Source organism: Abramis brama, assembly GCF_963993115.1.
Source record: "Abramis brama genome assembly, chromosome: 1".
Classification (NCBI taxonomy): Eukaryota; Metazoa; Chordata; class Actinopteri; order Cypriniformes; family Leuciscidae; genus Abramis; species Abramis brama.
Genome location: NC_139963.1, coordinates 20509999 through 20582087, shown reverse-complemented (window position 1 = coordinate 20582087; position 72089 = coordinate 20509999). Strand labels below are relative to the sequence as shown.

The 72089-nt window shown below is 37.2% G+C and overlaps 1 protein-coding gene across 3 annotated transcripts; it reads right to left on the bottom strand.

Annotated features, from left to right (window-relative positions):
* Window positions 1-15489: 15489 nt before the first annotated feature.
* ntn1b (netrin 1b) lies at window positions 15490-70965 on the bottom strand. Of its 3 annotated transcripts, none has more exons than XM_084116443.1 (7): window positions 70716-70965; window positions 69501-70550; window positions 47694-47882; window positions 37214-37363; window positions 34655-34708; window positions 30167-30241; window positions 15490-17806 (listed from the first exon to the last, which is right to left on the bottom strand). In XM_084116443.1, exons 2-7 carry the CDS (start codon window positions 70513-70515, stop codon window positions 17484-17486), a joined length of 1806 nt encoding a protein of 601 aa, XP_083972569.1. In that variant the 5' UTR covers window positions 70516-70550; window positions 70716-70965; the 3' UTR covers window positions 15490-17483. The 3 variants fall into 3 exon arrangements, with proteins under 3 accessions (XP_083972569.1, XP_083972570.1, XP_083972568.1); XM_084116442.1 differs by having other exon boundaries at window positions 15491-17806; window positions 69501-70545; window positions 70716-70956; XM_084116444.1 differs by having other exon boundaries at window positions 69501-70959.
* Window positions 70966-72089: the final 1124 nt, after the last annotated feature.

The following is a 72089-nucleotide window of genomic DNA, read 5'->3' as shown; positions in this document are numbered from 1 at the left end:
CTTACCTCAGTCACTTCTTCTGACGAGCATTTCTAAAACTACGCCAGCAGACTTTTCACTCACAACTCACTAGCCTACATTAGAGACTCATTTCCCGCTGATTTTACGTGCGAGCCCTGTGAGGGATAACTTACTGCGCTTATGGATTTCATACAAAACGCTTTTCTCACTTTTAAATACGCAACGTCCACAATGAATAGGCCTACGATAATTACATGATGAATTTTTAATTTAAACTGCATATTTCAAAAAGGCTGCTGATATAGCTGGTTTAATTTCAACTAAGGGATGCGGCATTTTGTCAAAAATTCTAACCGGCTAGCTGTGGCTAATTAATGTTTCACAGAATAAATACGTTACCCCCGACACTTCCATATCAAAGTCTATGTTGAACAGTGAAATTAGCTTGCTGCTACCACCACAACTTATTAAAAATATAAGTAAACATTCATATTAACTTACCATAAAACACTGCCTGCTCCGAGTGGCGTGCTCCTCGAGTCAGAAGTGAAGAATCCAGAAAGTTCCGCAAAGAATGAAAAAAATAACCAGTTGCTGGGTCAAAATAACCCAACCAGCGGTTTATTTGTGAATGACCCCCTTACAACTCATTTGACCCAGCAGGAGCAACCCAATAATGTGTTTACAGTACCCCAAACAACCCAACTTTTTGACCCAGCACAATCAACCCAACAATTTGTTTACAGAAACAACCCAGCATTTTTTTGAGTGTGACATTAATTGAAGAGAAGTAAAAACAGGATTTGTTTCAGAGATAAAGATGACATGATGACAATAATCATCAAAGTTATATTATCTGATTATTTCATTTAATTTAAATTTTTATAGATATTTTTTTTTATTTTGGACTTTTTATATCAGGACTTATTAACTGGTTTTGCATCATGACTAAAATTTCACATTAAACATCAAGTGGTGATTGATAAAATATTATTTATTATTAATTAAATAAATGAATTCAATTATTTAGTTTCATGCTTCCGGTCGTGAATAATTCACAGCACAAAACACATTGGGGTCGACACAATGTTTATTGTGTTGACTATATTAAACAAATGTGTTTAATATAGTAGGCCATATGGTCTTTTATGCAGTTTTATTCAGGATGAAGACATTTCATGTTGGCATCTGCCTAATTTGATATTTTGTCTAGTTACAGAATCATTTATTTAAATATTTAGTGTAGAATACTTTGACTGGACACATGGCCTTTAACGGTAACAATAAAAGATATGGAAAGCTTATCATTCCCTATTTTTTGTCATCTAATTATGCACAATTATATGATTAGCTGCATTTTATTATTTTTATGTAGCATAATTTTAATCGGAATAGATCTGCAAATCATTTTTATGTTGCGATCCACTATTTGAAATGGAGCTCATGTCATTATCAAGTCTATAAACAAAAATAGATTAGAGATGATCTGTGTTGGGCATAACGCATTACAAGTAACATGCATAACGTAATCAGATTACTTTTTTGATGTAACGATTAAAGTAACTTTATAAATGTTCACATTAATATTTGAGTTACTTTATTAAAAAGTAATGCACGTTACTTTTCAGTGTAATTAATTTAAAATTCCATTTGAATTCTCTCTTCTACAGGAACAGACAAAAAGTACAAAAGTAACAAAACATATTTCAACTTTCAATAAAGACTTTTAGGTCATTTAAGAGGTATTTTGTATAGCATACATAGCTCCAGGGGTCAGGAAATATGTTTTTTTTAAAGAAAATGAAGTTGTATGTTATTTATGTTGATGAATTACAAAAAAATACCAAAAAACAAACAAACAAAAAAACACCTGCAAGGCTTGAAAGAGAGCCAGGTGACAAAAAGTAGCGCAAAAGTAATGCAACACATTACTTTCCATAAAAAGTTACTAAGTAATGTAATTAGTTACTTTTTAAGGGAGTAACGCGATATTAGCCCCTTTTACACATACAGTCGTTACTGGTAAATTACCGGTAACAGATCATGTGTGAAAAGGACCATTTCAAATATACAGGTAAATTGGTTCCGGCAATTTACCAGTAACGGAAGTTGTAACATTACCAGTAAATTATCGGTATATGCTCTGTGTAAACGCGAAATTAAGATTACCGGTATTTTGCAGGTACGAGGTCAGAACACACTGACATAAGAAGTGATTTGGGCCAATGCAGAAGCCGTTGAAAAAGCCATTCATAAAATTGTGACGCAGATGACGCATTTAACTCAGAACGGTTTACAAATGTCTTCAAATTGTATACCGAAACTAAAGCGCTTCTCCTTGTCTGGGCGGATGAAGAGATTTGTAAACAACTTTAGAGGTCACTTCCGGTTAATGATATCATCACAGAGTTTACCGGTATTTTGAAACTTATGTGTGAATATTACCGGTAAAAAGCCAGAACGCTGTTGCTTGTGTGAACAGCACATTTTTCAATTTACCGGTAAAGTCGTTCTCTCAATTTTACGGTAATTTACCGGGATTGCTGTGTGAAAGGGGCTATTGTAACGCATTACTTTTGAAAGTAACTTTCCCCAACACTGGAGATTTAAATAGTAAAATTTAAGCAAGACAACTTCCAAGAAAATGCGTTATAAAGAGTAGTTCCCTTCTGAGAGTATACTCTCTTTAGTTCAAAGAATATTGTGTAATTTGCTGGTGTAAAGTGAGCTATTTGTCCATGAAGTGACTGATGGATGAAGTGCTTGTGGTAAAGCTCAGCAGATCCTGGCCCTGTTCCCGGTCACACCCTCACATCCAACTTTCCTCTAGCTAACATCCCGTTTCCTGTTCTAACACCCCACCAACTCCTTCCCCTTTTTCTCCCACACATTCCCTCACTCTCACTTGTCATTCCTCTTTTTTTCCCCTCTGACTATCTCTCTTGCTTCCCTCAAGGTCAGTCGAGACGCCACTGCAATAACGCAGAGGGTGACACACAGAGCTTTGAAGTGGTTTTTCAGGGACAGAATCACCTGGAGTTGTGAAGTTGTACGTAAGGACTAAGGTATTTGTTCTGGTGCTGCTGTGGTTATGGGTCTCTTGGGTGGCCCCCACGGGCCCTTGAAGATTCCGGAGAGAGGGAGCAAACGGACAGGATTAGGGCCAGGTCCAGCCAGAAGTGGAACTAATGGGTCCATGTGTGCACAGACACTTCTGAAGACCAGATGCTGAGGGGAGAGGGGGGTCTCGTTCTCTCACACCATTGTTCCTCAATAGAGACAGGAAGTGAGAAGGAGAGTAAAAATCATTTGAAGTAGTGTGTAGTTTAATAATACTGTGATGTTTGATATCACCCAGTCATCACACATATATATATATATATATATATATATATATATATATATATAGATATATATATATATATATATACTACCAGTCAAAAGTTTGAAATATTATGATTTTTTAAATGTTTTTGAAAGAACTTACATAGTAACAGTAGTAAACAGTACTATTGTGAAATATTATTACAATTTAAAATAGCACTTTTCTATTTTAATATATTCATTCATTCATTCATTCATTCTCCAAACCGCTTTTATCCTCTGGAGAGTCGCAGGGATGCTGGAGCCTATTATTTTATTTTAAATGTTATTAGCTGAATTTTGTCAGCATCATTACTCCAGTCTTCAGTGTCACATGACCCTTCAGAAATCATTCTGATATGATGATGCTGAAAATTCAGCTTTGACATCACAGTAATAAATTGCATTCAAATACATGTAGCTTTGGTGAGCAGAAGAGACTTTCAAAAACATTTCAAAAATAATAATTATTCCAAACTTTTGACCAGCTGTGTATTTTATACATTTTTATGGGCATGAAATGTAAATTAATGGTTGCATGAATTTATGAATGTTTATTAATTTTACAACTGCACTATCCAGCTTATTTGTAACGCAAAAGTGGATGTGGCCGTTGATTGTGTCTGGCTTCCGGTGTCATTCGCTTCCAGTTATTTTTCGCTTTACAAAACAGCTTGTTATTATGCATTGCAAACTGGTATTTCTTACCACACTTGGCTCGAAATGTCAGTTTGCAGTACAAATAGTTTTACCGTTTACTGCAATTTGTTATTCTTAGTTATTTCCCTATAGCGGTTAATGAATCGTAAGTTTTACAAATTCATGGAAAATAGCTTACTTCACCGTTTAAAAATAAGGTGGATAAAGCTGAAAAAAAAAAAACCTGAATGCGAGATAAAATCTACAGTAGGAGGAACAGTAAACATTCACAAGCGTCACAAGTGACCTTCCTCTGTGCCTTGATTATTGAAATGAAGTTGTGTATATTACATTTTAAAATATGATACAGTATTGATTTAGAACAGATGATGTATCGTATTTTCCTGTGGATGAGTCAGGTCTTGGCTGGGACCGGGATTGGGAGGTGGTGTTTCTTGGCTGAAGGGTTCTTCTTTCACTTGGATTAATCTCTCTCACCTTTTTGAGGTCCTCAAAAGGTCCTGACGTACCTTTGATTACGTTTCTGACGTAATGGCCTAGAATAAAAAAATTAAAATAAAAAGCGCTGTATTTTCTAAGTGCAGCCCAACAGATTTAACATTTGTAATCTACCAGCTGTCTTGAACGTGCAGCTTCAGACTAACAGAGGGCAGCGTCTTCCTGTGGTAAAAATGCTAAGTGTTAGTCATTCGAATGATCATCTTTGATTATAAAAACATTGATGAACTTTCTCAGTGAATATCATATTAATAGAAAATGTTTAAGGCCAGATTTTTTTAATTGATGTGGTAAAATGTCCTTTTGTGGGACTTAATGTACCTCGTGTACTTTGTTGGCAAGGAACTTGATCAGAATCCATCTGATTTTTATGCACTTCTATGCGGTCATCATTTTCCCATAATACTTGTCTTAACACTTTGTTTTAGATCATAGTTCAGGCTTGACATCAAATCCTGAAAATCTGGGAGCTTTTAAGCAGAATTGGGATCAATCAAAAGGTTTCTACATTCTGGCTTGCAATGATCAATGCCTGACTTGTAACACTTTACAAGTGCAGACTTTGGCAAAACAGGCCCGAAATCTTCTCTTAAAGCACTGTAGTAGCTAGTAACAGTTTTATATTGACATTTAAGGCATTTTGCTGGTGATCTTATCCAATATTTTGCTTGCTCTTATCCAGAGAAAATTACAAACATCTTTTAGTGTTTTCATGTTAAATCTGGCATAGAAGGAGAGAGAAACTCTGACACATTTCAAACAGGTGTCTTATGTTTTCATGCATCTTGGCACTTAATGTGATTTTAGCAAGTAGGACATGTTCCTGGATCAATGACCAAAGTTTCTCTCAACAAATCAGATTTTCGGGATAAGGAAGGAGTTAGACCTGGGATTAGGAACTTTAGGAACATGCTATTATCAATTTTTTCCCAATAATTTAGGGAGGGGAATCTTGTTATATTGAGTATGTCATGCATATCTCAAGCTCTTTGTTTAGGAGGGATGTGAATGGGATGGTGATATTTGTCAGGCACCAAATGGAGATGCGAGCGCTCTGTTCATCGTCAGCTAGCAGAGGACATCGCCTCCCGTATGTGTTTATCAGAGTCTATCCTCCGTTACGCTGACAGAGAAAAAACTGAGGCAAGGCCAGATGGGAACTATTACTATGCCTCTCAGTGTTTCAGTCTGCTTTATTGGCATTACAAGATACGCTACATCTGTATTGCTTAAGCAGTTGCGGGTTAGCTGAAGACAATAAAAAGCATAAACTGTAAACAAAGCAAGAAAAAAATATTAGTAGTAAATCGAGGTTACAATAAGAAGTCAGAAAAGTAGTCCACAGTACATTCAGAAACATGTTAAATCATTTATGCACTGTCAGAACGTATTTATATTTAAAAAAAATAGTTCATCTATTCATCATTTACTCGCCTTCAAGCCATTCCAAACCTGTTTGACTTTTTTGGGTAGTGAACAAAAATTTATATTTAATAATAAGTATAAAATTGAATCCAAAATTGTAAACAATTGTAAAATATGTATAGAAAATGATAAACAATATATAAAAAGGATAACAATTTTTTTTTTAGTAATTAACTATCAGTTATGATATTTTTATGATGCTTTTCCATACTGGCAAGTTATTATTTTTCTTTCTAATTGGTCTCTGTGTCTTTTATTTTTGTACTTTTAAATTGATCTGATTGCTATTTTTAATGGGTTCTCATAGTCTTATGATGGCTAGTTCTAATATGATACAATATTTATATGGGATAATTGTTTCTTAAAACCTCAGGAAATGGGTAAATTACACAATATCAAAAAATATATAAATGACTAAATTATATTTGCTATTTTGAATTGGATAACTCAAATTCAAGTTCATACACTCTTAAAAATAAAGGTTCTTTATTGGCATTGATGGTTCCACGAAGAACCCCATGGAATCTTTCAATTGAACAAAAGGTTCTTTATAGTGGTAAAGGTTCTTTAGATTTTTAAAAATGTTCTTCACACTAAGAAAAATGGTTCTTTTAAGAAAGGTTCTTTGTGGAGCCAAAAATGGCATCGCTGTTTTGGAACCTTTATTTTTTTGAGAGATGACTGAGAGCGAAATGTTTTGACAGGTTTGTGTTGATGCTAACGAGTTTGCATGTGCTTCTTCTAAATGCCAGCTATAGGATGAAAGAGGTTGATAAGGATGAAAGTTTAAGTAGGTGTTGAATTTCGAATCTAAATTCGTTCTGCAAGTCGTCCAGAGGTCTCTCGTGCTGATTTAGTATTCATCGTTTGAGATGTCAGTCCCGCTGAGAGAATATGGTGTGAGTTCTGATGTGATGGCCAACATCAGGTGAAAAGAAGCATGATGCAATATGACTCACCCTCAGAGTTGACCGAAATGAATTCAACAGCAACAAGCCAGCCTTCATCTAGTGTTACACTCCCTCCATCATCCAGAAGCGCTGGCAGAAAAGAAGAAAGAATGATGTAGGAATGTCGGAGTGAAATCCTTTGGCAGAACTGGGTCTTGTTTGCACAGTAAACCTCACAGTCTTGTGTAGCGCCATGAAGGGAAATGCCCACATTGTTGAGTTGGGAGACCCTGGTTACGGTGGAGCGAGGGGCCTCCACCAGGCAAGTTTGGAGAAACAACAGGATGAAGGTCAGCTAATATAGCAGTTAATTCCACTTCCCTGTCCCCATGGCTCCCAGCTGGGGTTTATTTGAAGATCCCAGACGTCAAAGTCACCGAGTACTTTGTTCGGCTGGTGATTGCCGCAGGCCAGTGCCAATACTTGGGAATATTAATGTATTCTGATGAAATGGGGGTCAATAGGGATTGCCTGTGAAGGATGGAAAATTCCATGCTCTCACCGTACTGTTGTATTTCTGTCCGCACTTTTGTTGTATTCCCATTGGGCTGTTAATCCAACAGCGCTTGACAGTGGACTTTCCTTTTTTTTCACAGGGAGCACTCCGATCTGATATTTTTTAATGTCCGATGAATCAGTGCGTTAAAGTTTTTATCTTCTCGGGACCTGCGCTGCACTTTAGTAATGCGTGGTTTGATTGGTTTGCTTTTTTCAGTGGTTATATTCCTTGAAGATCTTTCAGAGAAGATCTTTTACTTGCACTGTTGTGCTGCAGTCATGAATGTCACCTTAAATCTTAAAGGCTTTTTGAGGAAAGAGATCAAACCTTTTTTGTCTCGTGGATGATAAAACGGGTGAAGAAATCCCATAGACTTACACTTAAGAATTCATTATTTGAATTTGTTGTGTGATAAAAAATATATATTTTTGAAGTGTAGCATATTGGCAATTATTTCAGTCTCAGAGTTAAAAAAGTAATTGTGACTTTTGTACCTGCAGTTGCAAGTTGATTCTCTTGTTCCGCTTATACTACTGTTACCACACCTTAAAATTCTTCAGATCATGTATTTCAAGACATTTGTTAGGTTTTTGTCCTTAAAATGCTCTTGTGTATAGGACTCATTTCTACACATCTAAACCAAGCATCCGTTGCTAATTCCAAAATGTCATTTTAGAGCTAGTAACGGAGGCTTGAGACACTGATATTAATGCAGTTATGAGAGAGAGAGAGAGAGAGAGAGTATGTAAATTACCTAAGTGTGTCTCTCAACATTGTTTAGCAGCAGCATAATAGCTGTAATAATAGCGAAACTGTAAGTAAGTTTATCTTCTCCAAGAACAGTGCCGTTATTACCTCACTAGTGAGAAATCATGTCATGTAGCTTTTAAGTTGTTGAACTATTTAATCATAGCAGCGCTGACAACACTTTTCTGTGCGAATGTGTGTCCGTACTGTATGTGTGCTTGCGTGTTTGAGTGGGAGAGTGGGAGAAAGAGCTTTCCGGCTATGTGCTTTCCGTACATAATAAAAACTTAATTTTGTGGTAAAAAACATGTGTGCCCAAAAACATGGAAATAATTTGTCGTTTTGATCCTATTGTTTACTACATATATGTGCTTGGTCAGTGTCACTGTGGGTTTCGGTTCTTTTGCTGTTGTTATCTGTAAAGACCTTTGAAATAAGTGATATGCATTCAAGACCTGCCTGGAACTACTTTAGCCGTGCATTTCTCTGAAAATAAATGCACACCTTAGAACGTTCGTCAGCCAGTCAGATTCAAGCATTCAACAGCCCTGTGGTATAAATGTGCTGAAGTTACAGTTTTGTAAGATATGTAGGCCTATAATTGCCCTTAAATGTTGTAATATCATATCAAATTCCATTCACCATTTTGTAGCAACAGTAGTGGGTTTGCCACGGTTATGAAATTATAAGGCAGCATAAAGATATTGATATGACTGATAACTACAGTACATCAAAAGATGCATACAGTATATCAATATTTACATGTTATTTCTCATAACTGTGACATGACATCTCATAATTGTGACTTTTTTTACTGTAATAATTTAATATAGCCATGTCTGCATGCAGGTCAGGTCAGTTTTAGCCTACATTCTGGTTGAAAATGGCAATTATATAGAATTATTTTTGGTAAGTAACTGAGAAATTGCACTGACTATGTGATCTCTAAAGTCTTAACAAAAGGAATCCAAATAAAAGTGTATGTAGCATCCAACTCAGGTGGAAAAGTGAGAAATTTAGTCTTCCCTAAATTTGAATGTATAAAGTGAATAAGTTGTTTTAATGTTGTTGTTTTTTTAGCACTAACACTTAAGATTATATATTATGGCCTGGAATGTGAAGAGCACATCTTAGTTGTCGTCCCAGTGGCGAAACAAGAGCATCGAGCTCACACCTGCCTTTGCCCTTTCTTGACAGCGTGTGAATGAAAATGAAGAGTGCTTGAGCATTAGCCAATTGTCTTTTTCGTTGTTTACTTGCAGCTGGCGAGAGCATAGCTATATCCCAGGGAAAGGCTGACATATATAACATACAGGTCTTGAGGGCCAAGTGGCTTAATCCTGTATGGAAATGTTAATGAGATAAAAGCAGCCCAACCTCACATTCCTGTGCACGGTGAGGAATCCCAGCCACTCTTATGCACATAAGAGGCGGCTTTGTGCCCGTGTCTCGTAAGCCAGAAATTAGTACTGAAAGAGAGGGGGAAATGGAGAGAATGAGTGAAAGGAATAAGGGAAAAGGACAGAGAGAAATGCCAAGGGCGTAGGTGTCAAACACTTGGGCCCCTATTTTGTGTGCATGTGTATGTGTGGCTGGGTGAAGCGCTTGATATTGAGCACCTCTTTGAATCCTGCTCTGATTTGGACTCCATTAAGGCGCCTGGGCATTTGTTTCTCATGGAGCAATTCTCAAAGGCTTTGGGCCATTCTGTGAAAACGATGTGAGAAGAGAGAGCGAGAGACGGGGAGAATTAGAGGGGTGGGAGAAGGAGAACTGGGAAGTGCACATGCTCAATGTGTATTCGCTTTGTTTCCAAACTGGCAACAAGAAAACGCTGAACCCTGATGCTCACGAGACAAGACACCAGAAAAGCATTGCGACTGTTTGGTTTGTTTCTTAAATGAACATTTGTATGGGGTTTAAAGAGGGTTGATGGCCTGCTTCTGCCTTACATGAGTATATGCTGGGGTTAATTAGGGTAATCTGGAACATTATTGAATAAAAAGTAAATGATAGGTTGAAAGTGCAAAACGTCCCAGCCAGGTAACCTTAATTCCTCTTGTAGTATATACTGCGTAGCTTTGCATATAGATTTCTGTGTCATAAAAAGAAATCATTTGATTTTGGGAAAAGTATACTCCTATACATTCAAAATGTGATATATGACTTTTTGCAGCTACATTTCAGAAAAAAATGGCATCCTTATATTGAGGTGAAGAAATTGCAACCGATGTCCGTTTTGTGAACGAATCATTCTTTGGAGCCAATTCTTGTCAATGAACAGACTGAACCCATTCACAAGTAGCATTGAATGATTCATTTGTGAATCCGACTGATTCGATTGCAGTAGTTACTGATTCCATCAACTCACTGATTCAGTGATCCAGTTGGAGCGAGTCAACAATTCCAAGAATCGGGAGTCATACAGTATTATTCCTCACAGCTCAAGTATAACAGGACGTTTTAGTTTAATAATATCTCTATCTTTGTCTTAAATAAACATAAAGAATTAGAAAAGAAAGCGGATGTGAATCAGTATATTGGATCAGTGCATTGGCTCTTAAAGTGAGAGCACAATAAACTGCTGCTACTGTCTGTGTCATTAATGTTAATCAGTCCTAGTGTTGGGGCTAACACATTACAAGTAACGTGAGTTAAGTAATCCGATTACTTTTTCATGTAACTAGTAATTTAACGCATTACTTTGACAGAATATATTTCTCAAATAAGTAACACAAGTTACTTTGTTTTCCCATTTATGGACTGACAGCTCTCCTGTCCCCATGTTGAGAGAACATTTGTGCCCATGTTTGCACTGTGTGAACATGATGTGTTATTGTAGTTCTAGATCTCACTCGAATTGAATAAAAACAGTGAAATGCAAACTCAGAATATTAGGAAAACCTGCAATAATTAAATATGTTAAATAATACAAATATACTTCTTAATCTTACTTTATTAACCAATGTCTTTGCTGCCAATTCAACCATACTAATGAGAAAAATTACTTTAGATAAACTAATTTGTTTTGTTGTTTTTATTTCTGAAGTACAGTACAGGCGTGAATTACCATTTCCTTTTGCATTTGCACTTTTGGTGTAAAAGGGCCTTTGCATTTGCCAAAAAAACTTTTTTTTGTTGTTATTAAAAAAACGTATGGCAAGCCCAGCCCAGGTGAGGAAAAAGTTACACAAAAGTAATGTAATGCATTACTTTCCATAAAAAGTAACACAATTAGTTACTTTTTAAAAGAGCAACACAATATTGTAACTTTCCCCAACACTGATCAAACTACAGAAGTCAAAGAGAAAATCACTCACGGCTCTTGGCTTTATAAGAATAAATTTACATTCAGTTCAAACAGTGAAGTCTATGCAGTGATTTATTTTTACGTTTGGTTATTTAATTACCAGTATTTCTCGCTGTAGTTAGTATTTCTTAGTACTGTTAAATAGAGTGTAAAAAGATTAAGGAACTCTTCATTTATTGTGTATCTTTCATTTATTGTATTTGTCCTGTTGTTTGTAATATTACTCATATTGTGAAATAAGATTTTGGCCATATCGCCCACCCTTATTCATAATAATAATAATATAAAATATTTTTATTTAACTAATCTTCTATCGCCTTAAAATCCATCATCCTCTTTAAGGTCACAAAACTCTGGGCTTTTGATAATACCTAGAATATCTAAGTCCACTAAAAGACGGAGAGCGTTTTCTCATTTGGCTCCTAAACTCTGGAATAGCCTCCCTGATAATGTTCAAGGCTCAGACTCACTCTCCAAGTTTAAATCATAGATTAAAGATGCATCTCTTTAGCCTAGCATTCATATAATGCTTCTCCTAACCTTATACAGCTATATCAGATCAAATGCACATGTGTTATCCTTGATTAATGTTACGAACAGCAGCTACGCTAATTATTTTCTATTTGCTTCTCTGTTTTATCTTGGAATGCCCATCTAGAGAGGTAACTAGAGAGTTTGCCAGATGACGCAAACTCTGAATCAACATGCACCAATGCTATATTTTCTAAATGTCATAATCATTTGTTAACAAACAAGTATTCATTACTTCAATGAGCTCATTGTATCTGCATTAAATTACTACATTGTTTAAATTAATACATCTTTAGCTAACTGTGATTTTGTATATGTACCTGTACATTTCTGAAATACATAACTTAGACAGTTGATAACAGAACACTATGGACTCATGCACTTTCTGTAAAGCTGCTTTGAAATTATATGTATTGTGAAAAGCGCTATACAAATAAACATGAATTGAATTGAATTACTTATCTTTGAACTTGAGTAACTTTCCAACAGGGTGTCTGTACTTCAGCTAAAGTATTTTGAAATTTTGGTTGCAGTCTTCATGATGGCTTTATTTATAGCATAATTGCTAGCTTAATCACTTTATTTGTTACCAAGTTGCCCAATGATAAATTATAAAGTTGTTTTTGTGTTACATAGCAAGATATACAGTTGTAATCAAAATTTATCAAATCTTCTGTGAATTATTTATATGATTTTGAGCACTTTTCTTGTGCTTTTGGGTCAGTAGTGGTGTACGTCTTGGAGCTCTGGCATGCATTTAGTACGTGCCTTACTGTGCAAGCTGAACCCCCAGTAGCTGGGTTTCCATCCAAATGTGAACCGAATATTTTCAAAGTTCACAAAAGAAGAAAAAAAAACCTAATGTGAATTATTCGGAAATTTATTCGGTAAATTAATTATTTCGGAATAATTCCAGCCATTGATAGCTTCCTTTTTCTACCCTGTCCAGGTAATGTATAACCACTGTTCCTTTAACTTCAAACTTACGAACTATGCTTCCAACAATGTCTCTAGGAACATTTAGTGCCTTCGCTATATTTTTGTATCCAGTTCCTTGTTTATGAAGGGCGATGATATCTTCTCTCAACTTTTTAGACCATTCTTTTAACCATACTTATAACATGCAGTCAAACGTGATACTCAAAAAAACATAGCCAGATCATTTCATGTGTTCTAGCTCAAGCACACCTGGTGCAACTAATGAAGCCCTTGATTACTTGCATCCTTGATTACTTGCATTACTTGCAAAAAGACATCACCTTTTTTGCAGATTTGTGCAGTTGTGAGGGATTCTATTCAGGGGGTTGCATAATTTTGAAACTGTGGAAGTTATTAAATTATTGCATTTTCAGTTGAATTTGGGGAAACCACTTGAAACATTTGATGTGTTGAGCTATTTAAATTACTTTTGTTTGATTTGCTCATTGCAAACAGCTGAAAGTCTGTACATTTTGCCAATAAACCTGATTTGCAATGAGAGTTGAATAAATTCGATTGCAACTGTAGATGACATTTGCATGTCTATACAAAAAAAAAAAAAAAATCTTTGCAAATGAATGGCAAAAAAAGGAAACTCAATAAACTAGACGAGAAGTTTGCTGAGGGTTAATACTACAGATCCAAGGGCCCCTCAGGACTGAAAGAGATCAAAATTGTAGATAGAGAGAAAGGGAATGGTTCTTCATAATAGAACATCTGAGATGGAAAAAAAAACAAATTAAACATTTCTCCTTGAAATGAAATCAGAATGAATGTGATCTACAGTAAATGGGCAATGTTGACTAACCTCAAGAAGTTTAATGAGGTTTCTTATGGAGTCATTTCCTTCAGAAACTGAGGCTGAGAAACCCAGACAAACAGCGTTGATCCGTCCTTCTCGTCACAACAGCACACGGCTGAGGTTCAGCTACCCATCTGATGCTCTGAGAACAAGATATGCTCTTTGGTGCTTGCGCTGGTGTAGTCGTGTCTTGGGGTGATCTGAATTTGACCTTTCCAGCCCTACACACACTTGCAGGCATTCCGGAAGCCGTTGTTTTAGGAGGTGCCTGATGGCTGTTAACAGAGACACAATGGTGGGAGTGTGTCTAAGATAAATGTTTTGAGAGCAGGTCGGGGAGTTTGCATTTAGCTGGTGCTTCCCTTAGAATATCCCCCTAAATTATTGGAAATGTACTTTCCATTTAGTCATATCTGCTTAAAATGTCACTGTCTCCTCTGTTGCTATTGGTTGTCCTGACACTGACTGACGTAATTCTTTAACAGTATATTCAGTATATTTGCTTGATTCCACCATACATCCACTTAAAAAAAATAAAAAAAATGCTTTACTTCTTTGTTAAGGAAATGCCTTTGTACTTTTATACACCTGCTGTATCGCTCAAATAGATGTTTAGGACAAAAGGCAACCTCCTCAATGCAGAAGATTTCTGAAAATGGCTTAGTTTTCATTTGAATAAGAACCACCAAGTGCCCACCCTGTTACCAGCGTCTGTTTTATGTGTTTGATATATCACCGGGTTAGTTAAAGCTGAAATACACGGGCCCTGACATTTACATGTTGAAGCCCTTCTGAAAGGCTCTGGTCTTTATTGAGGTCCAGAGAGCCAAAGTAAATGATGATGCAGCTTATCGCGTCTGCTGCTGGGTTTCGTCGCAAAAACAGAACTGTATTTTACTTCCATTTGACATTTATTGTTCACACTAACTCTTTGCTTCGCATTTAACAGGACCTCCATCCGTGCGGCACTTGACGTACAGTATTTGGTTGTGTTTAACTTGGCTTACTATTCTGGCTTTCGGAATTGTTACAATTATAATTTGTTATTGTTATTTAGTTGGTACTGCTAAATTAGCCTAGAGTGCTCATCTGTGTAGTCTCTTTCTGGCCATGATGGAACAAAATAATATCACTAGGATATTTGAAATTTTATGATGTTCTATTACTACTACTACAGAATAAATAACAAGTATTTATATATATATATATATATATATATATATATATATATATATATATATAATATAATGTGTGTGTGTCTGTGTATATATACATTTTATTTATATAAATACACACACACACACACATATTTATTTATTTATTAATCTATTATATTATTATTTATCATTATGTTATATTATAATAAATTATAAAACAATTTCAATATAATAATGATTACTATAGTAATAATAATCATTATTATTATTATTATGAAATAAAAATAATTATTATATAATTATAGTTTTTAACTACGTTCATCCATATGAAAAATGTTGGGGTTTATAAAGTGAAAACCCATTTATAATTATATACAATAAAATAACTGCATCTTAGAAATGATTTTGCTACTATTAATGGAGATTTTGTATTATTGTGCCACAATATAATTGAATATAATTACAAGTATACAGTTTGCAGAATTGTTTTCTTTTTTATAAGTTTTCTTTTTTTTATTGGTCATTAGTGGCTGTACTAAAAAAAAAACTGAGATAATATATAAAATATCATATTTGGGACCAAAAATAAACACACAGCCATGTGAGTTCATGTATCATTAAATATGTTCATTTATGAGAATCATAATATATTAGTATGCATTACAGGACAATACACAGCTTTTGCAAAGTACACAGTAAAACATCATATACAGGAGGACCATGAACATTGTAAATGTCTTCATCAAAAAAAAACAAAAAAAATTCTGTTCAGAGTCATTTTCCAAAATGTCTGGAAAACTGGTCAAAGTCTACTTGTGAGGTCAGGGTGTCTCCAAAGACCTAGACCATTCTGTGAGTTTTAATAAACCAAAGTCACTGACTTTCAGTTCGTAGTCGCTGTCAGAGATTCAGAGCTGGACAGTGACTGGATGTTAAAGTGTGTGTGTGTTTGTGTGTGCGTGTGTGTGTGTGCGCGCATATTTTCATGTCACATAGACATAGTACATCCCTCTCTCTACACTATCAACTCGTGTAAACAAAGAAAATCTAAAATTCCTTTTTCTTATTTTCAGAATATTCATAAAATAAAAAAATGGTTAATTGCATGTGAATATAATCTACTAAATATTGTACAAAAAAAAGAAAACTATACAACTATACAAAAACAGTAGAGCATATCACTGTAGTAAAGTACCAGAGCAAAGAAAGGTCCCACACAAGTGATAACACAGAAAATTGTTTGTTTCCCTAAATAATAAGAGTCATTTGATCCTATTTATTTTGGTACGATGTAATTGCGTTTGCATACACTGGTCAACATAGCCATGAAGACCATTCAGGCTTGTGTTCATTGTTCTGTTATATCCGTGATCCATGAGCTTACAGTATGTCTCAAATTTAGTATCTAGAACATTAAAATTTCATCAAACTCTAGTCATCTTGACATGCTGAAGGACATTGAGCTTCTCTGATTTCTCTTACTGATGACAAATCTACTTTTGGGGAATTTTGTGATTATTGCATTATCAATATCTGGAAAATCTCAGATTTATTCTGTATAATATAAGTAGGAGTCTGCAGTAAAGAGGGAACTTGTTGTTCATAATGAAAATACACTTTTGTTTTTCAAATCAAAAATCATAAAGTGGTTTAAAAAAAAAAATCATACTCTATTTGTATATCTAAACTCATACTACAGCTAGTTATGGAAGAGAAGGTAGACTTCACACTTTAAAGATCACCACAGTTATCAAAGAATCAAAGGCCAAAAGTATCAGCATAGCTTTTGGCACCAAATAAGCCTTATGGTGTCGTGCAATTTTGAACCAATCACAGTTCTTCCAAACAGCAACAGTGAGGTATTGTCAACAGATTTTCTATCTGAGAGGAAGGAATGTAAAGGATGTTATATCTAATTTTGGCATGTATTGGCTTAACAGATCTTTACAGTTCCCTCATGACCACGTATGCTGCATTCTCATAAAAACTGTACAGTGGGGCCCAAAAATCTGAGGGAGATAATGAAAGTGCTTTTATTTTGCACTTATTTTATTTTCTTTGAAAGAAAAATCATCCCAATGAGTCAAATGTGCACCACAGGTCAAATGATTTTTAATAATAAATTTGCAGATTCGTGAATATTTTGTCATTTAAACTCTTCTTTGTGTTACATTTCTGCAACTATGTATAATTCCAGGTTTTAAATCCAGATGTGCCCTCAGACCCCACTGTGTGCGCTTTGAAATGTCGTTCCTCTGAAGTGAAACGTTCATGTAGATACATTGACTCAGTAGCTTGTTTCTTTTTATATTTTGTGGAAAAAGGCAGAAATCATCAAGGATCACACATAAACGACTTTACATATATGTATACTTAATAGTAGGTGCAAATTCTGCAAAATTGAAGATATGAAAAAATAAAATCTTGATGGGAACAAAAACAAAAAAAAACACTAAACGACGGAAGGCAAAACTGCACAAGTGGTTGTCCTTCACCACGGTTCTGATCAATCGTCAATCAATCTGCTCCGACTTGTAGGTGCTCGGGTCATTATTTTGTCTTTCCTTCTCTCCTGTTCTTCAATCCCTCTATGTTTCCTCCTCTAGCACTTGCCCCTCTTGTCACGCTGCTGGAATTTCCGAAGCCGACGGGCCCACAGGTCCTTCCACGGGATGAGCAGGCTGCCCTTGTCCGCCACCACGCCGCTCTGGCCGCGGGAGTCGTCGCCGTCAGAGCCCATGAGCAGGTACTTCCTCCCGGGTTTAATTTTGTGGCACTTGCAGGCCACGTCTTTAGCGCGGACCCACAGGGACTGGTCTCCTCTGCGAATGCGGTGTCCGCCCTGCTTATAGACCGATATGATGTTGATAGTGAATTTCCACCATTCGCCCGCCTTGTCTCCTTTTAGTACGTGAACCTGGACCACTGCGGAGAGAAGCGGGAACAGCAAAATGAGGACACTTTTAATTCAGACCCCAAAATATGTCACAGGTCTGTTTTAATTGGTTTGTGGACAGCAGGGAAAAATTCAAAACATAAACAGTATATATATATACACTCACCTAAAGGATTATTAGGAACACCTGTTCAATTTCTCATTAATGCAATTATCTAATCAACCAATCACATGGCAGTTGCTTCAAAGCATTTAGGGGTGTGGTCCTGGTCAAGACAATCTCCTGAACTCCAAACTGAATGTCAGAATGGGAAAGAAAGGTGATTTAAGCAATTTTGAGCGTGGCATGGTTGTTGGTGCCAGACGGGCCGGTCTGAGTATTTCACAATCTGCTCAGTTACTGGGATTTTCACGCACAACCATTTCTAGGGTTTACAAAGAATGGTGTGAAAAGGGAAAAACATCCAGTATGCGGCAGTCCTGTGGGCGAAAATGCCTTGTTGATGCTAGAGGTCAGAGGAGAATGGGCCGACTGATTCAAGCTGATAGAAGAGCAACTTTGACTGAAATAACCACTCGTTACAACCGAGGTATGCAGCAAAGCATTTGTGAAGCCACAACACGCACAACCTTGAGGCGGATGGGCTACAACAGCAGAAGAACATGACAATGAGTTCACTGTACTAAAATGGCCCCCACAGTCACCAGATCTCAACCCAATAGAGCATCTTTGGGATGTGGTGGAACGGGAGCTTCGTGCCCTGGATGTGCATCCCACAAATCTCCATCAACTGCAAGATGCTATCCTATCAACATTTCTAAGGAATGCTTTCAGCACCTTGTTGAATCAATGCCACGTAGAATTAAGGCAGTTCTGAAGGCGAAAGGGGGTCAAACACAGTATTAGTATGGTGTTCCTAATAATCCTTTAGGTGAGTGTATATCCTGGAAACAACATCCTGGCAACAACAGTGTATATATATAGGAAACCTATGGAAGCTTGTTTCTGCCACGGAATAAAACATTTTAAAAGATAATTGTGAATTTTCCTTAGAGTCGGCCATTCTAATGAGGGACAAAACACTGGACAAATCTATTTGAGCTTGATTTTGATAAAATATTAATAATATAATGACACATGCAAATGTCTGACCATGTAAAGCCACAATATAAACTTTGACAACATAGTGTTTAATAATGTTTAATTAAGTATTTTTCCATTTCCTGAAAAGTATTGGTTTTGGAGATGCATGGTTTTTGCCCGACAGTGTCCGTCCGTCCGTCCATCCATCCATCCATCCATATGTATATATAAACAATTATTTGTCAGTATAATGCAACAGTATTATAAATAGTCAGATCTTTTTTTATACACAGAGAAATAATAAAAGAAATGAACAAAAACACACAAAAAATCATAATGGATTTTAAAAGATATACAATATTTATGTTATTTATATATAATATTATTTTTATAATTATTATATAAATAGCAAATGATGGTTAGTATAATTAAATATATATATTTAATTGAATAAATATAATTAATTTAGAATTTTCTACACACAAAAAAAAAAAGTTTACCTTTTTAAAAATAGTTTTCTAAGATTAGAAGTTTTGGGACTAGGAAGAGTCATTATTTGTTGTCCAATATAAAATCTGGGTCCTGAAGCAGACCCATTTGAGCCAAAGTTACCATAGTATCATTTGGTAAAACCACAGTATATAAAGTGATGTTTGACCACAATGGAGGTTGCCATAGAAATGCTTTCCTTCCATCTCCTGATACTGATAAAACGGAAAAGATGGAGACCCGCCCATTCCGCTTCATTATCTTTTGTGTGAAACGTTTAGCTTTTATGTGACTTTAAGAGAGGGGTGGGGAACTCATTGGTGAGAACATCACATCCAGCGGGCCGAGAACAGTCAGAACAGTCACAATCTAATACTGTACATTTAAATAAAGTGTTAAACGTGACAGCAGATGCACAATAGAAAAACAATGAGAATCTAAGATTATCAGACAAATGTTACTGAATGAGTATACATTAGTCCCTATATCTGTGAAAAAACCTATATGAAGCTTTACTTGTAAATATAAAGATGTGTATTTTTGGCCACCCTTGAAATGGGTCATTCCATTGACATTACCTGAGCACTTTTGAATGTTTTAGGATTTTATAACAATTGTATTTTTACTTTTCCTTGTTTTTTAATTGTTCAAAATCTTAAAACATTCAAAACTTTTTCTTTTTTTTGAAAATTATATCATCATAATAATTTTTGTTTAACTAAAAACAAATAATTATACAATATAATTCCCAGGAAAATCATTCAAAGTCCTAAAATGTTTAAATGAAGAAGAAAAAAATCTGATTTGAATGTGTTCTCAGTATTTTGGACACTAGGTATCCGCAGCTATGGAGCAAACATAAAAAGTTCAACATCAGATGTTAACATCCAGCCCATGTGGTAACCGCTAACAAACCCAGTCGGCAGAAATCCCCTCGGGTCATGCATTTTAACTATCATCAGATTCGCAGATTGCGAGCTAATCTGTACTTGACATGAAGTGTTTTCACACGGGGAGGACGCCCAGAGGGGGGGAAAAGACCTCGATTACGCATTTAGCATGGACCCGGTGTGTAACGGGGAGGCATCGCTGTGCTGCCCTGAAACACTCACACACACCCTGCAGCCAGTAACCCGTGAACCAGTGGCACATCATGTTTAAGAAATATGCCATTACAGCATTGTGTGAAAATGACACAGGAAGTGCTCTTTCTTTCCTAGCACTCTTTCTTTGCGCTCTTGAATGTGAACACTCTCTTTAGAGAGGGAGGCAAGGATCGCCCCGATCGCTGAATGGAATGTCCCAATTGAGCAGCAGGGGGGGAGGCTGCGAGCAAATTGCACCCAATTTGAGAGAACGCACTCCCACAGCCCCTCCATTCATCGCCTGTGTTTCTCTGGGCCGGAGCCCGCTTCGCCATCCAAATAACAAGAGATAAAAAGAAAAGAAGGGTGTGCGGGGGGTAGCGCGGCTGAGAGAGGAGGGGGGCCACTGTTTATCATCCCAGCCACAGAGAAGTTGCCAGAAGAATTGCGGATGTGTTTCGACCTCATGAGCTATCTGAGCCCGGCCGGCGGTGCCCGGTCCAAGAGCAGCGTGAGAATCCTGCTCCGGGTCTCGCTCTTGACCTGCTCTCGTTTCTCCACAGCGGGAGACGGCAGCGAGCCGAAACCCGACTCAAAATGTGTTTGTTGAGCTTATTTAAAAAAGGTTGAAAACAACTACTTTGACTCATTAGTGGTGTTTGCTAAATTGTGTTCAGCTTGTATTAGAATTGAGAATTTTAGTTTTTTCTGATAAAATTGCCTAAAAAGTTCCATTTTGAAAGTGAGAACTCTATATACCATATACTTAATTGACTCTTTATGCTTGTTTCCAAAAGTAACCACTTAGAAACCATCCAGAACGCCTTTGCAGCCGCATAGAAAAATCCTTGCAACCACTTAGAATATGTTAGCAACCACATAGCATTGTCCTTGTGATCACCAGTGTTGGGAAAGTTATTTTTAAAAGTAATGCATTACAATATTCCGTTACTCCCTAAAAAGTGACTATTTGCGTTTCTTATTTACTTTTTATGGAAAATAGTGCATTACGTTACTTTTGCATTACTTTTTCTCACCTGGGCTGGGCTTGCTTATTTTAATTTTTTTTAAGTTGTATTTTTGGCAAATGTTAAGGCACTTTCACACCAAAAGTGAAATGAATAAGCCTCAGGCAGAAGGAAATGCATTTTTATGCCTGTCCAGTAGAGGGCGCAGCTCAAACAAACCTTTCAGCTGTTCTGCCGTTCTGGATCACAGAAGAATATGATGCAGGATAAGAATGTTCAACACTCTTCAGCAATAAAAAAATGAAACACAAATGTTTAACTAAACTAATTTGTACTTATTAGTATGGTTGAATTGGATCATCAAAGGTCAGCAGCCATTAAATTTAAATTTAATTGCAGGTTTTTATAATATTCTGAGTTTGAATTTAACTGTTTTTATTCATTTTGGGAAATACTGAATCTGTTAAGCGAGATGAGTGAATGCCTGCTCACATTAGCCTGAACCTACACTAAAAGAAATCTGATTACGTAACTTGCGTTACTTGAAAAAAGTAATCTGATTACGTATCTCGCATTACTTGTAATCACGTTCCTTGTTACTTGAAAAAAAATCTGATTAAGTAACTCACGTTACTTGTAATGCGTCACCCCCAACACTGCCTAGAACACCTTAGCAACCACATAACAACATCCTGGCAACAACAGAGAATAAACTGAAATCACACAGAATATATTAGCAGCATAGCATCATCCTCCACATAGAACACCTTAACACCCACATAGCAACGTCATGGCAACAACCTAATACACCTTAGCAACCACATAACAGCATCCTAGAAACCAGACAGAACACCTTAGCAACCACATACTGTAGCAACTAAACAAATAGGTTAGCAACCACATAGCAGTGTGTGTACTACATTGCATATATTGTATGACTTTCAAACAAACACGAGGAGAACCAACCTAAATGCTTTGTGCTGAAAATATATTAAAAGTGATGTCATCACTGTTTATTTTACACATACTGCATGAAGTGAGCTTATATTGAGAGTATGTTACTATAATATATCAAATCTTTTTCTCTCTCTCTGCACAACGCTTTAATGCTGTGATCACTGGCACTGGTTTCATCGTACCCTGCCAAACTGGCACATTTCCTGTCTGAATCCAGTACTGAGCCTCAGATACGCCATGCGGGTGGTAAACGCTTTCCAGATTTGTCCAGGTACTAAGAAAGACTATTTTCTGCGGCAAATTAAAGATTTTGTTCATACGTTAGTTGGACAACTTTGTTTCTGACCATGATGCAGCTACAGAGAGAAAATGGGAAAGAGAAAGGAGATTCTTTTTACTACAGATTCTTGTAGTCAGCAATGAAATTAAAAGGAGAAAAAGAAAGTGTCTCCTTTAGAGTTTCGGACAATATCTACAGTGTCTCTCAGAGTGCTAATTTACATCAACTAATTTGTAAATATCAGCTCAAACATTTCTAATCACAATCTTCCTCTTCATAAATTATCCAAATTATGCTATCTATAAAAAAAAATATGTACTTTTTTTTTCTAACATATTTTAGGTTGACAAAGTTTATATAAATTAAATGTTTAAAAAATAAAATTTAAATAAGACTTAAATGAAAAATAACAGAGAACTCCAGGAAGTCCTGTGAAAGAGCAATAAATATGCAGTTTTCTTTTTCAAAACATTTCATTTCTCGGAATGAATTATTTTGTAATCATTTATATTTGTGAGTAGGTTACAAGAAATGCTTTCACCTGTGGTTTGACATGCCATAGTCCATCTAACATGACTTTAAACCACATTTTGTTAATTATTTTATAATTATTAATCATGTTGCCTTTATGAGCTCATATTAACTGACTGACTACATGGAATATTTGTATTTTAAAAAAAGTAAAAATAGAAATGTAGGCAACTAGTGATATGAAACGGAAGTTGTAATAGTATTTACTTCCCTATCGTGACGTATATTTGAGTTAAACAGCTTCTCGAACAAGAAAAAACAAATTTGTAAAATAAATGTAAACTTGATTTTGTCTATATGGAATTGATTGGATGGTTGTAGTTTGCTATTGCTGTGATGTCATGTGAGTGACAGATTGTCCCGCCCTCACGCCAGTGAACACATCATAAGAGAAGTTATTCTGATAAAAGATTGAGGACACATTATTATAAAAATGAAGATGTGCACAGACAAATGATTTATAATAAACTCTGCACTATTCCATAAAAAAAAAAATAAGAATTGTCAATTTTTATTTCATTGTGACTTGAAGAATAATGAAAATAAATGATTATATTTTTACAAAGATTTAATATATACATATATTAAAAATACAAAAAGAAAACATACATTTGAATCTAAATCTTAACGTTAAATTAAAACGGTTGACCTTTCTATATTCTTTACAAACGTACTTACTATATGTGGCATAAAATCCTGACATATCTTGGTGATAATATAGAATAATTGGCTAAACATACCACAAGCCAAGATGCACAAGATAAGAATAGGCTATGTTAAAGTGTCTATAGGGCCTGTTTAATCTGGCAAGTTAAACCCTCTTTTGCATGAGGCCACACGGCACAGGCCAGCAAGACAAGCTCCATGAGATCGGCTGAATGGGATGAGACCACTTTTATTTTCTTTCATGACAATGCAAAGAGAAAGAGAGAAAGAAAAGAGTTAGAAGGTAAGGGATTTCTCTCCTGATTGAGAGAGGGAGAGAAATGAATTTAAAAAGAGGAAGAGGCCCCTAGATCTGCCAGGTGTCCCGCTGGTTTTCTGTGTGTGCAGTCAGTGTGCTGGAACACGACCCGCACGCGGTACACAAGCCGAGCTCTAATCTAATTAGTGCGCCTGATTACCACACTGAAGCTCCTGCGAGCTCCCCGCTGGGACGCCCTACGCCCAGCCGCTTACGCCGGGGTACTGACTGCTGCCTCCGCCGTGTGTGTGTGGCAATGCTAAGCAGCTCCATACACACACTGACACACACACACACACACACACACAGTGCTTTGATTCATTGTCATTCTCCCCCCACCCAAGAGTAGGAGAATGCGACCCTTTCGGACCGCTGTCTCCGTAGCGACACCGAACAAAAGTGGATCGACGGGGAGTATTTCTTCCTTTCTCGCCTCTCTGTCGGTCTCATCCGCCGCCAGCACTGGACAGATTTAAAACTTCACCAAGGCCAGAGCTGTCGAGCTGGATGCAGCAGAACTGACCAGTAGTGTAAATGTCCTGTGAGTTTGTACAATTTGTACCTCTTTGATACAAGCATTCACTGCAATTTCACTGAGACTACGTCATTGCACAAGGTGGTCTGGTCTGGTCGCTGGTCTGTCGTGTGCTATATGAGCCCACGTCGGAATTTTTCTAGGAAATCTTTTGTCCAACATCTTATTTGAGGTTGTAGAGTTCCCTTAAAATTTTCCTATGGGTTTTTAGAATGAGGTTTTTCAATTTCTGAGTAAAATAAGGCCTGTGGTAAACTTAAGTTGATGATACTTGGACATTTTGTTCTACAACATAAACTGCACACAATCACACCCCAAACATTATTATCTAGTTACTTCTTATCTAGTTATTTTTTTATTAAACATAACAGCTTCAAATTTAGCGTTTCCGATACGGGTGTGTAATTTATATAAAAAGTTGCCGCCTTAAATTTTTAAGTACAATCAACATAGATGTTTAAGTCATTTCAACTTAAATGACATTAAACTGACTTTAAAAATGAGTTGAATCTTGTATAATTGCTTAACTTATTTTGGTGAGTTAAAGCAATGTAAAAACATATGTTGTCATAACTTATTGATCACGTCATTTTTTACAGTGTAGGCCTACTGTAACGCTAGCCAGTGGATGCCAGAAAAAATGGATCCTGTGTTAATAAAACATTATAAGACCATAACAAGTCTAGGCCAGACTTGCAAATATTGCTTATGTTGTGTTGTGTGAGAAAGAAAAATTGGTCATAGTTTAGTGTCCAATTCTAACTCTTAACTAACTATTGCATAACTATGACTTTTGCCTCAATAAACTCCTAATTACTGCTTATTAGGGATGGGACGATTACCAGTTTCACTATAAACCACGATCAAATGTACTGACGGTTAGTATTATCGTTTAAAATTGAATTGTCATTAAAACCGTGTTTGATTATCGCGATTTTAATAACTCACTGTAAATCCTGTCCAGCCAGCAACAGGCTGACGCAGGCGCAGCGCGCAATGTTGTTTTTATTTGAGAAGGAATGGCGGAAGGCAGATTAATGTTTTAAATCTTACATGATCACAAAAATATTATCAAACTCAGTAAACAATAAATCAACTCTGATTTCATTTTAAATACAATCGAAAACGGAGACGCAAGACGGCAAGTTGTATTTAAATGAAACGAGAGAGCGCGTGCGCGTCTGTTGTGATGCATGTGCACTGTGTTATAATGCGTTGTTATTGACGACGGTCATTTTAAGGAAGGAAATGCCACAGAATATAATCTTGCTTAAAAAAGTGCATAGAGCTGCTTGTTTTATTTGTTGTTTGTTGATTTTCAAATATAAAACTTGCTGAAATGTTTTCAGTGTGAGCATCAGTTATTTTTGTCTACACTTTCATCTCGTTTTAACAAAACCGTGATAATATTGATAATCACGATAATTTTGGTCACTATTATCGTGATATGAAATTTTCATACCGCCCCATCCCTACTGCTTATTAATAGTTAGTAAGGTAGTTGTTGAGTCTAGGTATTGAGTTAAGGGATGTACGGTCATGCAAAATAAGACATTAATATGTGCTTTATGAGTACTAATAAATAGCCAACATCCTAGTTATATGCATGCTAATAAGCAGCTAGTTGATCGTAAGAATACGACCCTAAACTAAAGTGTTACCGAAAAAATCATTGGGTCTCACACATGGGGCCGGTTGAACGGGGACACGCCATCAGCCCTTCCATACACCCCACCCAATGAGATTTATACTGCAGTCAGGACACTCGCCTTAGCCAATGTTACCTGTCCTATATAACATCAACATGATGAATGACTTCCCCAAGAGAGCAACCTCTGAGTATGAACACTTGTGGCTGAGAGTGAAAAACGAATGAAACTTAATATCACAGCCTGAACGATAGCAGCTACAGATGACCAGCAATGCCATTAATAGTTCGTTCTCTCTCTTTCTTTGCTTCATTTTATTGTTCAGTTAGTCTTCGTGGTTGCTGATTCAACCTGTGGATATTATCTATATTAATATTATCTGCTTCGCCCCAGGAGATGCCTAAAAATGTTTTGGGAACCAATGTGATAGCAGAGAGGGATTGTAAATGAGTCATTTAAAAGTAATGAGAAGTACAGAGATCTTAATATAGATAAGGTGCTATATTAATGAGGAAATTGCACTTTAGATGGCCTGTGTGATTGGGATAAATTGGAAATGTGTGTTTCTCTCTGTGTGTTTATAACCCTAATTCTGTGTGCAATAGTTTTAGCCGCAAATTCACATTTCAGTTTGTACTAGATGCTGCAGACATGCTGAGGCCTTCATATACATTGGCAATCTGGAATGTTTTTCATTTAAAGGTACACTGTGTAGTTTTTTAAGTATTTTATTAGCTAAAATCAATGTCTTTATTCATAAATATGTCCTCATTGGTGTAAAATTATCTCTGCCAATGATCTGACTTGTCCTCGTAAGCGAAGAATTTCTTATCTTTATTTACATTGGACGGGTAAGTCCTGCAGGGGTATTGTCGACGGGTATTGTCGTTCTGACATTTTGAAAAACTATAATAGCAGAGAGGGACAAAAAGCACTAGCCTACCTCAACGCGTTTCCACAACGCGTTTTCGTTCAGAGCCAGCATCACGTGACTGAAACCAGCTGAAACGTACAAGTGAGAGGCGCTTGTCACTGCCCCGGCAAATTTGAAAGGCTGCACTGCACGGTACTTCATAATGCAGGATCATACTTATGCCGAGTCACAGGAGAAGGAATCCTCGTCGCCAAAAAAGCAAAAAAAATAATTTAAAAGGAAACGTGACCAGCGAATTCAAAAAACGAGGGTAAATATTGGGATAGCTTTTCCCAGGTGGAAAGAGCTAATGAAGGAGAAAGACTTTGAAAGGGACGCTGAAGTTGCCTGCTTTCTTCTCGACAGGTAAGTCAATGTTACGGTCTAAATTACAAGCTTTTTTTCATTGCTTGGTTGTGTAATTCATTATATAGGCAGCATAACAGTAGAACATGTATAGTTAAACTTGATGAAGTGCTATTGGAAGACATGTTGTCATAGCTTCTTGGTACACAACGGCTACCGTAGTTGCAACACGCATTTGAAAAAAACGATGGCGCTAGAGAGCACTACTCGTTTGAACGCAAAATACAATTTCACCGCTAGATGAGAGAAATTCCTACACAGTGTACCTTTAAGGAAATAAAAAAAGTTTTGCACATGAAAGCAAAGTTGCTTCTGCACTATTTATAGGTCACTAATCAAATAAGCAAATTTGTGATAATGTGCATGCAACTTTGTGCAGATGTTTTTACTTCCACTGAAGCTCAAGATGCTCTTTGGATCATTTTCAAATCATGCTGGAGAACATGATCAGCGAGTTTTGCACCTTAATTCAACTTTCAATTTCAAATATAAAATGTAATGCTAACTAGTGTTGGGGAAAGTTACTTTTAAAAGTAATCCGTTACAATATTGCGTTACTCCATAAAAGATGGAAACACATTTACTGAATAAATCCTCCCATGCACAACAAAAAAACTCATGTGACTTTGCCTCAACAGTGGATGTGACTGGATAACTTGACTAACCAGCGACCAATTTATTGCACAGCATCTCAAATGTTGGTTTGATCATTCTGAAATGCCTGAGCCAAAGTCTGTCATCAGAATAATTTGGTTTAATTCCCTCCCAGAAGCGTCTTGCATGATTGCGTTCACAAGCACCAGGCCCCTGAATGCAAGATAACATGACGCGTTTATTTATTGCGTTTCATCTATGCGCTCAGACGCAAGTAATTTATGATGTACAGTAGGATAAAAGAGCCATAGTTTCTTCCGCAATTGCAGTAACTTCCATTTTAATTAGATATTTTGCACCAATTTCCCAGGAAGTTATGATTTTGCTCTTGAACACATGGAAACGCTGCGTTATTCACAAATGTTTAAAAGTTAATTTCTCAGCTTTGGATGGAAACCTAGCTAATGTTTGTTTATAATTGTTCTAGTTTCAGTAAGGACAGAAAAATTACTGCATTGCACCATTTTAGGACGTGTGTCTGTCGGTCTCTCTTCATTTTAGTTTTTCTTTCTAGCTTGGCAGTGTTTTTTTGCAGAGGCAGTGCAGTCCTCACTCTTGGACACCGCAAATCTCAGATGTGTTTCCAGACCTGAGGCCAGTAAGGAATGAGTTTATGATATCACACTGTGAAATCAAACATCTTTTCTTTTTCTCATCTCTGCGAACAGCCAGAGGACATGTGTGCAGTCAAAGACAGATTCTGCCTCTACCGAATATGCATGCAAGAGCCTTTATATTGGGCGCTGATAAAAGGTGAAGTATAACAAATATACTGTAGTTTGTATGTGCATTTATGAATTTAACAGACAATTTGATCCAGAGAAACTTAAATTGTAAAATAACATTCAAAGTATACAATTTGCCATTATAACTATTTACTATATAGATGAGCTGTGCAAAGTATCGTCATCATCGACATCGATGGACTACCAAGAACTATATCAAAAGTTTGGAGTCAGTAAAATTTTTCTTTAAGAATGTAATACTTTTATCCAGAAAGCATTTATTAAATTGATCAAAAGTAACAGTAAGGTAATTTACAAATTATATTACAAAAGATTTCTATTTAAAATAAAAGCTGTTCTTTCTAACTTTCTATATCAAATAATCGAGAAAAAAAGGTAAAAATGATTTTTACAAAAATAACTTCCTATATAATAACAATTCTTGATCACCAAATCAGTATATTAGACTGATTCATGAAGGATCATGTGACACTGAATACTGGAGTAATGATGCTGAAAATTCAGCTTTGATCATAGGAATAAATTACATTTTAAATGGTAATAATATTTCACCATATTCCAGTTTTTACTGTATTTTTCATCAAATAAATGCAGCCTTGGTGAGCAGAAGAGACTTCTTTTAAAACATTAACAAATCTTACCGACCCCTTGTTCTACCAGTTGAGCTACTTTGGTTTACTACAGTTGAATAGAGTTTGAAATTTAGTGTATGTGGAGTTTTTTGTATTTTTTTTTTCTTTTTCTTTGTAATCTGTTTCTCATGTGTAATCTGTTTCTCACGAAAAAAACTTGCATTGACTAGATTTTTAAGAATCTGTTGTGCCACTTAAAACCTACAACTACATTCTTGAACTTCTATAAGTCCTTTATTATATTAACTATATTAGTATTTAAACTTGTGAAATCTCTGCTTTGAACAGGAACCAGCTGTCCCCTTTGTCCTCTAGATGCTGCGAGGCAGTTTGAGCGTGTCCATCTGGAGAAACCTGCTGAGTTCACACGCTTTGATGCTATAACATAAACCTTTAGCCTCTGAATAAGCTGTCCGCGCTATGAGAGAGGGGGAGCACATATAGAGAGAGAGATAGAATAGACCTAGAGAAAGAGAAAGATGTCTAGTGACGTGAAGTGAAAAGACAGCAGGCGTTTCTAAATAACAGCTACTTACCGAAATCTTTTTTGCAGTATTTCTTCATGGTGACCTTCATCTTGCCCTTGGGGCTCTTACAGTGGGAGTCACAGTCTGAGGAAGATAGCAGACAGATAAATAGTGAAACACAGGTAAAATCTTCTGTGAGAAACAACAAAATTAGGTTTTCAGAAGTGTTTGCAGGTGTAGAAACAAAATCTGTTTGAGACAAAATCTAAATAAATCAAAAGTATGCATATGCGGGTTTTTTTTTTTTTTTGTTTGTTTGTTTTTGAGCATCACATTTGATACATCAGGCTTTTATGGCTCATTTAGTATGATATATGAGAATCTAAAGATCATACTCGAGGAGGAAAAAAACACTTTTATTCAGAGGCCCAAACTGAGCAAAAGTGTGCAATTTGGTGCAGTTGCTGATATTTATATTACCAAAAAGTAAGATGAAATTCTGATGGCTTGTAATGTAAATCAACGAGTTCTTTATAACAGTATAAGAGACATAAAAGGAATATAAATATCAGTTTATGTTTTACCCTAAATCTCCCAAAAATATGTCTTAGTAAGAAGAAGCTCTGTAGTTTTTAATTTTGGGGGGTAAAACATATTGCAATGCAATACAATGATGATTGAGAGATGAACAAATAAATGTTCCTCAAAAGCCTGATGTATCATATCATCTTAACATGTTTTTTCTAGAAAATGATGAATTGATAATCAAGTAAACCTATGTTGCCTCAGTCCAGTAAGTGTTCATCTAGAAATATTACTAACAATATAAAAAAAATATTATTATATTTACTTTATAAAAATCAATAAAAATTTCACAGCAAAAAGACACGTACCACAACCTTAAGGGGAAAGTTTTTAGAATTATATTTAAAAAAAAAAGGATTTTATTTGCTAAAAAAAAAATATCAATCAGACGACAGAAGGCATGTAGTAGATTGTGTACAACAGGTTTTCCAGCAAAGTTTTGATTATGTTGATAACGTAGAAGCCTTAGAAATTAGCTTATTAAATATGATACAGTAGGCTTTAGGGTGAAGTTATTGAAAATGGACTTGGCTGTGGCACTAATGTATTAATATCATTGCATTAGATAACAAAATATCAAACCAAGTAGCATTTTTATTTTTTTAAAGAAAAGAAATTTGATTATACGTTTTCAATACATGCACTAAAAGTGCATGGGACCCATTGGTTAAAAGTTACTACAAAAGCATAATATGTTTGTCAGTGCCACTTGCTTTGTATGATATTGTCTAATGCAATAGCATTCATGCACTTTTAACTGCGACTCAAGTGTCCAGATGATTTTGGGGCTGCTGTTTCATTCACGCATTTAAAGAGAGTTACGTTAGACCTAATTAAGACTTAATGGGTATTTAATCATTTAATCTTTTCTTCACTTAACCCAGTCATTTTCTCACCCTAATTATCAAGCGCCTCCCCATATCCCCCCACTTACTCAGCAATGTCAGGGCCGGGGGTTCACAGGTCATTTAAACTTCATTCAGACACAGAGCACCCCCGTCACAATGCCCACAATACCGAATCCTCATTTAAACGCAGCTTTCCACATATAAACCTCAGGGACGGCATCCAGCGCGCAATGATTTATAGCTCTAGCGCTCAGCGGATCCATTCGACACCACCATGGAGACCCAAACCCCACATTGAGCCCTCGGCGATGGAGTCGCTTCAACGCCAGGCAACTCTTGGACTGAGACCAGAGTGTTAAAATGGCTCAGTTCTCCTGTTGCAAACCGCAACCCGAGAGTCTCTCGTCGCAGCTACTTCACATAGCGTAATAACCTCGAGATTTCTGGTGGACTGGAAGAGATGGGAGAGAGAAGACCTTTCAGCTTTCGCCTGAATATGGACAAACTTCATTATTTTCTCCAGCCCTCTGTCCAATCCACCCTTTTCATGTCCCTTTATATTCCGTCTGAATGAGGTTACCTGGGCAACAGCGAAGCAGGAAAGAACCACCAACCCGAATATAAAAAAGTTTGAAGGGGAAAGTAAAAGGGGGGGGTGCTAGAAGAGCGAGATGTCTGGCAGCTTTGGGGGGTGGTGGTAACACAAAAAGGTGGTGCGCAGAATTAGGATGTGAAGGACCGTGGGGGGAGAACTGGAGGCAGGGAGTGAGAAAGTGCAGAGAAGGGGGTGGAGTCGCAGAAAGTAAATGATTCTGACGAGTCCATATCAGCCACGCCTGATTTCCATGTTAATGCATGAGCGGAGGACGGGGCGGCTTTTGTGCGGCGACGGCCCTTGTCCGCCTCATCCTGCTTCTCTTTGATAAGACTGGGCGTCCATTAGGCATGCAGCACAATGCCTGACGCTGCCCATTACACCCACGTCCCCCAAATAATGGATGTCCCCTGTGGAGGGACAAATGTCTGCTTAATAGGGTCCCTCAAGCACAACTGTGCTGCTCCACCGGGCAGCACCAGAGCGTTCTTCACAGTAGAGTACAGCAGGACAGGTACAGAGAATCAGGACTTAAGAGGTTCAATTTACTAAAACATTTAGGTTTTGCCCTTTTGCCCTATATTGTATGTATGATTTCATGAAAACAATTTTGAAAACATTAATATCTTATTAATATCCTTGTGGAAACCATGATACATTTTTTTTTTTTTCAAATTTTTTTAATGAATAGAAAGCTGAAATTACTGCATTTATTTGAAATAGGATTTTTTTTTAACATTATATGTCTTTACTGTCATTATTGTATCCTTGCTGAACAAAAGTATTAAAAGTAGTAAAAATCTTACTGACCCCAAAAGTTTTAACAGTAGCGTTTATCTATTTTGATAGTGATGTTTCAAGTCTTATGTTGTCATTCTGTAATTAATATCCTTTATATATTTTGTTCTTCTTTTTTTTCCCCTCAGTTCTCTTTAGTGCTTTTAAAAATAAGTATGACAGAAAACCTAACATATTAGCTGATATAAAAAGAGAAAAAATAAGTGGTCTGAGTCCACTTACAAGGCCAATGTCAATGTGAATGCAAAGTGAACTGTTCTTTTATTAGTTATTTTGAAGGACGTTTGAGATTTAATGCTTTGTAAAATTGTACAGTTTCATGATGAATATAATGGCTGGTGATGAACAGATAATTTTATACACTTACCAGCCCATTTTATTTTATGTTCACACTGACCACCACTACTGCGTCTGTTGCATGTGCGCTAACCGGGGAAATTGAAATACTCTTACTGAAACATCTCAGAGCCAGAAAGTGTTTAGCAGCTGAGTTTGGCTCCATGGGACGACTGCACGTCACGGGCGTTTCTCCCACAGCACAGACAGTGATCGGGCAGCTTGGGTAATTGAGTATGAATGAAAGTACAAGGGTGTATTTTCCCTTACGGCACAGCGCTGCGAGAGTGTGACGGAAAAGCAAACGTGTTCAAATGAAGCATGTAATCAGATTAAGGTCCCAGCCAGTTTCGATGGTGACCGAGACAAAGCATGTGGAGAAGGAAAGCATTGGCTTATGTTGACATCACCAGATCATATGTGTGAAAGATCCACTAATACATTTTTATGGCTCTGTTTTGGCAATCCAAGGTTTGCAGTACAGACACGAGAGGTCTTGTATCGCCCTGAAAAGGTTTATTGTGTAATATTGACACAGGTAGCTGATAAACATAAATGGACATGAAATATTGATCTGTTTTGGAGTGAAATGAGAGACAAGCTACAGTAACACAGCTACAGTATGTAGAGAATTTGTTGTTGAGACATACACATATTTGTACCACAGATTAATATACTATTTATATAATATTTAATATAATTAATATGTGATACATTTTTAAAGGTACACTATGTAGTGTTTTTTTTGGTTACGACAAAACGACAGAGCTTGTAAACAAGAATCAACACTGACTTTGCTATTCGGTGATGACGAGAACTGAGGGATTTAAAATTTTATAAAAGTGACACAGAGATGTGAGTAAGGTATTTTATTGAACAGATATTTAACAGAGTTTATTGTAAAGCATTATCTATTGTGAAGGGTCAATTTATTGTGGTTGTTGTAGCGCAGTGTACAGAGTCTATTAATGGGTAAAGCTACAGTGACGTCTTCAGCGAGTCAGCTTGAGATCCTTTCCATCTAAACTGATTATATCTCTTAAGCCTAGTAGTGAATGTTTTATGAACAGTAGGATAACCATATTCATCCTCACAGTCATGCAGAGCCAAAGCACAACCAAAACAATGTTCTTCCACAAAATACATGCAATTTTGTTTTTTAACAGTGTACCTTTAATTAAAATAATTTATTTATTATTAATTACATTATTATTAACATTATATTACATTTTATTCATCTTATTAACTATTACGCTTAAACACAATTCCTTTGCGTTACTCATTTAGGCATTGCAGAGAATGTTTGAATCAACGCATAAAAAAGGATATATTTTACCATATAGAGCTTGATGCCACAATAATGCCAGTAAATGGTTTCATTTATTTTGCACTCACCTGTAGGCTCTTCTGAACTGCTGTAGGTGGCTGTGGGTGCGGCAACAGGAATTTCTGTAACAAACCGTCAAGAACAAACAATCAAAACCTAATGCCGTAAAATAAAAAAAATCATTTGTTTTTCAGATAAATTTTAGTAGACATATCAGGTTTATTAGACATATCACTGGTGACATGAAGACGTGGTGGTGTCTAGTTTTAATGAGTTTCCTCTCTGAAGCCCCTTCTTCCTCTTTTAAGCATTCTGCTGTTAGATATACGCCGATGGGGGATCGAGGCTTGTTAAAATGTGCAGTTGGCAAAATGTGTGATGTCGCAAAAATTTAATATCAGGCTATTAAAACAAAAGCACGTTATATCACAAAATATATGAGAAACCAAATATTTTCCACTCGATTGTCGGGGCTCCCTCCCTCTCTCCAGATTTAACAGCACATTTGTTACTTGCCCTGAGAAATTAGGGGAAATCTAGTTTCTAAGGGTTTCATTTGTCTACGTGAATCCTTGCCAAGCAAATCTGAATGGCTTCATGTCTATAGTTGCTTTTGTCAGAGGGCCAGATAAATCTTTATTTCCATGTCATCAGTTACTGCATAATAGAAGCGGTTCACATTAATAGCCACATATTGTATTGCTCTCCCAGTGAGTATCTTATCGAGAAATGCCAGCTGCTGTGTGGGCCTGTCCTTAATCGCCACAGAGACCGTCTGCTGCCTTGTTGATACTGCCAATAAACATATCACCCATCATGCCCCTGGAGCAGGCGTGAGATTTATGAGTTGAAAGGCCGTCAGCAAGGTTCGGGGCAGACTAGGTCATGTCAGCCAGGGCTTTATGGTCTGTTTGACTTAGCGGAGGGCAATCAGCGAAATGTCCATCCAAGGAAATAATGGAACAGGGGACCGATACGGAAATTAAATGGGCCGGGGCCATGGAATCATGAATAATAATAGGTGTTTATGCAAAATTTCTTTGGAGTATTTTTATTAATGTCTCTGTGGGTGGTAATGGGAAAACAACTCATGTTGCACCACCTCATTTAGTCCAAGAATAATTTTTGAAGGAAGCTGCATAATAGTAGATTTCTTTCTTATTCGTTATTTATTTGTAGGTCGCACTCATTTTTCAAGAGGTAGAGACAATGAAAATTCAGAAATGTTTTCCTGAACATTAGCTTCCTATTTATTTGCTGTGGTTAATAAAAAAATTGTAAATATTGAACTGATCAAAAATATATTGTTTGATTGGTAGGAGGTCTACAATTGATCTTCTTGTACTCTCATAAATACTTATAAACGCTTTAGAAATACACTTACTATTTTTTACAACTAGTAAATATGAAGCTGTTCTTAAAGTTTAACAGATTTACTTAGATTGACTAACGATTATTCTAATGTTACCCAAATTAGAACATACAATCTCGATTTTGTTTTGTAATTTATCCATCAGTAAGGATATAACCTTCAATAAAATATTTTTTTATCAATCAATTTCCCATAAAAAGGTTTCCTAGGCAACATTTCTATTAAAGTGTCTATTGCATTTTATTGCAGGTTTTCTTAATTCTAAAGGTACGTTTACACGACAACGATGTACTAAAAATGGAAATGTTTTTCCTGTGCCTTTTTTACAGACTAAAGCGTTATCGAAACGATCCTCGTTCACAAGGATCTGCGAAAACGATTAAAAACGCTGTATTCTGCTGCCAGGCCAGTAGTTGGCGATGTCACTTTGTAAAGAAACACTACGCACCTGTAGACCGAAAACGAAATACTCATGCGCATGACGTCACCGTTTTCACAAATTTGCGTTTTCGTAGTTTACATGGAGACAATAATTGTATCGTTTTCAAAAACTTGCACTTTGAAACCCGTTTTCAAGCATGTGCATTTTCAGGCCAGCAAAACGCCGGTGTAGTGTAAATGAACAGCTAAAATGTATTCGTTTTCAGTTTTTAGTTGAAAACGGTGTTGTGTAAACGGCCCCTATTTTTTATTTAATATACTTTAATTTGATATACTTGATCTACTGTTCAAAAGTTTTGAGTCAGCAAGATTTTTTAATGATTTTGAAAGAAGTATTTAATGCTCACCAAAGCTGCAATTATTTGATCAAAAATTAAGTAAAAACAATAATATTGCAAATGATTATTATTACAATTTAAAACGGTTTTCTATTTTAATATATTTCTGTCATGGCGAAGCTGAATTTTCAGAAGCCATTACTCCAGTCTTCAGTGTCACATGATCATTTAGAAATCATTCTAATATTTAATCATTTTTGTGGAGAAAATTTATTTTCAGGAAAGTTCAAAAGAACAGCATTTATTGAAATATATATCTTTTGTAACATTAATACCTTTGCTGTCACTTTTGATCAATATAATGCATCCTTGCTGAGTAAAAGTATGAATTTGTTTTAAAAATATATCTTGCTGACCCCAAACTTTTGAATGGATAGTGTAATTAATTTGTTAATTTTTGACACAAAAAATTAATAAACATTTTTTTTGAAGACACAGTAAGAGCAAGAAAAAAAAACAAGCCAGATGAATCTTACTGATGCAAGGGGCGATAGGTGATCTGCTTTGCTGGTATCCTTTAGCGCAGCGGTTGCAGGTGATGCCAGTCACACCATCTTTGCATGGACACTGTCCAGTCGTCTGGTTACAGGTCTTACCAGCTGCACCGACCGGATGACAATCACAGGCTGAAGAGAAAACATAAAACCAGTGGTTACTGATGCAGCACTTTAATGATCTAGTGACTCATATTTGCCTGATTTTGCACTTTGTAATACTGTACTGTGGCTCTACATACATGTTTACACTGCAAATTATCACTATTTTACATGATGTATCAACTCAAAAATATAGAGACCCACTGAAAATAATAATTACTTTCAGCTGCGTAAGGATCGGATGTTGATTCAGTTACAGCTCTGTTGAAATCAGTTCAGTGAAAGAATTGTCGACTGATTCAAAATGGTGAACTGGTTTTGAGCTGTTCATTCTTTTAAAGCAAAGTACCATCATTTGTTCGGGAATCAGACTACGTGTCATGCTGTATGTTTTTGATTTCCTAAAAATAACTGGCTCATAAGAGTAATTTGGTCGCGAATGAGGCTCTATGTTTTTGATTCACTAAAAAGAACCGGCTAATAAGAGTCATTTGTTCAGGAATCAAACTACACTAGTTGCACTGTATGTTTTTGATTCCTAAACAAAGACGGCTTAAGAGCCATTTGTTCGGGAATCAGACTACACTAGTTGCGCTCTATGTTTTTGATTCAGTAAAAAGAATTGGCTCATAATATTCATTTGTTTGTGAATGAGGCTACTGCTTGCGCTGTATGTTTTGATTCACTTAAAAATAACCTTCTCATGGCTTATTTTGCCTTGAATCGGACTACACTGGTAACGTTATATGTTGTTTTCTCCCGCAAGTTAACTCTATATAAAGACATCTCTCGCCATTATTTCGCAGATCACTGTCTGCATTCAATACAGACTTCAAACACACATTCGCAACTTAGTTAAAATATTATTTCTGTTGCCATGGCATAGAAGATGTCACAGCGGTGGAGCGCAAGGTTATACCTGGGTTATGCCCCTTAAAATGATATATCAAGTCTGGTACTTTACTTTGCCGTATCACAAACTAGAAACTTCAGTTTAAAATAAATGATTGGGGTTTTAAGAACAGTTATGGCCCACACCTGTGTCCATGCACTAGGTCTGGATCCTGTCCAGAGAGTGTATGTGGATATGGTGGATACCCGCCATGTGGAGGAAACAGACCTGTCATCCGTTCACGTTCTGACACAGCGCTGTCATTCGCATAGGCCGAGCACCGTCTGATCAAGTTTCTCTTGACTCTTGGCATCGAATAACCCTCACAAATAAAGGCTGAATAATGTTCACATTAATGACGGAACGGCGTGTACTTCAAAGGTGCTCTGGCTGAGCTGTTAGTCGAGACGATCACACGTTAAAATGTGAGAATTTCTTTGTGCGCTCACGCTGCCAAACGTTTACCATAAAGCTGCTTGTTTGAAGTCTCAACTTAACTCTTCCCATCAGGCCTTCAGCCGTTTTTATGTAGCCAGGGATTAATTTGGAAATTATATGAAGGGGTCCAGCCGTAGTGAGAGCTAAAGCTCTTGGGACTAAAAAAAATGTGATGAATATTAGAAGTCACTTCTTGAATTAGTAACAAAGGCAATTGTTCGTCTCAGATTTATGTCTGCCCTGGAGAAGCCGTACACAGTCTTAGCAGTGCCAGAACAGAAATGGTTGTTCTGAAGAGACGAGTCATTGCGCCGTTAATCATTTGGCTTTTTTTTCTCTGTGAGTTTTATGCAACCTCTGACTGATCTGAACGCACTAAATACTGTAGACACTGTTCAAGCGTCTGTCTGTCTGATGGGTGGTCGTTCTGTCTCAGTCTCTCTGTCTGTCTGTCTGTCTATCTATCATTCTGTCTGTCTGTCTGTCTGTCTGTCTGTCTGTCTATCTATCATTCTGTCTGTCTCAGTCTCTCTCTGTCTGTTTATCTATCATTCTGTCTGTCTGTCTGTCTATCATTCTATCATTCTGTCTGTCTGTCTGTCTGTCTGTCTGTCTATCTATCATTCTGTCAATCTCAGTCTCTCTGTCTGTCTGTCTGTCCGTCTGTCTAACTATCTATCATTCTGTCTGTCTGTCTGTCTGTCTGTCTCTGTCTATCTATCTATCTATCATTCTGTCTGTCTGTCTGTTTGTCTAACTATCTATCATTCTGTCTGTCTGTCTGTCTGTCTATCTATCTATCATTCTGTCAGTCTCAGTTTCTGTCTGTCTGTTTATCTATCATTCTGTCTTTCTATCTATCTATCTATCTATCTATCTATCTATCTATCTATCTATCTATCTATCTATCTATCTATCTGTCTGTCTGTCTGTCTGTCTGTCTGTCTGTCTGTCTGTCTGTCCATCCATCCACCCATCATCTATCTATCTATCTATCTATCTATCTATCTATCTATCTATCTATCTATCTGTCTGTCTGTCTGTCTGTCTGTCTGTCCATCCATCCACCCATCATCTATCTATCTATCTATCTATCTATCTATCTATCTATCTATCTATCTATCTATCTATCTGTCTGTCTGTCTGTCTGTCTGTCCATCCATCCACCCATCATCTATCTATCTATCTATCTATCTATCTATCTATCTATCTATCTATCTATCTATCTATCTATCTGTCTGTCTGTCTGTCTGTCTGTCTGTCTGTCTGTCTGTCTGTCTGTCTGTCTGTCTGTCCATCCGTCCGTCTAGCTGTCTGTCTGCCTGTCGTTCTATCCCTCTCTGTTGGATGTTCTGTCTGTCTGTCGTTCTGTCTATCTATCTATCTGATTGAGAAAACTGTAGAAGAATTGTCAACATGAAATGTCAATGTCAATGTCAATGTGAAATTCAGATTGTGAAGTATTTCAGTAAAGTATTTGCATTCACATTCATAGAATACGTCTTGGGCCTGAGCATTTGGATAAAGAGAAGAGAATGCACTCTGCATACTGTTTTCTGAATAGAAGGTACACATGGAAGAACTGTAGAAATCACTAAAAACACATTTAAGAACAGTGTTTTAGCAGTGCATCAGTTTCATTTGGATTGCTTTCGCTATTCCCCATCACTGATGATTTAGCTGATGTTAATAAATGCTACACACAGTGGTGGGATGCTTTGAATTTCAATGCTCACTTAACATTCGGTTAAAAGCAGCTACAGTTCTGCACTTAAGCCACCCACCAACCAACCCACCGCCTGCTGAATTACGACACCGCTCTTACGCCTTCACAGGCGACCCTACAGCTCTACAGCACATAATCTAAACCAGAGCTACTAATAATTCAGCAGTAGTAAGAAGAGATGCTGGGGAAATGCGGCATAGACTGTAAGTTCTCATGGCTTTTGAAAACCCCTCTCCATGTTTAAAGGAACAGTTCACCCGAAAAATTTAAATTCTGTCATCATTTGTTCACACTTATGTCATTCCAATATGACACTTTCTTCAGTGGAGCACGAAAGGAACATTTTTTTTAATTTTTTCTTTCAGCTCGCTCATGCAATTTCAATTAATGGAGACTTCAAAAAGGATACAAAAGCACGATAAAAATAGTCCAAATGACTATATTCTACATCTAAAGTCATAGTTATTCACTAATAGTCCTGCAGAGGGCAGTTAATTGCATTGAGTCAGTGAAACGATTAATTGAAAAGAGCCGACTCAGAAGAACAATTTGTTCACAAACCAGATATTGCTACTTTCTTTAAAGAAATCAGCACAGAGATCTAGGTTGGATTTTTACGATTTTTTTTTTTAAATACATTTTCAAGTTTGAATTTACTGTAGGGCTTTAGAATACTTATATTTTTATGGTGATTTTTGCATCGTTTTTGTATTCTCTTTTCATTGTAACTGCATGAAAAATTATTTAAATGTTCAAATTTCTCCGTGTTTCACAAAAGAAAGAAAGTCAAAGGTAGGGCTGCAAGATTTAGGGGAAAATCTAATTGAACATTAATTTTCTGATAAAAATAATGATTGGGACTTAAGGTGAAATTTATCTTTTTATTTTTTTATGGCCGCACAATTTGGCCCAACATTTTTTGATTTTATATCAATATGACTATAAAATAGTCTATAAAATTATATGACTATAAAATTATTACTACTATTATTTGCATTTTCTGCCTAAACTCAGAGCACATGCAGAGATGAGTTTGTGTGGAGCAGCATTTACTGCAAATCAAGCCACTTCGAGACTCTGGATCACGAGCTGCTCGCATATAAAAAAAAAAAACGTTTTCACGTTTCACTCTGATTATATTTATTCCGTTAAACCCCAGCCTTTACAATTTGATAATTAAACAAAGGCATATAGTGATTTCGGTTTTATTTTGATTAGTCGAGCAGCCCTAGTCAAAGGGGTTAATAATGATATAAGGGTGAGTAAATAAATAGTGACAGATCTTTTATTTTTGGATGAACTTTTCCTTTAAGCACAAATATGGGACAGAAAGAAATGTCGTAGTTCTGGAGGATGACATGGTGTTTATTCTGAACTCAATGAGGGATGAATTCTAGGATATAAACCATGAGGTGTTCCAGACTGCCACTGACAGTGGATCTGGTTTTGGGTCTGATATGTCTTGGTAGGTGCTCTGCCGTCTTGTTATTTACAAGCGATATTCCTTCCTTTTCCAAACGACCCCCTATAGAATTTCCGTACGCGCTGAACACTGCTGGCACGATGTTGCGTTTCCCATCCAAAATAAGCACAATGAGATGGTTGGCTGACACGAACAATAAATACAGCAGTCCGCTACACGACGTCACAATGTTGAGGAGTTTGTCACCTGAGACGAGTGAAGCAATCAGCTTGACAATGGTGACTGGAACTCCTCAGCATTTCCCGGACAAGCTTCGACTCTACCGGCCATATTCTGTATGTTGAGGTCATTACAAGACCTTACAAGCCCGTATCCCTCGCATCTGGCCTCCGAGCATCCCATATATAGCCCGAGTAAATGTTTTGGCTGGCAGGGGAAAGCTGTTTAAAACCATTTGTAACCTCCCCTGAATCAAATGCATTCCTCTTGTGATAACACACAGCAATGTCAATGTAACATGGGCAGTGTTTGCCATCCATCACATCTGCACATTAGAACCCGACAGTCCGCAAAAAAATTAAGCTACTCCAGTGATTGGGTTAGCAGCCTCTCATATCAATTATGCTGTGGTTTGTTGAAGCTTTCAGTCCGTCAAACTCTGGGTCCGCTAGAGTCAGATGAGAATACAAGTTATCTTGGCTTGAAGGTGGGAAATATGCAATAGCAAAGAATGTTTTGTGAGTGAATGGACTATGGGAACCCGGGGGACTGACATTGTGAAATTCATCTGTGGACCAACCGTGGATAAAATCCATGCATTTAAAACTACAGCCGCCTTGGAATGTCTGATTTCGCAAGGCTGTGAACGGATTTCATGTTTTATAGGAATAATTTTATATAATAATATATTATATAAATATATTTTAAAATAATATAATATAATATATTTAGATATTCTTATCTTTAGGCATGTATTTGCACAACTGTATGCCCATCTTTTTTTGTTTCTCATTTCATGTCCACAATCAGGCCCCGTTGCAAAACCTAGTGAGTAGGAAAGTTGCATAAGTGACTGATTTGGAACGTTCTACATGGGCAGCAGGTGTGTCATATGAATTATGGTCCTCATGTGAAATGCATGGGAGATTACACTCACAATTGATTCCAACAGAGTGTGCAACAATTAGCATAAGTTTGCCAAGATAATTTCAAAATACTCTAATAAACATAGAAATACACACTGGAATATTATTAATAATTTAATTTAGAGTTAACTGTTTTTATCAATATCTTTGGCATTTAAACATTATTTATAACCAACATTTCTCTCATTTATCCATCTTGAATGGTTCTTTTCTAGCCTGGGAAAACCCAGACAACTTCCGGCAAATTTAGATTTGCTCTGCAAGTAGTCTGGCAAAGAGCTCATTCAAGCCCATTTATAATCCGTTGAAATCACGGCACCAATCAGAAACGTTGGGGCGGGCTTTACACGATGACGATCGCTCTGATTGGTTTTAGGTCTATCCAATTGCGCCCAGAGGCATTTGAGCGATGTCCGTTGGTAAAGCGCAGCAACTTTTAAATGCATTATTATATTCAAATTGCAAACACATGAGGACAGTCTCCATGAAAGACCCACTGGCAGATGAACGTGCTACTACATTTCTCTCCGAAATGGTAGGAAATTAAATTAGATTTAATAGAGGATTTTAACTGTGACAAGATGATTGACAGGGCAGTTTACGTGACAGGATGCACGCGACAGATCCGTCCGATAAAGATGACGAAGTCGTATGTCCCAAAGCTTGCCTACTTTTTTGCTACACATTCAAAAGTAAATAACTTTTCTTCACAAAAAGAGTACATACTTTTATGGCGTAGTGTAACTTAGGCGAATTGGGACGCAGCATATGGCTTTACACGATGACAATCGCTCTGATTGGTTTTAGGTCTATCCAATTGCGCCCAGAGGCATTTGAGCGACGTCCGTTGGTGACGCCCCTTTGGAAATGAGTTATTAATGAAGCTTTGCCAGACCATAACTCAGTTACTACTGAGAATGGTCTGGTTTTAACCAGGCTAGTTCTTTTCACTAAGCTTTTCACAATGCATTGCTTTGTTTGCATAGGATATGCAGTGCTGCCTTAGAAATTGGCTAAAATAAAGCATAATCATGCTACCTACTGTACCTTTTGATAGGGGTGAATTCAGGATAATTGGGACACTTTTTTCCAGTCATCTCAATGGCAAAAAGTGTCCCAATCAACCTGAATTCACTTTATCAAAAGGCCACGATGTACTTCAAACGAAATCGAAGAACGAACTGATGTGACGACATTTCGAACAAAAATAGGCCGAAACAAAGTTTGTTTGGAGTACATTTTGGGAGTTCGAAACAACTTGCCAACTGGTTGCCTCAGCTGGTAAACACCTTCGTACTACCATTGGCCCGTGGTGATTACGTAATAGGTAGGTGTGCGCTGAGGCTCCGCCTTCTTTCACATGGAAAATCTTTTCCAGTTCATTTCTCCTCACGAGTCCGTGGAAGTCAGACGTTCGCAGGTGAAAACATGAACACTGGAGAGCTGCTTTATAGTAGAAAATGTAGTAGTACTTTTGATGAAATGAGACACTGTCACTGTTTTTCATGTTTAATACGGTAAAGCTGCTTGATTTTAACCAATTTATTGCTATAAACGTAAATATAACGTCACGTGACTTAACTGGAGTGCCGATTACAGAGCTCGTGCAAACAAACATATCCACGTTGCTATGATCAGATGCTTTTCTTATGCTTTATTAAATTGCTTGCTAGTTTTATAATTTTGTTGTGTGTTTATTTTGTTATTGAGAGTAAAGCGCGCTGCACATATTTACATATTCATCTAACCGTCGCTCTCAGCAGTGTGGGCGGCGTCAGATGTTCGATAACAGAATATCGCTGGTTACGTATTTCGAACTTCGTTTTACCCCTAAACGAAGAACGAAAAAGAACTTTGCTGTGAGTATATCGTCGCCTTTAATTAACATTGGGAGTGTGCCCATGATGCTTTAAAGGCAGCTCACTATGTTTTTTAACAGGACCTTACAGCCCATCTGACCACTAAGTGTGAACATGAGGTCTAGAACATGTGCGTAATCTCTGGTGTCTTTACATTTATTTTCTTTCATGGGTGAGTGAATAATTGGCTTGTTTCACTATTATTGTTAATATGCTCTGTTGTCCCAAATTCCATGGCAGTCCTCCTTGTCTGCTTGGCCTGTGCTCATTTTCCAGGGAAAACCCATTGTACAAAAACTTATTCTAATCTCTTTCAGCTCAAAGTCATTAAGAGTTCTGTATATAATGAAGCAATTAAATACAATTTTATATAAAAGAACCTGGGGCCTATTTGTTCATATGAAGGACATTTTGAATCCAAACCCAAATTTAATGTTTTCATTATGTAGTTGATCCTCAAAATAATTTATATTCAGAAATTGTGTAATTTATTATTTATTTAATTACATAAATTCTTCTGGAAAAAAAAAAAAAAAAAAAAAAACATTTTACTGGCTTAATAATTTTCTCAGTACTGCTACTTTTGTTTTCCCAAGTAAGTGTATCCAAGTAAATGCAAAAATGTCTTATTCAATTTAATTCTTACATATGGATTCTTTACATATGGACTTTTAATATGAAACGCTCATTTAAGCAAAGCTAATAGTGTTGTACTTTTTTTGCATTTTAGTTTTTGCTCTTGTTACTTAGCAATTGCTAAACTGTGAATAATTTCGATTCTCTATGATAAATTGTGTGTGATGTCCTTTGCTTAAGTAGCTTTGGATAAAAGCATCTGATTAAATGTAAATGTATATTACATAAATACACAGACCATCTACAAACCTCATTATACAGTAGTATAACTTTGACGATTTTCAACCCGCTTTGTATTGTTACAATGTCGGTAGTACTATATGCTCGTTCTCTGTGTCACCAGGACTGAGAAATTCACGTTATTTGTCAACAACAATACAGGGCTTTCATAAAAACTACAGAATATACTTCCGCATTTTTGTATCCCCACCCACAGACAGTCGGATCGACAGAGGGTTAACAGAACAGTTATTGTAAGGGTATGTTTATCACTGAAAATTGCATTGTTTGTCTACTCTTTAAACAGCATTATGGTAAAAATAGGACACTATGGCAGTATCTTTTTTACCTGTACGTGGCGGTGTTTTTCTCTTGGGCGGAACTGACAGAACAACAGTTCCCTTTAAGGTGATGATACACAGGGCAACTTTTTGAGCAATGTTGCTGGGAAATGTTGCCATCGGCGGGCAACCAGATAAGACACAGGGCCCACGACCAATCTAAATGATCCAGATAGAAATGTATTACCCATTTTCAATGAGAAAGTGCCCAAGCAACAATCGCTCTGCAAGATTGCCCAGCAAGATTGCTCAAAAAGTTGCCCTGTGTATCATCACCTTTAGAGTTTGGTTCTCTCGACATTGTGTCAGTAGCTGATGCTATGGGTAAACACTTTTTTCAGAGAATACTGAAGCCCTATATCTCGCAGATAATGGTGTTGAAGCGTGGAATAGAGGCGGGCTCTTCCGCTCAATAAGGCGCTGCTGAACGTCATTCTCTCACAATCTTTCTCCTTCAGACATCTACACTGTCTTCAAAAAGCCATCTACAGCTCGCCGTTGAGGTATGAAGTTGAGGACGGTGCCTGGATTGCCGCTCCCCTGTAGCATTCAAGTGAGTATGACATCTTTCTTTCAGATTCCTTCCTGACCGCTGTGTTTTCTGCCTGGGCGATGCCCACTCAGAAGCGCCGCTGCTCCTGACTCCTGTGATGAGCTCATGCCTACAGAGTGTCTGCGTTTCTCTCACCCAACCCTTCAGGAAACAAACCCGGCTTCTCATGCTCTCCCCTCTGTGGTGAAGCTGCGAGCTGAGCAAGGAGACTACAGCTAAGGGTTCTCTAGTTCCACAGGCCTCTGCCATGTATAGAAGAGAAAACATTTCCCGCCACTCACTCATTCACACTATATAAGCATCTCCCTGCCTCAGAGCAGCGGTCGGTCGTGTACAAAGCACAAAAAGCTTCCGGCCGCTACGATATTCACACGATATCCACATGATGTCCGCTCACTCATTCACACGATATGGCCTGCCTTGCATAAAGCGGAATGTGTTTCGGCTTAGGGCTGGGCGATATGGGCAAAAATGTCAGTCAGTTTCGACAAAGATTTTTATCTTTGCCACTTTGGCCTAAATGTCTGCCATTCCTTTTTATTCTATATTTTGTTACTTTGTAAGGTTTTGTTTTTTAAATAGGGACATTAGTTTGTCTGTACTCCTCAGATACTTGCACAATAGTAAAACCAACATGAAAAAGAATTGTGATAAAATCGTGAATCGTGATTTTCCTGAAAAAATCGTGATATGATATTGTTGCAAAATCGCCCACCCCTAATTATGGGTGTTTTAGGTCTTTCTACCTATTTGGCAAAAGGGAAGACAACAGCCTTTTTTCTCCGTTTTCTCTAGTCAAGTACCATCGATAAACAAGCCTTTCTACTGTATAGGCATGCAGCCAAGTTTTACTGAAAGCCCATTTTGCCAGCCCTGTAAGTGCAGATGATCTTTTAACATCACTATACAACAAAAAACTAATAGACAGCAAAGCAACAATCCCATAACGTTAAGTTACCACATCAATTATGCATGCTGTGAACTCTCAAAATGCTCAATCAACAGCATTGGAATGTTTTGTTCTCTTTTAGGCTGTTTTAGGCTAGTTTGGACAAAATTTTGAGGAATATTAACGTTTTGGGGTTTTTTTTCTAGATTTAAAGTACATTATTTTCAGTGATTGCTTACCTTTGCAGGCTCGTCTGTGTGAGATGGCCTTGGTCATGTCTCTGTAGTAGCCCTCTTTACAGTAGTGGCAGTGCCGTCCGGCTGTGTTGTGTCTGCAGTTGAGACACACTCCTCCACTCCTGCGGCCCGATAGCTTGTACAGCTCCATGTTGAAGCGGCAGCGGCGGGCGTGAAGATTACAGTGACAGGCTTTGGAAGAGATGGACATTGGGAAGATAAAAAAACAAAACAGGAGATATATTTAGTGGCAGTGGCAGTTGTTCAATTCTCACAAATACATTCCCTTGTCTGTTTCTGTTTAAAAATACATTTTTACACTTTAACTGACAGGAAATTGCAAAGGGAAAATGACTGCGAGATCACATTCCCACATTTTTACAAATGCTTATATCTGTAAAATACCCATGAAGTACCTTTCTCACAGAGTATCATATATTCTAGTGAATAATCATACAATTGCTTTATTGGTGTTGAAGGGTATACCACTTCTGGTAATGTGGAGTCTGAATCTGATGTGATGTGAAATGATTTTCTGTCCCCTGGTGATCATAAAAGACCCTTAACACAGTGAGCGAGAGAGTACAGGCCAGATTCATCTAGACATATGACTAGTATCCTGAGAGAGCTTTATTATTTTAATGACATCATTGGATCTCTGGGCTTCCGTCTATTTACAACGTTTTATTAAGAGACAATGGCTTCATAAAACGAATCGCTCCAGATCTTGCACACACACGCCTGCCCATGGCTTTCACCTCTAACCCTTACTGGCAAATGGTGTTCAACCTTCATCTATCTACAGGGGTTGGACAATGAAACTGAAACACTGGCCAATATAGAGTTGGAGGTTTCATGTCTGTATATGGGCAATTCCGCGCAAAAATGTCACATCCATAACGCCAACTAAATACAATGGCATTGTGTTGGCGTTATGGATGTGACAGTTTTGCGTGGAATTGCCCATATGCAGCCAATCTTCACTGATTCCACGTTCCATCAATAAGAGCAGAGAAAAGGTTGAATCAGCAGAGCACAGCTGTACATAAAATATTGCAATACACACAACATAACGGGAGACATATCAGAGATCAAAAGAGGCAGATTGTCGGTGCGCATCTCGCAGACTCATCTATCTATCTATCTATCTATCTAATTGATACAAGTGTGCCACACAAGTCCTGAAAAGTGTAGCCAAAGCTTCTCGATCGCCCCCAGGTGGCTGGATGCAGTATAGGTCATAATCCCCGCCCTCTTCATGTAATCGAATGGGACGTAAGACAAACTAAACAATCAAATTACACTTCAAATACATTTTTTCCAAAGATGTTTTCTGTCATTTTTGGTAGTTTTTTATCATGCTGGTGTAACTTCAAGTGTTCGTTCTTTAAATAAGTTTAGTTTCAGTTAGTTATTTGATGCTATAAAAACGGAGGTGTGACGTCATGATTGACAGCTGAGATTGACAGCTTCTCTGAGGGAAGTAGTCCCTGAGGCACCAAAGGACTTTTTTGGGGATTTTCGTGAGGAGATTGGAGCTTTAACTTTCATTTCTACATTTCCATAACTGTTTGTTTCACTCCAACATAATGAGTTGTTCTGCAGTAAACTGTACTAACCGATTCTGCAGGAGTGCCTTGATGACACGACTTTTACTTTTCTACAATGGAATAGAGTGAACAGTCTTTTTTTCACAGTCTATGGATCGATATAGAACAGAGATGGGCAACTTCGTTCCTCCATTCCTATTTCAGTATATACATTGAAATAACCACAAAAGAGAAGCCACATTCAGACTGCTACACAGAGACTGCAGGCACCATCACACCTGCTGAGTGTGACTAAATAGGGACATGGACTGTCACTCACACATACACAGAAAAGAAGTGCTAAGCAGCTGTCATGTTTTATCCTGCCGACACCTAGAACACTTCAACCACTCATCATAGTGATAACATACCAGACCTTGACTATCTCTTTCTTTACCACACGATCTTCCATGCTACTTCTGATAGCGACAACATTTTCACATTAAGAAGCGCATTAAAAAATTACAGTGTGCTCATACTTAGTCAAGTCAGTTCTGAAATGAGGCCTCCATGTTGACATAATTTTTTGTGACTTTTTCAGCTGGAAAAACACAACACAAATTGATATTGTAACAGTAAATTAGAATTGAAATGAATTGCTCTCCTTGCACCAGCTTCAGGGCACTTTCTTCTTTTTTTTCTGAAAAGAATGAACATGTTTTTCCATTATCAAACCCTAATTCATTATGATTTTAATGCGCCGAAATTTGTTCCTCACACTCAGCAGATCTGTGCTTGTGTAATGTTTGTCAAAACATTGTTTGCGCATTAAATCTCTTGCTTGTTTTTACTCCGTTATCTTCTGATAGGATCACAATATTATTACAAATATGTCACAATGTCAGTTAATCAGACATTGAGGAGATTATGTATTATTGATTGCCTAAACTAGTTGGAAATGGAAAAAGTCTGTTACATTTGTCATTCATCCAGGCACGCCAAGCTTGCATGTGAAAAGACATTCAGCCAAGCATGGCTCCATTATTCACAACAGAGACCAGCAGCTCCTCTCACTACGAAAGCCTTGCAGGGTTTTTTGGGTGAGTGACTGGTAATCCTCAGAGAACTGAAAATCTAAAGCAAGAGGTGTAGAAATGGGGCAAATTATCAGGCTAAACTCAGATGGTTTAAACATGGTCAAATGAACTGAATCCTGCCATTAATGTTACCACTGAGTGATTCCAAATGGTGCATGTGGACCAAAGAGGGCAGATACATTGGTTAAAAAAAGACGACCCATCAGTGTTTGCACATCGTTTGTGCCCATATATATATATATATATATATATATATATATATATATATATATATATATACCCCTTATTTGCACATTTTACTACACCAGCTACTTTAAGAGTTTAAACTACAGCTCATTTCCACAGCATCTTTTATTTATTTTGTATTGTTTTTGGAAAGTAGCAAAGGTTCCAGGAGAATGACTGTACAATAATGAATCATATTTATCTATCTGGAATGCCTTTGATGGCCTTAGATAAAATGTAAGCTCTAGGAAAAAGAGAGTTACTCTTGAGTCACTATGAGCTTTGATATCATAAACTGCCATGATGTGTGAGCTGAGAATACGTATTTATGTGGAAAGGTTAACAGGGTTGACAATATAGCAATTAGTGACTTTTCGACTTTTCACACACCTGTAGCGAGCGACTTCCCCCATTAAATATGTAAATGGAAACAGCTTTATTGGATATTCGGCTAAATTAATATTAAAATACAGTATGTGAGCACGGATTAGGGGAGAAAGACCGTTGGCACGACATCATCTAGTGACATATAGCGAAATTTTGAGCAGGCTTTAGCTACTTTCCATTGTCTCTATCTTTTTTTCATTCCGTCAGAAATAAGAGTTAATATTTCTGTTTGATGTCGGTATAAAAACACATGATTTTAGTTGCTACCAGTTATTTGAGGAGCTTTGGGGGTAAAATTAACCCTAGGTTTGCCAAGTTAGAAACACACACACTGCTAACTTACCTAGTTCTGCTGTGTTTCCAGTAGCAAGCTAGTTTTTCCATTGAGTTTTTCCACAACCAAACGCTAGCTACATTGTTTTTCAAATGCCTGAGCTGAGGGAATAACACTCACCTCAACAGTCCTTTCTCCCTTTCTCTCATTTACTGTAGCGCTAAAGCTTGAATCATTCTAGTGAATCGATTAATCTTAAACGAATCTCTCTCTCTCTCATACAGCGCTGTGTGATTCATTCTAGTGAATCGATTAATCCTAAACGAATCTCTTTCTCATACTTTGCACTGTCTGATTCATTCTAGCTATAGTGAATCGATTAATCCTAAACAATACTCACTTTCTCTCATACGCAGCAGTGAAAAGTCCATTTCATTTTAGTGAATCAGTTTATTCGTCTGGTTCAGGTAATAAATTAAAAACTGCTCATGATTCAAGTCCCTGAACTATGTATTATATATTTTCGGTGAAAATTAGAGTGTATTTGTTGTATTTTTGAGTTAGCAAAAAATCAGCTCTGATTAAATTATGAAATATATAATTGGATTCTTATGTTTTTTTTATTTAGGCCTATAAAAACATATTGCCTCCTTGAGTAACCTTTTTTTAGAAATTGGAAAAGGTTTCAGAGGTCACTGTTATAATTTCACTATTCATAATGATTAAAGATGTTTAAAAAAAGATGCAAATGCTCTCACAAACAAAACGCTCTTCTTCAAATAGGTTTGCTGCTTCTCATTTTTAAAAATCTTTCCTCTCCCGCGTGGCCACCTGGAAGAGCCTCTGTTCGCCCGAGTGTGCTGTGATGTAATGACGGGTGAGAATTAAGGGGGAGTTTCCGTTACGGGCCTCTGTAATAGTTTGCCAGCACCAATTAGCGGGGCAATCGGACCTCCCTGCTTTTTGTTTGTGTAACTGCTTGCCACAGTTGCCTAGTGAAAGTGATATACAATGTCTCAACAAATACGATCTGACCAAATAAAGCCACAGCGTGCGCTTAACTAGCAAAAGACAACAAAGAGCTTATTCTGCCACTAACTGGCTGTGAAATTTCTACAGCATTCATCACAAATCGGTATGATTTTGCACGTTTAAAGAAAAAATGTATGTGACCTTTGAATGGCATCATCATTTAACCTGCTTAAGTATTATTGGATTACAAAGTAGATTATTACTCAGCCTACTACTTCATGTGATGTTTAATGATTTAAAAAGCCAAAAAGACTATCTTAGGGATCAGCACAGGGACACGTGCCAGTAGAAAAGTTGTAAGACAACACTATACTCTTTTAGACTTACTCACAATAATTCCTAAAGTTGCTTCTGGAGGTCATGAGCCTCTTAAGGTGTGGAATCTTGGGACAACTCAATGCAAAATAAAGATTTATATAGATAAATATATAAAAATATTAATACATATATAAAATATCTATAAAGATAAGTATAAGTAATGTGCAGCAGGGCTATACACAGACATTTTAGGGGGGAGGTGTTTAAGTGAGAAAAAAGGGCACCCCTCTCATAATTACTATACAAAATGCATAATATGAAGATAGTTACATACTAAATATGTCTTTTGTTGGCATTATGCTGGAATTGGTAAATGAGCAAAATCAATGTTGTGCATTACTGATAGAAATTACTATTTATTATTACTATTATTATTATTATTTAGATACATTTACACTGCAATTAGTTGCAAGAACAATGTTATGAAATTAGTGTTTTAAATGTAAATCTTTTAATATAGAAATATGAAATGGAAAAAAATTAAATGATACTTTTTTGTATATCTTTATATTAAACTGAAACCACCAGTAGGTGGCGGCCAGTCTAAATATGTGAGTCAAAGAATCATTAATTCACTGATTCGTTCAAACCAGCTGATTCATTCGTGAACAAAACCATTACACCCGCCAGCTGGAGTACCCAGGATAACCCCCAGAGGGCCTGTCTCCTACTGCTTTCCCATCATGAACTACACTTCCCAAAACTCATTGCCTGGACTCATTATGGTCTCATTAATCCCACCTGTGTGTGATCAACTTGTGATTGCCTTTTTAAGCTCTGTGTTTTCACTCACTCATTGCAAAGTCTTGTAAGTCTAGCATTGCAAACGCTATTTTACACCAACGCCGGACCTGCCTTTTTGTTGTAAGGCTAATGTGGGGCTACTGCCTAGTTAGGCGGCTCTAAGATATTGTGATAGAGGTTTAATTTGACATTATCGTTACCTGGCTGTCACCAGAGAATGCTGCTCCGCTTGATTTGCAAAGTGGCTATATGATGGGGGAAGTAGTTTTCGGCACACATTTAATTGAGAATTGACGCCATGGGCCAAACTTAAAAAAATAAAAAAATATTTTTTTTTACTTAGGTCTCAGGGTAAGATGTGCTTAAAACGGAGAAGTTTTTCCTTTGAGTTTTCTGCATACAGACGAAACCATTGTCAAAACGATCTCCATTGACACGGATCTGCGAAAATGACCAAAAACCCTGTATTCTGCTTCCAGGCCATTAGATGGCGATGTACAGTACTACGCATGTGCATGACATCATCGTTTTCAGAGATTCACATTTTTGCTGTTTACACAGAGACCGCTTTCAACTAAAAACGTAAAACTTTGCATGCGTTTTGGCCGTTCATTTACACGACAACGGCGTTTTGGGTGCCTGAAAACGCAAACTTTTGAAAACAGATTTCAAAGTGCAAGTCTTTGAAAACGGTCTCTGTGTAAACAACAAAAATGCGAAGCTCTGAAGACGATGACGTCATGCACATGCGTATTACATGTTCAGTCTATATTGTTTCATCGCCATCTAATGGCCTGGCAGTAGAATGCAGTATTTTTTGACGTTCTCGCGGATCCGTGTGAATGGGGATCGTTTTGACCATGGTCTGTACGTGGAAAACTTAAAGGAAAAACTTCTCCGTTTTAAGCATATCATTGTCATGTAAACGTACCCTTAGAAAAGGGCACTTATCTGAGACCAAAAAGGAAGGTGCTTGAGCACCACTCGGGGTCTATCTGTGCACATGGCTGATGTCCAGGTCTCCATTTCTTTCATGAATAAATCTCGCTAGTGCATTGTGCCAATGATAACAACATGAAATGGATAATAATACATAATAGCCAGAATATCTCTGGCAATTTCTCCTGTTTAGAGTGCTGGAATTGGCCCAGGTTATCCCATAAGGAATCCGGCTGGTACCATTACTACGCTCAACTCTCAGAGGGAAGCGGTCCAACTGTTCTCAGAATCGTAACTTGTTTCTCATGGCCTGTGTATCTTCATGTCACACTCTATTGACTCCTCGTAGAACCCCTGTGCTGTGTTATTAAACCTCTCTGAGGCTTATTGAATCAAAATGGCATTGAGTATACAAGACCTTACAGTAAGAATGACTTGACTGCTTGGGCGGGCGGCACTGGAAAACATTGGCCCATAAAAATTTCCAATTAAATCACTGGCTGACACATTAGTCGCACTAATATTTCAGGGCTTCTGAGCAGTTTGGGAAAATAAACAAAATAGGTGGATGTGTCGGCATGTTCTGTTGAGGAGAGTATGTTTCTTTTTGGAATATAATCACAGGCGAAATGTGCCAGGGTGAAACTCATCGCACCACGCTGACTTATTGCATCAGCGAATCATTGCGCGGCTTGTTAGTCATTTGATTTATCTCAGAGTTTTGCCTGTTTGTTTTCATAAACGCAACACACCCATTGAGTAATTGGTGATTAATTTGCAGCACTTTAATTTTTCTTTACATGTACAGTGTTAAGAGTGTGAGAGCAGCTGCAAATCTCAGGGAACAGTCAACCTGCCAATGGAGCTGTTGCGCTGTAACTTTGCAGCAAGAGTGGCCTTAGGAAACGTCAGATGCTTTTCCAATTCAAATGAAAACATCCTGTCCAATTAAGACATCTAACATCAAGGAATATAGAAATCTTGCAGGATCCATACCCAAGATTTAACATGTCTAATTGGACTTTTACTGATGTTCTTGTAGCTTAACTAGTATAGCATGACGCTAGCAAAGCCAAGGTTATGGGGTTTCTTTCCCAGGGAGTGCTTGAGCAGGGTTGTGCGCCATTCAGAATTTAACTGAGAATGTTTTGAGGTAGCAAAAGGGATGGGGAATTGTAATTAGAATGTGACTAATAATTCAAAGAAATTCAGAAATTAAATTGTAATTAAAAGGCAAACTTTGAATGTTGGCCTGACAAAGCCTTGTTTGAAAGTTTTGAAAAAAATCTAAAAAGAAGCTTAAAATCATCAAGTTTGTATGCAGATTGATGCGTTGCTTTGAAGTACAATTCAACCAATTCCTCTTCATTTCAATTCATTTAGCAGAATTCATTCTGGTACTGAGAAATTCTGGTACTTTGCATGAAATTGCATTTGTTGCATTGCCAACAGTTGTGGAATACAACTACTTGAATTGGAAATCGAAATTTCTGATTGGCAAGTACAATGTATTTGAGACTGTGACTGTAATTCTCCCAGTTCATGCATTTGTCAGATTGGCTTTTATTTCAAGACATATTTTATCTTGATACTGTCTGTACTTCCAGAGAAATCAACCCATTGCGTTGTTGGTACCATATTCTATCAAGTTGAGCAACAGGAACACCTTATGATCCAGCATAAACATTATCCTAGTTTTTTTTTACAGTTAACGTAAGTTTTGCTTGGATTTCTCACGTTTTTAAAGTCTGTTCTTCTTTGTATTTACTGTATTACCCTGAGTAAATGTTCCTTCAGTCATTCAGTAAACTTCAATAAAATATCTCATGTTGTCTCAGAGTTGAAAGCTGAAGACAAGTGGAACTGGTGGAATGGAAAAAATTATAGATTGGAGCTGAGTGCAAAAGATAAAGACATTTGAAGCAGCACTGGACACCAGACGCTGAAGAATTTGGCAGGACTGGATAGGCTTCCCCATGGAACATAAATCAGTTTGAAAGAGGGGGACCGCAATGTGAGCGCTTCCCATCTTTTTGGCATTCCTTCTGTTTTTCGAGCCTATGTAAATCATCCTCACGACAGGCCCGGGCTGCAGATGTGTGGCCAATCGGTTCCACCACAGCTGGAGTCTGGGGTCCAAATCCCAAATGATCCGTAAATAGGAATCTCCCTCGGATCACGCTGTGATGTGGCACGGGACGGAGGGATTGTGCTTTTCCACTGCAGGTGTCGTCACTCTGTTCTCATTGTCTCTGACCAGCTGAGATTTACAGCCCTTAAACGGCACTACGAAGCCTCATTGACGCTGCGTTACTGGAATGCAGCTCCACGCTGAGGAAAGGCCTCCGTGATGAGCTTTACAAGGTGTGCTGTTGATGTGGATGACTGAAAGGCAATGAATGACTACAGTGTGCTTAACTTAGTGGTATTAAGTTTCAGTGTGAATTCAGAAGGGATGCAGGCCTATCAAGACTTGTATTTATCAATATTGGATATTTATCAACTTGTGGATGCTCATTTCGCTAACTATTTTAATTTCAACTATTCAACCATTTTATCAACTTCATCTCAAAATCAGGTCTAACAGTCATTCATATCTCATGCTGTACATGATAATATTGTGATGCATAAATTCACTTAATTATTAATAACATTGGTTTGACATTGACAAAAACTATTAATTTGAGTTATTTAGAGTGTGTTCTTAGGGAGATGGATGTTGAATTGCAATTTAGTAAAATCCTCAGAATATTCATTCTGCTAATGAGAAAACAGAGCTTGGATGCATTTTAATTCTGTTTGGATAAAAGTGACTGACAAATGCATAAATGATTTTGCAGGTATAATATTAATTACAGTAATCTATATAGATGCATTAAAAAACAAACTTAAAAGAGCAAGTTACAGTTCTGCTACACCTAAAAGGCACACATTTGGGGCATACAATTAATAATGTTTACAACATGCAATTTATTGAAACATGGGCATTTTTATGGATACTTGCATAAAATTGCATTTTGTCAATTAGAGTGTTTTTTACAATCATTTTTATCTGAGCCATTTATTGGTTAACATCCATAGCATTGAATATGCTTTCACTTGTGCTTTAAATTGTACTATGTTTAAATCCATTGCACCAGTTTTCCTCCAAAATCTGCACAGAATATGCAGGAAAAAGTCCTTTAATGTCTCAGTGCACAACAATGTGGGTCAAATCATGGGGTCATATCATGTGGAATCAAATTTTCCTTGATCTGTTAGGATTTTTAAAACAGAGAGTTTAATGGACTTTGAAAACATAATGTAATTTCAGAACTCAAAACATCAGTGGAAAAAGTCTTTTATTGAAGCTGCAAAAAAAGGCTTGTTCCAAAATGGAACTCGTAATGAAAAAAATTACATGATATGATCCGTTTAAGGTCTTAGCCATTTGTATTACAGCATGTAAGTGCTCTGTTTTTACCATTTAAGTCTATTACAATAAGGAGCTATAGAGAAAAAAGGACAATACTAGGAGATGTAGCTACATATCCATAAGCAAAACCCAACTAAAGACTACAGACAAAGAATATGAAGGTGTGTCGAGAGCTATTAATTAAAAGTTTGCCTGAGGAACAGAGAGCAATAGCCTGCTGTCAGTCCGACTCAATTATAGAAGCACCAAGAAAATGAGATGAATCTCTGGAGGCTGGAGGTGTATTTTCAGTAGACGCCACAGCAGGCTGAACCTCAACCAATCTGCCACACGCTCTAGCTGCAGTTACCCCACCGCGGACAAGAAGCCGAGTAGCAGAGCTGTAAATTACAAACTTCAGGAGGCCATTCATCCTAACTGTGCTTTGACTGTTTTGTTGCAGGCCTGTCGTACATAACACTACAAACTCCTCCTGACATATGTTGAATTGTGTGAGTTATATAGCCTCTACACAGTACCGGCACTTCTATATTTGAATCTAAATAAATATTATTTAATAGGGATGCACCGATATGAAAATCATGGCCGATACCGATAACCGATAAATCTTTATATTTGAAAGCCGATAACTGATATATTGGCCGATAAATCTAAACCCAAATTTTTATATAATTTTTAAGAGCCTGATTACAAAAACAAAAGTCTCACCATTAAAATCCATGTCTCAAGCACACAATTATAATGTTTTTGGTAACACTTTACAATAAGGTTCATTAGTTAACATGAACTAAGAATGAACAATACTTCTACAGTATTTATTAATCTTAGTTAATATCAATTTCAACATTTACATTATTAAATCAAAGGTTGTATTTGTTAACATTAGTTAATGCATGGTGAACTAACATGAACAAACAATGAACAGTATTTTTATTAACTAACATTAATGTATTGCTCATTGTTAGTTCATGTTAATGAACCTGAACTAATGCACCTTATTGTAAAGTGTTACCATGTTTTCATTATATTTGTTATGTAGCCTATATGACAGATTTGCGATGTGCATGTTAAACTTTACAGTATTTTCCTTTTTTCAAGTGATTCCAATCATATTTCAAGTAATTCAAAACCATTATGGTGAACAGTGCATATCTGAAGGAAATAATCCATTATTTTTCTGCTTTAATATATTGGCCAAATTTTCTTATTTTCGGGCTGATAACGATAACATTAAAAATGAACATATATATCGGCCGATATATCGTGCATCCCAAATATTTAATCAAAAATAATATGTCTGATCACTTCTAAAAGTAACAGCACCCCTCTTCAACAAGCCATATGTTTTCAGCTAGCACCATTATTTGTTATAATATGAAATGGCAACTATGTAAAGAAAGCCTAGCCGCACTGTGCCACATACAGTACACTTTATAATGAGACACACTTGTATAGCCAGGTGGCTTCCAGCAACAGGGTGGGAAAGGAAGAGGGAGAGAGCTTCCTGCTGTGAGCCAGAAGTGTGTTGTCCCAGGAAACACACTATAGCCAATTGCATCCTGAGCAAGAGAGCACACACAATGATCTGACATGCGCAACTGTTTGTCTGGTAACCCTTGGAAACACCAACATGCAATATGTCATCATCGCTCTCGGACCGGCTTTCCGCATCTGTCAACACGATGTGGCGCATCAGCTCCACGGAATATTTGAAGTGTTTGGAACACCAATGAGTTGTAGATTAGAAAATTTGCACTGTATGTGTAAGTGGCACATCATTACTTCAGCATGCCTATTAACAAGGTGCAGTATTTACACTGGAAGTAGTTGACTTTTAAGCTGTATGTATGTTTGTGGGCTGTAGTTTTGGGTATTTATAGTGTATAAGAGTGGGCTAAGGAAATGGCGAGTGTTTTAGCTGGAGCAGCTGTTGAGTGATCTTGACGTTTGTGTTTTGTTGTGTCGCACACAGGACACAGAATTCACTCCGTTTCCCATTAGAGAGTGTAGAGGGCAAATAGCATATCTCAACAGAGATATCCTGCGGAAATAGAGCTTGCTATCTGGACAAATATACCAGTAATAGGGCTTGAGACTTTGGCACAGGAAGGATTCACCAGTTTCCAAAAAGTATGTTTTTCTGTATTCATTTACTGAACAGAAAAATGATGTTCCACACTGAAAGTGAAATGCTGATGTGAAGTGATGAAAGTTATGATCCAGTGGGATGTAGTGAGTGTATTCATCAGTAAAAATGAAGGTAAAACTTTTTTTTAATAGTCCACTTTAGACATTCTATTAACTACAAGTTTTTTTGCAACTACATATTAACTAACTCTCATTAGAGTATTAATAGACTGTCTGCTTAATATCTGCTAACACTTTATTTTGATGCTCACCAACAAGCATTCAACTGCGTCAACTTATTCTACTGACCTGAACCCTACCTAACCCTAACCTAACAGTCTAATACTCTAATGAGAGTTAGCTGACATGTAGCTGCAAAGTTATTTATAGTCAGTATAGAATGTCTACAGTGGGCCATCAAAATAAAGTGTAACCAAATATAAAAACCTAAATCTTTCCAGATTTGTTATATCTTTCCCCATTTTAAACCATTTTTCTGCAGATGTAACCCAAGGCTGATGGATAAAATTAACAAATAATCTAATGACCACTGAACCAATAGTATCTGCATTTAACATCTGTATGTGATGTATTTCAGAGTGAAATTAGTTTTCTTGAAATAAATAACATACAGAATTTAAATGCATTGCAAATGTTTCATTTTACTTGCACAAGTACGCCGCAAATACACAGCGATGATCCCAAACTTGTTTTACAGACAGAAATCTGATCTTCTTAGAAGGTATAATATGCAGAAAAGTAATTGTGGCTTGAAATTGCCTCAACTTTCTGACAGTATAAAATTATGCCTGAATCATCTCTCAGCAGCCAATGACAGAAGACCTTCATCCATCATTTCCTCCTCATTGGCAGCCATTGCGCAGATGTAGTCATGATTGGAATGCATTCATTTCTGCGTTTACTGCAAATGCAGCCGTTGATGTTGCTTGTAGTGACTGTAACAGCAGTGTTGGGAAGGCTGGTTTGAAGCTACTCATCATTTAAAGTAAGTCAACTACAGTCAAGCTAAATGTTAGCTTTCCTAGCAGATTGATCTGAAAGGACTTTGGGGTAATTGGCTAGAAAAAAAAAAAGTGTGTATTAGTAAAGGAATCTGATCATCTGTGTGTTTCTAACCCTGGCTTGGTCATGTGGCGGCACAAAATGTTTTTTGGCGGCGTGTCCATTGTGTTAAGTCGTGAAGCATTGAATTCTGTTGGTGTGTGCCAGTGTGTGTGTAATCCAAAAAAGTGTGTGTGTCTGAGAGAGAGAGAGAGAGAGAGAGAGAGAGAGAGATAGAGAGAGAGAGAGCAGAAAATGTGTCCATTTACTCTAGCATTCATTATTCCACCTTTTCTCTCTCTAGCTCAGGGTGGTCCTGCCTTTAGCCAGGGCGCTATCACAAATGCAGGCCATAAAGATTCAAACCTGCACAGCAAAACCAATAGAAACATGCATCTCACCATGCACAAGCAGATTTTTGACTTTCTCACACATACACAACTATGCAAGACCATTTAACCTCAAATTACATGTTTACTTCTGAGCTGCTGTTGTGTTTGCCCACTGAAACAATGTGAGCTCGGTCAACATACTGCGTCATCGAGAGCCAATGATTTTGTCTGAGCTATAAATAAATAAAAATATATATTTTTTTATTTATTTGTCTTATCATATCATTTTAGTTTAGAATGAGTAAAGCTGTTTGTTGTTAGGATGACAAAAAGTTGTAAAAGTTACATTTTTAGGCTGCCATACCTCAGCAGTCTAACAGCACTCATCAATGTAAAAATTATCGAGATGGCCAATCAAATCAAAGAAGGCGGGTCTTATTGTTTTACTGTCACTGTCACATCGCAACGTGAGTTTTTTTACGATAGAAATGTTCAGCGGCTGACAGTAATAGACTATCTAGTGATGCAAATTTACCTGTTTTGAATTGAAAATATGTGATCATGATTCATAAATGAATGTGACGACACAAGAAACATTTGTGTTTTTGACACACTAGACATGTGTGCACATTTTAAAATAAAATATTCAAGTTTAAATTGAATACTTCATAAATACAATTATACCTAGAACTTCTTTTTTTACCATTTTTATTTATTCCATTAAATCTTATTTAATCCTTCAATTATTTAATTTCTATATTATTATTATTATTATTATTTAATAATAATTATTATTATTATTCATATTATTAATATTACCCCTTTCATTTATGTGCATCGTCGTGCATGTCATTCATTCAGTATCATAGTAAAGATCAAAGCGACATGGTATTACCATTACCATTTGATATCCATACTGTACTAGGGTACAATGCTGCCACAGAACCATTTTATTCAATTTCAGCATTTCACAGATGATGTTTCATTTTCCCAAAACAAGTGTATTTCAAAAGTGACATCATCGAAGGACCTGAAAACTGCCGGAAAGCTTTGGCAAGAGTTTCAACCCCTGGGATGAAACACCGGCACAGACTTCCAAAAAGAGATTCAAATAATACCCAAAAGGCCGATCGCAAATATACACTGACTGACAGGGGATTCAAAACATAAATATTAGTGGGGAAACAAGCAGAAGGCCAAAGCAAGCAGACCCTTCCACCAGAAAATGGACCACCTCTCCTAACCAGCCTCTAAACCCAGGATATATCGTGTTTTCTCTGAACTCCCATAAAGCCAAACAAAGCCTTTTGGCTCATAAGTCAAGTGTGTTTTGAATTATGAGCTCAACAAATCAAAATCCCTAAAACATGGAGCTCTTTGCCCAGAGGACTGCAGATACACTCGGGTTTGGATTTTGAAATCCTAAAATGCATCCCTTTTGTCTTTGTCTTGTTCTGTTTTGGGGGTTTTTCTTCACCGCAAGAGCACAATCCTGCGATCCTACAGTTTTGGTTTGTCAAACAATGCTTGTGGTTTAGAGGATGTTTTTAAAATGGCTATAAATAAATGAAATGTTACATTAAAGGCTTATTCTGTAGAAGACAAAAATAGCATAAAAACTCTATAGCAAGTAAGAGCATAAATATTATAGAGCCATTGTTTTTTTGTTTTTGTTTTTACTTGTGAGCAAACCCATATCTCTAAGTGTTAAACTACAGTGCATAACTTGTGTTGAGGAGAGATGTGGCATGACTTGGTGGATAAAGTAGGCAAAAAATCCCATAGACTTGCACTGAAGGAGGGACCTACTTTGGAGTAGTAAGCCTGAAAACCTTAGCAACCACATAACAACGAGCTAAGAAGCATTTAGAACACTTTGCAACCACATAGCAACACCTTGGCAACCATCAACAACAGCCTAGCATTACGGCGGCTCATATTTTCTTCTGAAATCAAGTTGTCTTTTCAAGAAGTAGCCATGGCAAATCTTCTGTTTTCTGTTCTGATGCAAATGTCCAACAATCATCTTGAGAATTGAATGGTTTAACCTGAGTGAGTCATCGAGGGTCCCGCAGGGGTATATCAGGAGATGTGTGAGTTTACATGTATTCAGGGTCAGTAGCAGCTCTAAAGGACTGACCAGCAGCCCACCTGCTTCTGATTAGCAGCTCTTTCTCTCTTTCTCCTTTTTTTCCTATCTCTGCATGTTTTCATTTTTCTTTTCATTTAAAAAGGATCACACAGAGGTAGTTTTATGAGATTTGAACAATTTCATTTCCTGTTTTTAACAAATAACTTTTGATTTTCTTGAGGCACATTGGTAACACAAAGTCATAACCAATTTTTCCATCCACAAATTGCTGCGTGGCAAGAAAAAATCAGTGCCAATCAGAGGATATGATTGTAGTTATGAGTAGAAGGATTTTGGACCAATCAGATTTCACCGTAGGTGGGGCTGCTGTACTCATTTACATTTATGCATTTGACAGACCCTTTTATCCAAAGCGACTTACACTGCATTTAAGGTGTACATTTAAACACTTACACGAACACGCATTAGTGTTGTAAAAAGTACCGACTTCGGTAAGTTTAAATTTCCGCTGCATGTTGAGTGGAGTCATAAACACCTCTGATTGGCCATTGTATTAATCCGCTCATCAGATATGTCTGTGATTGGCTACAATGATCTACACACGGGAGCGTTTGAAAGTGTTTTGAAAGCGGGAAAAACGTTGAAAAGCACAAGAAGGCGTCTATCAGCAGACCGTCTATAAATGCGATGTATATTTAAAACATGTTTTTGAAGCGCTGATCATTATAGCCGATCACAGACATATCCAGTAGCACCTCAATGCAGTACACGAGATCCGGGGGGCGGAGTTGGATCCAGATATAAGGGGTGGAGATGGGTAGGTTTAGGGGTGGGTTTAGGGATTAAGGGGTGGAGATGGGTAGGTTTAGGGGTGGGTTTAGGGATCAGGGGGTGGAGATGGGTAGGTTTAGGTATATGTAAGGTGGGAGGAGTTGGATCTGGATCCGACTCCTCCCCGTGGATTTCATGTTCTGCATGAAATCTCGATGAGCGCGTGGGTACAAGATTCAGAGGCGTTTACGATTCCGCTCAACAGCGCTCAATGCGTCACATTTTTAAAATGTCAGTACCGACTTGGTACTGAAGTCTGAGAATACTGTCTGAGTAGGTACTATGTTTGTATACTATATTTTACTATAGGTACTTCACGGCCGTTAAAAAAATCAGTTTTATAGGCTATAGTATGAATATGGGTACGTACTACATCCGCCATGTTGTCTGTTCACTGTCATTCACATCCTCTCCCGTGGCCCCATGAGATAATAAAGTGTTCATTGACTGCACTTCAGAATCTCTCCTGAAGTAGTAGGTCACCCGGGTACTTTTCACCTGTTTTTCGAATGCTATGTATTTGGACATACTACTGGCGTACTGCTTTTCGCATACTACAGGGAAATATTTGATTTCGGACGCAGCATTAGTGCTTTCCCTGGGAATCGAACCCATTGCCTTGGCATTGCTAGCGCCATGCTTTATTGTCTGAGCTTTTTACTTAGTGTGATGCTGCAGCAATGGAAAACCAGTAACTGATAAAAAAAAAGCTGGACTTTTTTTTTTCCAAAAAAAGTTATAAGCTGCTAAAATGAAAATTGTTCCTGAAGCCTCATTTAAACACACATGAGGAACTGAAAGTCATTGTTTTCTGCAGTGGGACCCGAGAGGTCTTATGACATCACCCTTTTGCACAATTCTTTCATCAGACTTATGGTCCGGCAACACCACTGAGAAACCCACAGATGGTCCACAGACCTCGAGCAGCTCTTCATGGTAGCCCAGAAATCTGCTCACGGTTCCTGTTAGTCTGCTCACAAAAACACTACGACTCAGAGGACCAGAGTGGAACAATGCAGAGAGATCCAATGGCAAGACAATTCCAGCCGTCTGCTCTGCGTCAAGGGCTGCGACGCACGTCTGGCTCAATCAGCTTCCACCCGCGGGTCAACTTGCTTATGTGAACATTTAGTCAATGACAACATTGTGTCTAAACTACATTTACATTCAAACTACACGGCACGTTGAAAACCTCCTGCCTGCTGAAGACATATTTATGCACAACAAAAATTTGACTTCTTGAAAGTTTTCAGATATGGAGAAATTTTCAGCTTTTATCAAGAGATTTTATCACTGTAGCCCTTTTAAATCTAAAGTTTAACACGGTAGATGAGCTGCATTGTGGGATATATTAAATGCAATGGCACATTTAGTTTTTTAAACCACACAAAAAATGTCCGTCAAAAACATGTTCATGTACAGTAAGTGATGATCTTTCTGAGGGATCTTAAGTCATGCGCAGATTATTTCAAAATATTTTCTTGATATCACTACTCATATTTTACAAAGATGCAAAGTTCACATACCAAGCTCTGAACGTACTCTGAAAACTCCTGTATAGTATACTGTGATCTCTTCAAATTTGAAATTTGGTAAAATGCATCAAAACGCTTTTTATGCACTTGATTTTTGAGGAGGCGCCAGTGTCAACAAAATTATTTTACCAAAAAACTTTTGGAGTTCAGATGCAAAAGCCTCTAAGTGCCATCTGAAATTTTCTTCTAGAATGATCATTTTTATCAAGCTTGTATATTTAAGCTCAGTAAATTCACTTAAATGGCAATGAAAATTACCTATTAATTGTCATTTAAGTGAAATTAAGAAAATTTCAGATGGCACAGAGGCTTTTGCATCTGAACTCTTCAACTATTTCGTGTAGCACAATTTTCCATCTGAAACAAAGCATCTTGATTAGATGTACACATGCAAATGAATGATTTCTGTCACAGCATATCAGAACTTTTTTTAATAACTGCATTTTTCAAAAATGCATGCAAAGCATGTTTAAAAGTTGCATTTAAAATTAACGCGCACGTTTGAATGATGGATCTGATTGTGAAATCCAAAAACTAATTTTAAACACTTTTTGTGTGACGATGATTTTGCATCATGAGATGAGATGAGAACATGAGATTTACAGATGAGATGTTTAACAAGTATTTCCTATCAAATCGTTTATAGAATTTATTGACAATATCAGTGATATTAATTTTAACCACAGCATTTGACGATAGACTTCCTGTTCTCTCATTAGGAAGAACCATTGCCATCATGTGTGGCCATGAAACTAAATGAAGACATTCTATTCTCTATTCTTAAAATATTGTTGTGATATTTAATGCATTTTCAAACAGCAAGACTTGTTTTAGTGTTTGCTAATGAACCAAGGTGAGATCTTTAAAGTTATCAAGTTATATTATCATCAAAATGCACAATGTAATACATAATTATAAAATAAATACATTTATCTGTTAAACATGACATATTTTAACAATGTTTTTTTTTTTTTTTTTGTCTGATATGTGGTGATGGCTTATGCATGTTTTTGCAAGTTTGGCAAGAATTGTACAGAACACATCAATCCCGGAAGTATCTATCTAGATAACAATCCTATCATCCTGTGAACGCTACACCTGATTTCCCTCAAATACCTGCCTTGCCCACCTCATTCCACCGAGAAGAATGTAAAGAATCCGCACAGAGAGACTTAATCTTAACTATGAATCATTTGATCAAAGCAAGTAAATTCGTACCAGATGTAACAATCTCTTTGAAACTGTTTGAGACAAAACTTTTTGTCTTTTTTTTTTTTTGGAATCTGTCACAGATCTCATTTACAGCTTCATCATCAAGCCTTCCTGTTCAGCTCTAAATTGTCGCGTGCAAACGCACACTGTGAGAAAACAGCTTCTGTCAGTCATCTCTCATATCATGATGGTGCCCTCATTCTCCATTCATGGGAACAAACTTTTATTTATAACCGCAAGCCTACTGACACACATTCATTTGCTGCACAACAATGTTCGCATATGCGTGACGGCCATCTGTCAGGAGTGTTTCATATCTATTCACACATTTTTAATTTACTTTTTGACTTTGCCAAGTGACAACAACCTCATCAAATAAAGCCTTTGCTGACAGCTTGATGCTTTTGTTATGGAGTTGTGCTTAACACGGCATGGATGGAAGAGAGAAAATCTTTTTACGGCAGTAAACGTGACAGACCGTGACAGCAACTTATCATGAAATTTAAAATCACAGATGTTGATAAAACACCTGAAGCCCATTTTAAAATTGAGAAAGTGAGAAGAATCATTTGGTCTGCCCAAGTTCTTTCGCAATAACATCTTAATGCTCATAGATAATTTTCTTCCTTGAATGGGGAAACTAACTTTTCATCTGGAAACAAGCAGTTTACTTTCAACTTACCAAAACAAACAACAAAACCGATGTAATCTTTCCTTCAATCTGATAATGACACCTGCCTTGAAATAACACCACAAGCCTTTTCTCCCCCTCCAGAATGTTTCCTTCCACAGAATGGATGTTGAAAGGCACTTCCAAACTCAGTTACACCCACACAACCCATTGAACTGAATAGAACTATGGACACTGTAAAAAAAAAAGTTGGATCATTTATGTGATTCAGATAACATCATTTTTTGAGTTTCTGTTGATTAAATCTCCTTCATTGTATTAACTATTTTTTTTAATTTCAATGAACTTAAGATTTTAAGGCAACCCTGCAGGTTACTTACTTTTTTAAGTTAAACCAACAAAAACGTTTTACAGTGTATATGGTAGACTCACTGTACAGTATGTGAAAGATTTCAAGCTAAATTTGATGCAAAACAGCTGCAACAGGTTTGAAAATCAGATGATTTTCATTTAACTAAATGCAAGGAAATCCAATCAAATGTTACAAATCTAATCAAATTATTACTGTTGTAAGAGCAGAGATTATATAAAATGCCTTATGTGGAGACATAGTCAGGTGAAATGTTGTTTCTAGTTCAATTTAGTTACTTTTTCCTGACATAAAATGTGAAGAAAAGGCACTGTAAAAATTATTGTTGGTTTAACTTTAAAAGTAAGTAACCTGGTTGCCTTAAAATTTTGAGTTAATTCAACAGAGATTGGTTTAATCAACAGAAATTCTAAATATTGTTATCTGAGCCACATGAATTATCTAAGTTGATTTGACAAAAGAATAAATGTGATAAGTCGTGGAAATTTTCTTTTTTTTCTCACAACAAAAGTTAAAATCTAAACTGATGTAGATATTTTAAATTAGATTGAACGCAGTTTATTTAGTGCATTGATAACAAACTGTTTCAATAAAGCAGTGTGCAGTGTTTCAGGTCGGATATGAAAGTTCATACAACTCATAAGATTTTAAATCATAAGTTTGTAAGATTCTGTTTGCTGATAGAAAATGAAATATGAATTGACTGCATGAAATTAATAAAGATGAATCTGATATGTTCCATTTGCATTATTCCTTTTTGAACTAAAGTTGATTAATTCATCAAGAAAAAAGAATGAATGAAACCAAAAGCTGACAATTCATTAAAACAAACGCTGTATGATTTGCCTAACATAATAAAACGTCTTATATTACCTTCATTTTACATTTGGCAGACGCTTTTATCCAAAGTGACTTACATTGCATTTCAAGGTACACATTTTAAATTCTTATCAGTTCTTGCTTTCCCTGGGAATGGAACCCATGACCTTGCAACATTGGCATTACATTATGATTATTTTGGTTACACTTTAGTTAAGGGTCCAATTCTATTAACAAGTTGCTTATTAGCATACATAATAGGATATTGGCTGTTTATTAGTACCTATAAACCACATATTATTTGATTATTATTATTCTACATCCCTAATCCTACCCAATACTGAAACTTAACAACTACCTTACTAACTATTAATAAGCAGTAATTAGGAGTTCATTAAGGCAAAAGTCATAGTTAATAGCTATTTAATAATGAGACCCTAAACTAAAGTGTGACCGATTTAATTTTTTTTTTTTACTTTTCGTCCGATCTTTTAAACATTTTGGAAATGTCTACCAATGAAATGGTGTTTATTTAGCTTTTTTCTAATTTAATACACAATCTTTTCCATCACAAACTACACCATCATTACAATTTAATTGACAATTGCTTTCAAAATCCAAGAAACCCGTTCATTTCCAGGTTTGAATGAATTATATGTGTGGTCTCTCAGACTTTTGGACCGGGGAAACACTTAACAAAGTAAATTAAAAATTAGCACATTCAAATAAGATATTTAATTAATACATTCTCATATTTGAATATGCCATCATTAAAACATTTATTAACGAAACCTATTACGAAGTGTTTCCTTTCAAAGAACCATCAGCACTTGACTCACCGACACATTCGTTCGCCTCTCTGGCCGTCGCGCGCTGCCACGGCCGGTCGTAGTGGAACGGCTTACACCTGTCACACTCCGGTCCCGCCGTGTTGTGCTTGCACTCACACACTAGGTTCCCTTCCCGGTCCTTTACGCACTTTGACGCGTGCCCGTTACACTTGCAGCGACCGCCGACCTGCAGGTCAGACACCGCGTAAAAATACGAGTCCCTGGCGAGCTCCGAGTCATCCTCATTCTCATCCCCGAACGTGTGCAGCCGGTTGAAGGTCACTTTGATATCGGTGGCCGTGACCCAGTCCTGCAGGACGGGAGAGTTGTCGAAGTCATGCGCGGAGGGTCTGCCATCCAGCGTGCTGAATGCGATGAGCCCACCTGTTAACGGCTGCATGTCCGTGTGAGAGTCCGTGCAGATCGCTTCCTGCTCGTTCTGCTTAGTGATCGCAGCTTTGCTCGGCTTGTTGTACATTTTCTTGCACTGGGTTGAGTAGAACTGAAAGGGCACCCAAGTTTTCCCATAATCCATGGACTTGAGGATGGCCATGGATTCAGGGCGAGGAGAGCAGAACTGGAGGCTCACATATGTCACCTCGAACTTCTTCCCCAGGGACAGCGTCAGAGTCACATTTTGGGGGTACTGCACGTAGTTCTCCGATTGCCAACAGGTGAGGTTGTGAGGGTTGTTGAGGTCTGTGAGATACGCAGGTGGATGGGTCTTCTTGGGGTCCGTGGCGTCGCAGATGTTGCAGTCCCTCGATCTTTCCTCGCCCTTCTCGGTCACCACGCAGTACCGCGACGCCGGGGTGCCGCAGGTGCTGGAGACGCGCACGTCCTTCCCGAACGCGGAGTTCACAAAGTCGGGGATGCAGCGTCTGGGGTTGCCGTTTTCGTCGTAACACGGGTCCGGAGGAGAGGATTGAGCCGCGAACATACTCATTCCGTATCCACCACGACCACCAGCCACCATCGCGGTGATAGACACCATGGAGACGCAAGTTACCAAAATCCTTAGCATTGCAACCCCTGGTCCTCAGTGTCCCTGAAACTGCACTGAACAGAAAAGAATCGTTTTTGCATGTAAAAAAGGACTCGTTTTGCAATGCAATATGCAATCTAGCATGGAGTTTCCTACATGCTATGTTGAAAGTGTGTGAAAGATTTGTGCGTAATTATAGGCGACTTTTCTTAAAGACAAATCCACAAAGTGCACTATACCTCAGAGAGACTGCTTTATTCGGGTGGAGAAGTATGTCAAACCCGTCTAAAAAATAAATTATAGGGTTCTCTCCCTTTCTTTTCTCTCTCCCGGATATGTTGTAATCTCTTTCCCACTTTCAACCAAAATGAAACAGAAAACCTGCTATTACTTTCCAAGTCTCCTTTCTTCCTCTGCCTAACTCACTCACACCTCTGCCTCTCTGTGACTGAGTGTCGCAGCTCAGCCCTTCTCTCTTTCTGCTGCTCTGCCTGTATTCAATAGGAAGGGGGTTCAGTCATTCACCATTCTCTCTGTGCGCCTGCATGAGTAAAGCGCTTTATTGCCCTGTGTGCAAGCACAATGGAATTCTGATGTACGTTTATCTAGTTGCATTTTGAGTTATTCGTAATTATAGGGTAACGTTCGACTACTTTCAGACTTGAACACTTCAAATTTAAACCGTTTTATTTACGTGCGATGACAGCAGTTTTGTGGAGAGCATTTTAAGGAATGCAATTTGAAAACACGCACACCAAATTATTGAACAAAAATATGTATATTTTTAAAGTTGTTGTGAAAAAGGGCAAAGTAGAATTTCCCCTGACTAACACTTTTTTTTTTTTTTTTTTTTTTTTGTAAATTTGTAGATGGGGATTCAAAAGTCGGTGTTGGGGATAAGCGCGAAATAGAGAAATTCTGGCACATATCAACATCTGAAATTATGAAAAAAGAATTAAAGTGACACAATTAAACGTCTTGATCTGTGTTCTTTTCATTACAACTAAATGAAAAAATTATTAGTTATTTTTTATTTAATTTAAATATCGTATAGAACAACATTTCCCATAAATAAATAAAACTACGTACTAAAACAGCAGACAATATACACTGCAATACATCTAAAGCACAAACAAATAAAAGAATGGATGGATGGATGGATGGATGGACATACAGACTGACAGATCTTCTTGACAAACTTTAACATTGCATGCAAAATAGAACTTTCCAGCTACACAGTTGCAAAGTTTTAGCCTACATTGCATCTTGAGTTATAAACCCTAACCCTTTTTCACAGAATGCTCCTTTTCATCTTTGAAAACGGAAATAAATAGCATATGCACATCATACATGTAGTCTACATTAAATTCCAGACGCAGTTCTGATTACGCAACTCTTGGCCACCCACCGTGCCCAGTTGTTGATTCACGGTTCCTCACAATAAAGAAACAACGACACCGTGTGGTAGAGTGGAGAATAGTCCAATCAACAGCGAATCACTAGACCAGAGGTCTCTCTTCACTTACCTTTATACGAGAATTAAGTAGGCTACTTACTTAGCTAATTATACTTTCTACTTACTTTACTTGCTTTTACTAATTTTCTAATAGCTA

Excerpts from the sequence above, each read along its gene's own strand:
- ntn1b (XM_084116443.1), bottom strand. The coding sequence starts at position 70,515 with ATGCTAAGGATTTTGGTAACTTGCGTCTCCATGGTGTCTATCACCGCG. Across the intron at positions 47,883-69,500 it reads AGAGGCGAACGAATGTGTCG|CCTGTCACTGTAATCTTCAC; the intron begins GTGAGTCAAGTG and ends TCTCTTCCAAAG. Across the intron at positions 17,807-30,166 it reads ATACTGCAAAAAAGATTTCG|TGGTCCAGGTTCACGTACTA; the intron begins GTAAGTAGCTGT and ends TTCTCTCCGCAG.